Genomic DNA, 72,089 nt, shown 5'->3' with positions numbered 1-72,089 from the left:
ACCTAGATCAGTTGCGGTGCAAGAAAAAGCAGTGTCGAGTCGATTTATAAATACAGTCTGATACCCTTTGTTTGGGCTCTAAACTAAGCCTTGATAAAATTTGTCTGTTTATTTTTTCATGAAGTTATGAAATGACGAACGCGAATTAAAAATATCAACCATAATACAGCTGTTGAATGGAGAAATTTCCTACGAGAAGTGTGTATCGAAAAGCATTAAAAATAAAATCATGTAACTGGAGGCCCCCGTCTGACAGTAGAGATCCAGGAAATCGAATCGTAAAGAGGAAGAACAAGGTCAGCGGAGTCCTTCAGGAGCAATGGGTGTTCGGAGGGTTATGCCTTGAAACGGTGAATGTTTCACCGAATTTTTGCTTATTTATTTGCACAGTTTTGATTTTTTTTTTATGAAAGCAACAATCTAAGAATTTTTTAAATATTTTTTCAAAAATGCTAGTGTAATTTTCTGTCAGAAATACGCATAAAATAAATTGGAGAGACTGTAATGGAGGACAACCAAACGGACCAATTATATATGAACAAAATTAATTTTAAGAACGGAATTCGACATGGATGAAGCCACATATTTTAGGGAACACCAACCTCAAAATAATTACTCTGACGTATACTACATTTCTATCAGCAAATGCTAACCCCATGTTGTTATGCGAACACGTCTCGAGCGATGTGTTATTATAATATTTGTAATGGCTGTATTACCATTAAAATCTCCTATTTGTACAAAAATCATAACTTCAAAAATAAGCATAATTAAAAATAACGAACCACCCAATAAGTAATACAGTCTCTGTATTAATAATGAGTAAGTAAAAATAATGAGCAAGTGGAATGTATTCTGCACGTGGTCTTTGCCCTCAGATAAGAAAAAGTAGCAGACAACAGTAATAACGATTTTAAAAACAAACAATATAATCGATTTTATAGTTATAAAGTATAAAACTTATAACCGCTATTATATTCAAGTTATTATTTGTGGGGATATAATGGAGCGGACGCAAAAATTCTTATTTCAACATCAGTTGTATAAAAAAAAAAATCGTAATTCATCTTTCCTATAAATTAATTTTTTTTTTTTTTGCTTTTAGAGTTTTGACTTATAGATATATAGTTAGGAAATGCAGAATATTTCCCACTGAACTGGATTTTTTTTACGTTAGAAAGTTATTTTAACCTATAAACTCTGAACGTGTTCAATTTTTTCTAAAATACTTCTTATGTAAATGTGTGTTTGTATGTATGTAATATGTATACCTAAAAATTTAATTTAACTTTATTTGATTAACAGAAATAATTTTTGTTCTTTTAAACATTTGGTTTATTACAGTTTTTCTCCGTTCCCTAAGGGAAGTTTGTTGTGAATGTAATTTTTAATTTTAACAGCGTTTAATAATTCTACAAGTGTAATATTTCTAGCATTCGTTTATTATCATTGGTTATACATGTTATTTTTTTTTTATGTTTTATTTTATTTTATTTTTTTAAATTTCTTTTAGTCAGGAACACCCATAAGATTGCTAATTATGATTTTTCCTTCTGATGTTTCTTTTTCTTTTTTATCAAAGTTTTCACATTCTAAGTGCATGAGCTTTCTTTCTTTCTCATCTCCATTTTGTAATAGTATTCCATGTTTTCTTTTCATCCTGAACATCCTTATTCATATCTTCGTATTCGCTCCTATTTTCAACACCTTCAGTTTTAATATTTTATTTTTCCATGTCTACCTTAAATTTTTAAACAACTTTGTTGTCGTTTTTTTAAATATTCCACCACTTCTTTGCTAATCTACTTTTTTTTTCATTCTTTTAATGTAACCACAGATAATATTTTATTACCTTTTCTTCTTAAATGTTGTTAATTTTTTTTTATAGATCTTTATTGCTTCTTATCTTATACTCTCCATTTACTCTAATTGATCCAAGAATCTTCCTCAAAATTTTCCTTTCTTTCTTTGAAATCATTTCCATTACCAACTTAAATATTCAGTATAAATATTCAGGAGCATGTAATGCTTCTGGTTTAACAACAGTTATATAATAAATTACCTTGGCACATTATTATATCTATTTTGTTAAATATGATAAAGTGTTTCTATTTTTCTTCTTTCCTTTAGAATCTATTAGATTTACCTGTTGGTATTAACTATTTTTCAACAGATTTCTCTTCTTATTTTTCCATATTTTGTTTTCATCTTCCTGGTCTTATCTTTTCTATTTTTAATCATAACTTTTGTCTATCAGATGAAATTTTTAATCCGATTATACCAGTTTTTCCCCTGTAGTATTCTATCTATGTTTTTTATTATTTCTTTATATTCTAATAGATTCGCATAATCCAGACAATTGAACATTTAAAAAAAATACATTTAATTTATAGTTTTCTTTGATTCAATTATTTTTATTAAAAATATATGCTATTAAAATCTTTATGTTTCAAAGAGCAGAAAATTTTAAATTTGTATTTTATTAAAGAAAACTTCTAATGTTTAGCTTGGTTTGCCCGTTAACAGTCAGTATTTTAAAGGCTTACGTACTCTCATATGTTTAGCGGTAAATCTAAAATGCTTTGTTGTTATGGAAGTGATGGGGTGGATTTAAGATCGATAATGTCAAATTTGATAGATTCATCTGACTGAAAATGCATTGAACCGACTACATCTACATGTATATAGAGTAGAGTATATTCTTAGGGGCGTTTTTTTTGTCGGGGGGAGGGGTTATATGGGGTGGTTTAAAAACAGCATATAATATAATGTAGTCAGAGAATGATAGTAAGGGTCCGGGGGTAGCAGAAGCGAGTCGAAGCAGCCAAACGTGAAATGGGGGTTGGCCAATGAGGCGAGAACATCGAGTTAGGCTTGGTCTGCCAATTAAAGAGGGGAATATGCGGGGGTGGGTCGGAACGGAGAGAAGGTAAGCTCTTGAAGAACCGCAGTAACGTCCCCGGTATCATCCCTCCAGCGTTATATGTCCTCTTATGACGTCGCTGACGGTATAACAGTATCTAGATACGGTCGTGTAGAACATAACATTACGCTTTCTAACTAACTTTAGTACATTTACTAATGACAGTGTTATTACATGATAGAATGTATTCCATTAACTCATTAAACTTTAACTCTTGCCTTGGAGATATTTTCTGGGTTTTTTTTATGTAACGATGTAGATTATTTAGAATATTACATCAGAATATTAATAAAGTAACGTCGTACAATGTTTCATTAATGAAAAAAAAAATTATATCTAGAAGGAAAAATGTTTTTGCATATTACATAAATCGTTGTAAATTTCTATCTACATTAAAATAATAAAATGCTTTTTTTAAATTACTAATTTATTTTATGGTCTATTATTATTTTTATTATAAATGGGCAATATACAAATTACTCTTCAAAATGAATAATACTGAGAGGAGAATTTTAATAACATAATAGGTAACTTAATATTTAAATCAACTGTCAGTATATATTTTTAAACTTCTACCCAAATACTGTATCTTCAAATTATTTTACCAGAAAATACGCCTTATATATAGAAACTAATAATTCATGTGAATTTTTAATTTTTCAGCTATATCGTAATATTTTACAGTTAATACTGTACAGTAACACAGTCGAGAGTTCTAAGGTCTAAATTCTAGTAAAGACAGTTACTTTTATACCGATTTGAATACCAGATCGTGGATACCGATGTTCTTTGATGATTGGTTTGCAATTAACTGCACACCTCAGGAATAGTTGACCTGAACTGTTCAAAACTACGCTTCATTTACATTCATACATATCATCCACATTCATTCTCTGAAGTAATTCCTTACGATGGTTCCGAAGGCTAAACAGAAAAAGAGAGTAATACAATTATACTGCACAGTTATACGTTAAATCCTGACTGTAAAAAACGAAAGGTGTTTTAATTTGTTATATCTCTTGATGAGATGTACAGTGTGTTGATTTACGGTAAAATCAAACAGCAAAAATAATAGTTTTTGTTGCGCGGTAGATTGATTCCCTTATCTTTCCACTTGACAGCGCCACTAGCATAGATCACGACTCCTGAACCGAAAGCCTTTTCTGTTTTACAATTTGTTAAACGTGATTCTGTGGTTACAGTTTGACGTGCGTTCAGTAGAAAGATTAACTGTGATCCTTCGAGTGACAATAACATTCGTCGATGGCATAATCAGTTTTAAACGACCGCATATCTGTGTAAATGGAAGAGTACGTGACAATCAAGAGTGTCCGCAGAAAATGTTAAACGTGTAAAGGTAGTCTTTCCTCTGTAATCAGGAAGGACTACTACCATTTGTAGTATGAAAGGAATTTGTACATCAATCTCCTTGATAGGACTATATCTTTCAGCAGGTCGTAAAACGTCATTTGCAGAAAACCTGATTTTGTAATTTTTGGCCGAACAATATACTTTCCCCTTATAGATATAGCTAAGAAAGTTTAAATATGTACATAAAACAGGTGCACATTTTGATTGTTAAGCATTAGTAGATACAAAGGTCTAGAAAAGGTGCGTATTTTATGAACATCGTAACAGCCTTTTTGTTAGCAAGCTTAAATAATGATATAATTTATACATTAAATTTCTACAGGAAAAAGCTGTAGTTATTTATTACGTAAGATAAGTATATTTTAAGATAATTACAAAAAAATAAAATATGTTAGGTAATATGGTTAGGTTAGGTAATGGGCCTGATTTCCTTCCTTTCCAACTCCTTCCATGAGGTTCCTTCGTTTCTTTGAAAAATATTAAATTAGATAATATAAAGTCAGATTTTAAAATTAATTTAAAAAAATAATAACACCATTATAAATTTAAATAAAAATAATTAATAAATATTTAGTGAAACGTACACAATAATTATTTTGTGCTGATGTTATACAAAAACGAGCAGGAAACTTGGGAAATCATATTTTTACATTACCCGTTTTATATAGCCTTGTGATGCTATTATAGTTTATTTGTTACTGTTCAAATAACGGATTTTAAATTATCCTCTTCCTATTTATCTTGTGCGTATTTCTGGCAGAATATTCTCTAGCATTTTGGGGGAAAATATTATTAAAATTCTCAGATTGTTACTATAAGTTTTTTTTTTAAATGATTATAACTGTGAAAATGAATGAATGCGCAAAAGAATTTAAAAAAAGAAAAAAGATTTTTTTTAATACTAAAAAACTTCAAATTGAATGATTAAAAACTAACTAGTGAAAGCTTAAACCGAGGTAATAAATAATATTTGAAACAAGAAATACTTGCATATTACAAATATTTATTTCGTAGACCAAAAAGTGACAATATCTTCCAGAATTGCTTGAAATACATTGCGATCATCCGTTTCCAGCTTTTCCTCCAAAAGAATTCGTATAAGTAGCGGTTTACAAATTCTTTTGCTTTGTCTGATTTACAGCGGATTTTATTTTTTGTTGCGCCTATAGTAGATCTGTTTTTTAAGTATATGTCTCCGTATGTAATGGATATCCACATAATCACTGTTCAAATTACTTACAACGTGCTCTACTGTAATCGGCAGTAATATACCTGCAGAAGGATTATCTACTGTGAACATGAAACATTTCAGGGCATAACCCTCCATTACTACTGAGGGAGTAATCTCCTGACGTTGCTCTGCCTCCTTATGAATAGACATTCGTCGATTTTTACTCTCAGACTCGGGCCACCAATTACACCATTTGATTTTAAAAGTTTCTCAGCGCGCCCTTCCATTAGGAAATTTCTTCAATTACAACTGTTTTGTGGTCGATATTAATCGTTTTCACAGTAGGCCTCGGAAATCAATTCATATTTCTATAAATAAATGAATAGTAAAATTTTATCAAGGCTTAGTTTAGAGGCCTGCAAATATGTGTTGGACCGCATTTGTAATCGATTCTTCTCTGCCTTCTCTGTTCCCGCCACCGTCCTGGGTCATTTGAAATAATTAACGCCATGTCGTGTCCCTGATTACACAGTTTATGTTTTGTTAAAATATCAAAACGTTAAAACAAACGAACGCAATTCATTTTATCTCTTGATAAAACAAACAATTCAAACACATTGTAGGAAGATACATAACGATGTCGAATTTTACGTACTACAGCGGTTACAATAATAACAGTACAATAACATTTGGATTGTCATCAAGCAATCCAAATAACAGTAGCCGCATGTAATCAAGCATCTACGAACATGGTTGCTAAAGTCTAAATCGTAATTGCACTAACCTCTTGGCGGGAACCATCTTAAACTTGAAAGACAGAAATGTACATGTACTTGAATTTCGTTAATTTCGTTAATGTCTTTTATTTTGCAACAATAGATGTAATATAAATTGTGGAGTATTGATGTTCGACAAATTAGAGCAGAATGAACGACCTAAATACTTAATAATTGAAGATGTTTGGAAGTTGTTAATAGGTCTCCTGAAAAAGATTATTTTTTATATAACTTATTTAGTTAACGTGTTAACAACATTATTTTTTTTATAGATTTTAGGAATAATTTATCACAGTGAAATTCAATTTTTTTGTTTTTACTGCAAAAAACATTCAAAGTTGATTTGAATAGTTTATTTATTTTGGCTTCTTTTGTTTTATGTTATCGTGATTTGTTATCTTAGTACATGTGTAGTCATTTATTGTTTACTAATCGTTTGGAGAATTGTTTGATTGTGTACTTTAAATCACCATTTTTCAAGTTGCCGATTTTAATGCGCAATAGATTTTTATGAAATTTTTGGGTATGAAATATTAAATAAATATTTTCCCGTTTGTGTTTATAAAATTCAAAAAAATAATCACCATTTTTGACTAAAATATTTTGTAATATATTTTAAATAAAACGATTTTTTTCTATGATATTCCTAATGTGTACGTCGCAATCGGTTCAAATTGAACTGAAAAAAAGCAACTTAAATTAAACTGAAACTAAACTAACCTAAACTGAACAATAAGCAACCCCGTTCTAAATGATATGAGGATGATATGTATAAAATTTCTGATGAGTGGTTAATTGAACCCGAACTATCAACGTACACCGGTATTCAAATTCGTATAAAGTTAAATTATATTTACTAGGATTTGAACCTCAAAACCTTCGATTTCAACCATTTTACTACTAGACCAACCCATTGTACTTAAAATTAAAATAATTAATTTTTTTTTAGAGTTAGAATAGCTATATATACTGAAGGAAGTAAGGTGGTCGTGTGAAAAATGTGGTATCAAGTTTTTTTAAGAAATCTTTACGTTTTAGGGTCCAGTTAGTTCATCTAGATAACATGCGCGTACAAATATGGTACCGCACTATTCTTGTCTTATATCTAAGAACTGACCAAACCGATTTTCTTCAGATTTGGGGTTTAGATATTTCTACTGTTATCAGGCATCGATCGATAATATTATTTTTTTCAAAATTCATTAATAAGTTGGGAGATAATGCGAAAAAACCAATTTCGAATTTCTTCTGAGGCATTTTAGAAAAAAAATTATTAAAACAAATCTGTTACTTACGATGCGTGCATAAATAATCAATAAAAAGAACTCAAAAAATCAATCCCCATCTCTTAAAATAGAATTTTATGCTTTCTGTTATTTTTTTGCTATATCTCTCTTCAGTTTAAATATTTTTACCCACGTCGGATCGGAGACGGTATATGCATTTGGAGTAAAAGGTTGTATGTGTGTGATGTCATTTTCCTCAAAAGCTACTGAACCGATTTCGATGCGGTTTTTTGCATTACATAGGTATCATCATATCGGAGTAGGTTCTTAGATTAGTTTTACGGTTATAGTCCACCAGGGGGCGCTGCAGTAGATGTGTTTCGTTAAAACGGTTGAACCGATTTTGATGCGGTTTTGTGCGTTGCATAGGTATCACCTCATTGCATTACATAGATATCATCTCAGTACAGGTTCTTAGATTAGTTTTACGATTACAAGCTACCAGGTGGTGTTGTATTAAATGAATTTCTCTAAAACGGTTGGGCGATTTTGATGCAGTTATTAGATTAGTGTTACGGTTATAAGCCGCCAGGGGTCGCTGCAGTAGATATGTTTCTTCAAAACGGCTTCGTGGGTTTTTTAAATTTTAAATTTTACCACCTGTTCAAAAATATTTGAAAGTTTATACTTCATATCAAGAAATTTTACATTTTTTAAAAATTATACACCCCGAACATTTGTTTTTTTTAGCCTCTGGAACCACTGTTATGTATTGCTTCAGAGGATGACATGAAATGGCAGTTGTTTTTTGTAGCGTATGAAAATGTCATGCCTGAGCGGGATTTGAACTCGGAACTCCGGATAAAAGGCCGCAAGATTCTGGATGTAAAATGAAGAAACGTTTTTTTGAAAATACTCTTTCTTATTTTAACCTTTATTGAAGAAGGTGTTAAATTTAGAGAAAACTTTATTTACGCTTAACCTCTATATATGATTATTTTTAGAAAAGTTTTTCTTAAAATTTATTCCCACCTATAAAATATATATTTCTGTTTTATTTTCTTAATTCTAACTTTTTAAATTTTGGTTATAAAATCCGAAAAGTCATTATATTTATGTCATAATTGTATAAGTGATATTTTTGTAAAGCCGAAAGGTCATACAATACTTTGCCAGCTTTTAATTGTTAGTATCTACAATTTATTCTACGATAAACATTCACCAGATTTGTACATGGAAATAATGTTAACATTAAAAGGAAACTCTCAGAAGCGCTACTTCAATTTAAACGATGTAATTGGTTGTTTTTACAATTCAATACATTTAAATTTTACAGTGCGGTCACCTTCATCAATAAAATAATTACGCTTTGAAATAAGTCCATTTTTGGTCAAATAAGTCCACCGGATTTTTATGTTCAGTCTTCTTATTGTTTTTCTATTTTCTAATAGATTTATTAACAATTGATTTTCATAGGATTCAATTCTTTACCAAATTATTTTCATGGGATTCAAGTTTTGTTCGTACTTAATTCTGAATTTATTAGAATGTATCGAAGTTTTATTTGTAATGTTGTCCATGGTTTTTAATTAACTGTTGGAAAAAATGTTAACTGAAAATTCTTAATTAATTTTATTTTAGAATTTTACGAAATAACCATAATAGGATGATATATCGGTACACGTATAGTTTTAGAAATTATTTACAAGGACAAGTCAAAAAGTAAAGTGAAATTCAAAAAATCAATATATTTATTTGTTTTTTATGGTCGTATGAGGTCGAGCGTTATCCTGAAGCAAAATCACGCCTTTATAAAGTTTACCACGTCTTTTGGATTCGATTTTTTTCTTCAGTAAAAACAGTAGCTCACAGTAGTTGTCATTGTTTACTGATTGACCTTTAGTTGTCAAGTAGATCAAAAATGAAACTTCTATATCCCAAAATATCATCATCACCTTTCCTTCAGACATCTGAATTTTTAATTTTTTTTACTGTGGGAGGTGAATGATGTTTCTACAATTACTCTCGGGTTCAAAGTGATGGACCCATGTCTCATCAACTGTTATTACTCGCTTAAGAAATGAGTCTCCTTCTTCGTAACGTTCAAAAGCTTCTGGGAAATTTTCAAACGATTCGTTTTGTGGATGCTAGTCAATTGACGTGAACCCAGATTTTTCGAAAGATTAAAGAATCATGGATGATTTAAATATAAGCCATGGCTTATATTCAACTCACTTGCATTGTCATCATCCCAACCCCGTAGGGGAAGACGCTTCCGGACGCTTCCTTGTGTCGCTTCCGGTCGCCACACCACCCTCCCAAGGTTCCTAGCTCTGATGGCCTTTAACGGGAGTCGTCTTCCGCCTTCTAACTTTTTACATCTCATAGTAATAAGCCAGGCCTCGTTGTGACGCCACCAATGTAAATGCCTCGGTAGACATTTACATCGGTGATTTTTAAACTTAGCTATTGCCTTCGCGGAAGCACGAACCTTGCATTGTCATAAACTGTAATTCGTCGAATTCTTTACCGAGAATCATTTGTTTAACCGCTTCAATATCATCGTTAGTCTTTAAAGTAAAAAGCTTACCTTGCTGCTGTTCATCACAGAGAGAAACCCTACCATTTTTAAAGCGATCAATCCATTCATAGATCTTGCTTCCACTCAAATAACTCTCTCCATATTGCTACTGCATTCGACGAATAATCTCTGTTGGTTTCACTCCTTCTGAACTGAGGAAACGTATCACTGCTCGCATTTCTTCCTTAGTGCAATCGTACAAAGGAGCACTGATTTTAAACACAATCGCAAATAGCTAACAACGAAACAATATTTTCAATGAACTGATAGAGATTATGAGTTATAGCAGAACAATCATTGCTGCCGTACATGTGATTGAGAGGGAAATAAAAATTTCCCTTTACTTTCTGACTTATCCTCGTATATTATTAAGATTTTAATTTATATGGGATAATGTTAGATTATCGTCCAAGAAACCAAAGAATTGCTTCATTTATGTTTGTTTCTAAATGGCTTGCACTTTTTTCAGTTTATCGTCGCGCTAATTTTAAACTAAGATATTTAACAACTTCTACAACGATGAAATTATTTTACGATGAAAATATTTTAGGATAGTTATCGTGATGGAGAGTTTATGAAATGTGAAAACAATTTGCTTCGTTGGCTTTTGAAGGCCATTTCTTTTTTGTCGGTTTTGAATAAGATTTTAATAGTTTTAAAAGTATGAAAATGCTACGGTTGGTTTTATCCAAGTACTGAGAAAATTGCAGTATCATCTGCAAAAGTGGCTTTCACAAAAAGCTTTTCATGAGGTATTCGAGATCAAAAAGTAAATAAGGTGTTCAATTTGAGTCCCAATGATCCAAATGAGTTCAACGTTGAGGAACTCATATAGCGTTGACTATAAAATTTACTTTGTGATCTAAAATTTAACAATAAAAGGTAGCTTACAAAAAAATTATTATAAAATTTCAAAGTGTGATGAGGTTACATTTAAAAAATTTTTAAATTATACCGAGATGCCTCACGTTTTCATATGCCTCCGAAATATCTAGAAAGCTGTGAAGCATATCTTACGCTGTTTGACTGCGATATGAATTAGGTTAAAATTGTGTGAATTTGTGCTCGTTCTAAAGTTCTATATAACCCTGTCGAAATTCGAATTAATGAGACAAAATGAGATGAGAACAACTCATTAAAATTATGAACAAGTCTTTTTATTTATTACTATTAATGTTATTCTTTATTTATGCATTATAATTGTGTTTTTAAGTTTCGTTTATATATTTTTAATTAGATTTATTAATTCTTCTTTTATATAGTGATGATTTTTTACAATAAAAATGCGCATTCAGTATTAGATTTTTTTAAATAATTCTTGAATGATTTTTCTTTTTAATTTATTTCATTTCTACCGGTTTACGTAGTTCTGCCGTATTATTAAAAATATTTTTAAAATAAATAAAAAAATATTTACAAAAAAGTAAAATTTCTTTGTTGTTAAATGAATCAAAATAATTTGTGTCCTGTTTGTCTAAGGGATACACAGATTACATTAATAATAATTATGCCTTCGATAATAATTCCGTTTGCTCTCAGCTCTCTCAGTAATTAAAAGTGTGCTGTAAAAATATTCATATATTTATTTGTATTAAACTTAACAGTTTTAAGTACAAATATTTGTTTACCAATTTTTATTGAATCAGAAGGAACACTTCAAGATTAATATAGTGTATACCTTTTAAAGTAGGTTTATATTTTGTTTCATTTTTTTATATTTTCATAATATAGTAATATAATTTGATCGGACCTGTTGATTTTATACTGGTTTTTATTATAATTAAACATTTTTTATAATTGAATGATATGAAAATTAGATGTAGAAATCTAACATGACTATACTTTTATGTTAATCTTTTGATAGGATCTGTATCTATGCAATTTATAATACAGAAGCAAATATCTTGTATTTGATTTTTTATTTAAATACCTTCCGAAAACATAAACGGTGTTTTAATTTTTATACACCAACTAATTTAAACATTTTTGCCATAATTTATATGCGTACTTCATTAAAGTAAAGAAAAATTTTATGTAAATATGCATATATCTGCATACGCTTTCTTTTTTAATTATTTGAATTACAATTTGCAAAGATTTCTGCTCTACAAATCATATAATGTTATACTAGGAAACAAATTAATTAATAAAATTAGTGGTTTTATATGGAGTTTTACGTGAAAAATCGATAACAAGGGTCACAAAAATGTATCTCCAACAGTTTTTTAAAGAAAATTGTTGCAAAGCCTCTAAAATTGGTGGCAAAAAAATGTATTATGTTAATTTCCCAATAGTTAATTAAAACATCAGCATAAAATCTTTAGAGGATTTAATTTTGAAAAATATCTATGTAATTAAAGTGATTAAAAAACGAATAATTTTTTTTTAAGTAGATTTTTATATAAAATTATCTAAATAAGAATATTCATTTTAATGATTATAATTCGTTTCATAACGATGAAGAAGAGAAAAATAGATGGTGTTTAATTTCCTGTACTTTTTTTAATAATATAAATTTTGGATTTTTTACTTTCATCTATGAAATTTATCGTTAAACAAAAAATCAAGGAAAATAAAACTTTTTCTTTAAATATTAAGTTTATTTTTATGTCTATTTAAAAAATTCCCCCGTCCAACACAAAATTACCAAAAAATGTATTACGCTAACAAAAGGCTGTTACCATTACAATAATATATTTTGAATTTAATAATTTCAAATAATTAATTAAGAAATATATTTAACTAGTGAATCTGGCAATGCTTCACGATTGCTAGAATATTTCCCTCATCGATCTCACTACCATATAAATCATTCTTAAAAACTTACAAATAAATAACTTAACTTCTTTTAGTAAATTTACTGTCATTAGATATATCAAGAGATCGTCTGTATCAATCGTCATCATCTATATCGATCGTTGTCTATGTCAATATCGACTTCCCCAGACAGTTATTACACGATTAAATATTATGTTGTTAAATTATTATATTTTTAAATATTATGGAACTAATAACTTGTAACCACTCCCAGGAGAAATAATAACAATAAACTGTGATATTTTCTCCGAAATCGGTTAAGTAGTTTTTGAGTTATAAGGGTATAAACAAAACGAACATTGTATTTTGTTTATTTATATGGATATAGTTTAATCGATCTTACAAAAAACAAAAAAAAAACAATAAATTATTCCATAGAATATGAGCATTAAAAATCAGTTGTGGTCATCACATGACTTGGTTGTACGCCTATTAAATTACATGCACACATTTTTTTTTTTGAATGAGAAGTACATAAATTTTATTTCATTAATAACTTCTGATATCTTTTAATTTTTATTATTTTATTATTATTGAATTTCTATTTATAGTAATTTTTTTTACAATCAGAGGTTAATATATTAATTAATAAATCAATATATTTAAATTAAAAAAAAAGTTAAAAAAAGGAGATTAAGTCTGATTCGAACCACTGTGCCTTCCCCTTCTAAGATCCAAATATTCATTAATTAAAATTTCATTTGGATATAACTCTACAACCAATAAAAATAAGTACCCACTTATGATATATCGTTGAAAAGCTCTCAATGAGGGCTTATTACTGCAGTTAAGAAACAGTCTTTGGACACTTTTGGTTCAGTCTATTGCAATCAAAAAGGGAAATGCATAACTAGTTGTTACAACAATCCTAAATCCAAAATTTCAACATCCTATGGCTAATCGTTTTTGAGTTATGTGAGATATATTCGTACGCACGTAGGTACATACATACATACGTACCTACAGACATCACGCCGAAACTAGTAAAATGGATTCAGGAATGGTCAAAATGGATAATTCTGCTGAAATCTGAAAACCGAAATTTTCCCGATTACGGTAGTTCCTATACTTCGTTCAAGGAAGTAAAAATTATTCTTAAAAAGCTACCTACAATAAATTAATGTGAAATGATAGGATAAAAAGAAAGACGTGTTATTAAAACTAACAATTGTTATTTAAAAGTTTATATTTTAAAACTGTTGAGATAGTTATGGATAATATTTACTGTAATATAATTTTTAATAAGTAAACTGTGCTATTGTAAAATCCGTTTACTTTTATTACATTTATAAAATATATTTATTATTAATAAAATGACCTGGAAATAATAAAATATCGTAAAAAATAAATGTTCGTAAAATAAACGGTCACGTTTTCTATTATTTTTGTATTGTACAGTACCATTGGTGCACTTTTATAACATATAGCGTACAAGAATTTAGAGAGGAATATGTTCTTACACGAAGTAAAGATATTTTGAAAAGGAGTGGATTTTAAGAAATTGTGTACTATTGAATTGCCAACTAAATATTATGTATTATTAAAATAATTTTAACAAATAATATTTATGAACTCAGATATGGCGTAATAAATAAAAACAAATTGAAAAAGTTTATTTTTTTGAAAATATTTAACTAATAAAATACAGTTATTAAGGGATATGTAACTATATCTGAACTATGCTTATATCCAAACATAATTATTTAAAGGTATTTGAAATAATTTAAAAACTTATTCACTGGGATGGGTTTTAACAATCTAACAATAAATAAAGGTAAAATTCTTACATTCTGTTTCTTAAGGTAGAAATAAACTTACTACGTGGATAGAATTAATGTTGATTTCACGTTAATGATATTGATATTATTACTTTTGTCCATAAAAAGAAATTAATATGTAATTTATTAGAAGCGAATTCTCTTCTTTGTAACGATCAAATTGATTTCTTTTGCAACAAACACAAACCGTACTGTTTTGCTTTTAAGTGACATAATAAAACTAGCTAAGCTTGTCACTGCATGTTAATAAATATTTATACATATCATCTAGAGTATATCTTTTGGATTCCCTCAAAATATTCGTAAAAAGGTTTCAAAATAGGAAAATGGATTGTCAGATCATTGTTTGACCTCAAAGTATGAATCCTGCAGAGCAATGTTTGAAGAATTAAAAGTATTACTTATCCTGTTGTTTATACTTATACAGATCCAATTTTGTTAAAAAGAATGGTCATTTATTCTTAAATAAAATTACAATATATACTTCTACCATATCAGATAACAGAATGTTTTCGTGTAAATGAACACAATATATCGGCTTACGAGAAAAATCGTTATTATGAATACATTTTTAATAAATTACTGAAGCATTTGAATAATCTTAGTATCAGTTTGTTTTAAATAAAATTAAAAGAAACAAATTACATTAAGATGAAAGTAAACTCCTCAAATTATTGTTAAGCAGAATGTTGACCATAGTTGACATGGTTTCTCATGTTAGGTTTCAACATCTACTAGAGTATACAATGCATTTTTACGAAACAATATTACTTTAATGAATTTTTTAAATATTAATTAAAACTTTTTTAAAAAGTTGATTTTTTCACAACCTGTACAAAATATAAATAAACTTTATTCGTTCAAATACAAAATTTTTGGTTGTAAATTAATTTTATTGTAAATCTGAACATAAAGTTAAGGTACAGCTTCAGCAAATTATTTAGAATGATAATCTCATTTATCATTTACACTGGTTTATCATGCTCACCTACATTACCGTCTTAAGTATACTAAATTTTTATGATAGAAAAATAGGCTCATTTTTGGCAACCACAAGTAACGAATTACGTAGACCGATATGTAGAAGATTAAACAAAAAAAATTAATCTTAATATTCTGTCAATGAATTCTTAAATAATACTAATTAATTTTACTTTAAATAATGAAATTTCAGGATCCTATGTAACTTATACTTAAATACATGCTCAAATAATTTCCATTAAAACTTTCTGAATTGTGAATTACTTTTTTATATTTATGTAATATTTATCTTAATGTTATTTCATATATATAAATTTAAAATAATCGTTTTAGATCATTTATATTCTTTAATTTTATTATTAATTATTTGTTTTGTGATACTGTTCTGATTAACGTTTTATTATAGTTTCGCTTGATTCATCCAAGTAAATGCTGAGGAAGTAGCTTATTTTTTATCTACGGATTAGCATCTCTCCTCATTCCTGAAATAACTTATATGATGTATTTTTATGTATTGATCAGAATAAAAGATGTATGTATTTAATCAAGATTAAGATGTAAATATATATAACGAGAGTACTAGTCTTTGTAAGGACATAAATCTTTACGTGAGTGACAGTTATCGAGTATTATATATTTAAACGTGATTAATTAAGAGCGATTCAAAGTGAATGAGAAATAATTAATTACGTTTTGTTGACAAACAAGAATTAGTTTTGTTTTTTTTTGTCATTTTACGCACAGTATTGATTTTATCGTCAATATTTAAGAACTTAAAAATCATACCTTGAACCCTCATATAAATGGTAGATGTCTCTTCCAGAAATCTTAGCCCTCAGAGCAAGGATTAGTTCATCTCAGAAAAGATGTCCTATAGTAAACATTTACAGCATTATACACTCCCAAGGAAATTTTTTAATCTTCAACTCAATTCAACCTTTTACTCGTTAATCGTAGGCTTTATGTAACCACATCATACCGGAATATATTTTATGATATTTTTTTAATACTAAATAAATTAATAGTATTCAATCTAATTATTTTAAAATTTATAATTATTTATTTATCTATACAATGTATTTTCCACAAACTACTTTCAAATATATTGACCCTAACTTATTAGTAGTACAAATACTCTTATACCGGGTGTTAACGAAGTATAACAATCTTTAAATAACTTTTCAACTGTTAAACACATGAACTTTATTAAATGATCCTCTCTTTTTCTGTTTAGCCTCTAGAACCACCGTGACGTATTATGTCATAGGATGATATGTATGAATGTAAATTAAGTGTAGGGTTGTACAGTCTCAGGTCGACCATTCCTGACATGTGTGGTTAATTTAAACCCTACTACCAAAGAACACCGGTATCCACGATCTGGTATTCAAATTCGTATAAAAGTAACCGCCTTTACTAGTATGGATATAAACCTTAGTAATCTTGACTTTGAAATTAGCTGATTTGCGATGACAAGTTCACCACTAGACCAACCCGGTTGGTCTATCAAATGATCCTGCATTGTAATATTGATCTACTTTTTGGTAAGATAACACCAAAAACAAAATTAACTTAACGTCAAATCTTTAAAAAAATGTGATTTGAGACACTGATTTTTTTATTTAATGTACTAAAGATATTGTGGTTTGGTAACTATAATAAAAAATTATTAACAGGATTTCAAACGTTGTTGAAATTATGCAATTCTGATAGATTAAAAAGAGCGAATAAAGAAATTTTAATATAGTGGAATATTGTATTAATAGTGAAGGAGGATATTTTGAACAATTATTCTAACAATAAATTTGTAAGTAGGTAATGCATCACAGAAGTCTTGAAAAACTTGTACGTGGGAATACAGTAATGGGATTTTGTAGCGCATGAAAGATTCCACGCCTCACTGGGATGAAAAGTTGGTACGTTACCACTCCACTAAGGAGATCGGTAGATCTTTATTAATCGTGTTTCTAGATATTTACCAATATTTAAATTATTCTTTTTCGGTTTAAAAATGTAATATATAATTTTTTTGCCATATCTCGTTCTGTTTTGTTTTTAATACAAGTCAAATTTGTTTAACCCTTCTTCATGATCAGCTAATATTAATTACTTAGATTTTCAAATAATAAAATTCACTTTAAATTTTGTTGCAAGAGTTTTTTTTTTTGTTAACTGGCAATTTAATAAAATTGATTTATATCAAAGCTAAAAAAAAAAAAATTTGTTTTATGAGACCGATTTTTTTATGTTTTACATAAAATAATAATTTAAAGTTTACAAGATTAAATAATTGTGATACCTGTTTTATTCAATTTTATTAAGTTCAAAAACCATATGAAATCATCAAATTTACTCTTAATTTGAGCTACAAGTATTTCAGTATAGCTTCATTTTATTCTTGAAACAGACATTAAAACGATAGATTTATTAAACTATAATTTATTCAAAACGAAGGGTTTTAGGATCCATAATTATACACAAATGTTTTTCTTTATTTTTCACTTGTAAAGTTTGAGGCACTCTATATTCAGGTTACATGACCGAGGAGGTAAATTAATTGGTCCGATTCGTCCAATCCAGTCGTTGATAAATCTTATATTCAAAGAATTCCTATCTTCTTAACAAAAATAAGAAGAGGTATCTCAAATTGAAAAACCATTTCTTGTTTCTTTAGAAACGGTACGTTTTGTAAAATAGTTAGAAACTGTTCTACAGGAAATTTAAGTACGTTTTTATATGAATTCATTTTCTACTGTATAAATTACATTTGTGGAACGTGTCAAGAATTTTTTTAGTTTCTTCCTGAGACAACTGTGTGTACCGCCCCTCAAACACACACAAGATGATTTACCTCAATAATTCGTACATGGAAACCACTTATAAGCTAACATATGGGGAGGACGCAAGTCAAAAGTACGAGTATCATATCTGTACAGAATTTTAGTGGCAAAGAATATTGATTTACATATAATTAATTATTCATACAGTCTGTTGTAAATCATTTATAATGTAATTTCTTGATGATGAACATATCTTTTATGATTAGATTATTTATTTATGTTAAAATAAATTTACTGTTTATAAAGTTGACAGTTTGTGAAAAATTGTGGATTTATTTAAAAAGGAATATTATTTTAATTGTATATACTTAAGTTAAAAGTTTGACGGTAAAAAGTGTCTATGCAATTTTCATAAATGTATCTTTCAATTCTTATTAACATTTTTTTAACCAAACATGTAACTAATTTGTATTAAAATGTTAAACAGCGTTAAAATTTATTAAAATATTATTTAATTATTTAAAATAAAATGAATAATTATAATAACAATACTAATAAGCAGAATAGGAAAGAAATATCTTTACCGCTAACAAGGATTGTGTTATTTAGAGGAAAAATTAAAATGAGCAACTCTCTAAGGGGAAGTGCAATCTTGAAGGAAACACAAAGATTTCTTACATTTTAATTAAAACTTTACTCATAACTGGTATAATACTAGTTTGTTTGTCTTTCAAACGAAAATACAAAAAAAAATTCTTATACTGTCAGGATGAAGTTTTGAAATATTGACGAGAAGGAAATAAACAAAAGTAGTATAGAAAGAAAAGAAGTTTCAAGGATATTTTTTTTTATGTTGGCGTTTATATATTATCGGTATGAGACCAATTTGTACTGTATAGTAGACGCAGCTACTTAAAAGAAATATACATCTTTTATAAGTAGTTTTTTCTTCAAATAAATTTGTTTCTTCTACAAAATTATTGATGTTAGAAAATATTTGATCGTAATTTCAATTTATTTTTGATAAAATGTAGACAAACAAAAACAGCAATTGTGATTTTTTGATTTTTTTTTTTAACTAAGTACCTAAACGTTGAATTTAAACTGTAAACACAAGAAGTTGCAATGTAAACTACAATTTTTCTTCATAATACATTATTAAAATTAAATATTATTTGGAAAATTTAAGATTACAAATTTATTCGGAAATTAATGACAAGATATTATTTTTTTTATATTTACATTGTTAGCGGATTTTTTTGGTCTATCCCTGATAACGTTTATGAACTGATAACATCTATCCCTGATAACGTTTATTTTTACTTATATGTATAAGATTCTTTTCTCCGCGTTACTGGACGCAAATCTTAACCGATTTTGACGAAACATTGAGTTAGAACCAAAAACCGGTTTTTAGGGTATACTTTCAACTTTTTTTTTGTTCTGCTAGGGGCAGTATTTTTTACATCTCCTTTTATTTTCTTAAGAATAAATTATTTTAAGATATAAATGATTTTAAGAGATTTTGGTTCGATGTTATCAACTGTTCTATACAAAGCCTATGTAGCACTGGAGAAGTATAAAAAATAATTCTATTTATATTGCCATAGATAATATTTAAATGAATCATAATTTATACTAAATTAAATGTTTAATTATATTCCAATAAATATATTTTTTTTAGCAGATTTCCAAAGAATTTGTAGAAATCGCTTCTGCGCCCGATCAGATTTTATAAGATGTATCAGGGGAGAGCGTATCAACTTTTCTTTACGTTTTGGAAACTCCTGAACACGAGTTTGCAATGTTTATATACATACGTACAATTATACGTTCGTATAAACGAACGTATATACGTATAGCTGACGAAAAGCTCTTACTATCTTTTCGTCCGCTCTACCGAACGCAAAACTTTACCGATTTTGACGGAACGTAGTGGAGTCTTGTAAACTAAACCTATTGGGAATAGAGTCTTATTGATTTTCAACTGATCAGATCCCAGGAACCGGAGTTAGAGCCAAAAACGGTATTCTTTCGTTCCATTGGACGAAAGTTTTAACAGATGTTGATGAAACTTGTAGAAATACGAATTAAATTTTATAAAAATAACTTGTACTTTTTGGTGTAATATTTTAGTAGAAATAGAACCCCATGAATTTTCAAGTCAATTTGTTCACAGAACCGGAGTTAAGACGTAAAAAACTGAGTTTTAGGGTATATTTTCAAGGTTAAATAAAACCGTAAATACGCTCTTCTGACTGCGACAGAAGTTTTCTCATTATTACTTATATAAAAGAGATAAAAACTTCTTTTAAATTTAAAGATAGGAGATGGATATAAAAAAAATTATTCCCTCCGTAAATAATTTTATGCACTGTACTAGCCGCCTGGGAGTGAAACGGTTATATTCTTATTGATAAAGCCGACTGGGCCGGCTTCGCTGTCCCGGCAATTGTCATGTCGTGGAGTAAATGATTTACATATTGAAGGAAAAGTTTAAACCATAATTTCTATAAGATTTTTTTATTGATATTTTATCCATTAGCCGTGAATGTAATAAAATTAAAACTTAATTGTTATCTGTTATATACATGTTACCAGTGACAACCCGTCGATCTTGGATAATGTCCCGAACAACAATAATAAAGTAAAATGCAATAAAAAAATTCAATACAGTAAAATCAAATAAAATGTATTACAATACATTAAAGTAGAACAAACATAAAAAGATTATTATACTACGCAGTTAATTAGGTAGTTTGTAAACTATGTTGTTTGTCTGGCGATTCTCAGCTTGAATGAATAAATTTCTAGGTAAACCATCTTTTAAGCACGTCAAATATAATTGACCGTGACCAAAACAACTATTTTTCAACAGTAATTTAGCAATGTTCAAGGTTTTCCCTTGTGATTTGTTGTGGTCGTTACGTATGATATTCTTAAAGGGAATTGCAAACGTTTAAACTGAAATGGAAGATTGGTTGATATTATTGGAATTCTTTGTATGAAAACATCTCTTATATTTTTTCCAGTAAGAAATGTTTCTTTTACGATATTTCTTGTTAAAGTTTTGACATATAGTCGAGTGGCATTGCAAAGTTTCGGTGGTTTCAGATTCCAATAGACCAATGGTGTTTCGCCGGGCGACTGCACACGGCTCCAGCTAGAAGCAGTCCGTTTTTAATTAATTTACAGATTATTTTATTTAATTTCTAATCGTAGATTATTTTAATTAATTTTTTTAGCGGTGAATATAATCAAATTAATTAAAACTTATTTCGACTTATATGCATCACGTAGCTCTGAATATTAACCCTTTGAAATTTGGTTTTTAAATGTTAAGTAATGCGACAAACGTATAGGAGACAAACATACACGACAAACATTGTCGGCCTCCAGGGCGCGAGTGGTAGTGTCTCGGCCTTTTATCCGGAGGTCCCGGGTTCGAATCCTGGTCAGGCATGGCATTTTTACACGCTAAAAAAATTGTCATCATCTCATCCTCTGAAGTAGTACTTAACGGTGGTCAAGGATGTCAGAAATAAAAACATATAGGAAATAAATATATATCGATGTTGCCAAACTGTGAAAAGGGCATTTTTTGGCCTGTTTTTTAGTTGTAACTTTTGAATTTTTGGTTTAAAACGATTCTGAAGATGTGGATATGAGCCCTGTAAAATTTGGATAATGTATGTTTAGTATTGTGGCCGCAAGACGGTTACAGACAGAATTGGTATAATTTTTTTATATAGATTAATATACTGGTAAGAAAATTACATCCAATTAGCAATGCATAATATAATTATTTATAAAAATAAATTATCATATACTTCTGCTTATTATTGTTATTTATTACTCTTTTTTCTTGTGTTGTACGCTTTTGCAGAAATCTCTACATCTTCACATTGCGTGAATATATATATAAATTTTGAATTTAAATTATTGTTACAACTGTTACGTTTTTTTTTTTTTGTTTATTATTGTTACTATTTTTTGTTACAGGTAAGAATTTTTGGTTACAGTTCTGTTCTTTATCACGTACCGTAAGTAAATCTTTTGTATATATTGTACATTATTTCGGTAAACTATAACATTGCTGTTTAAAAATAATAATATTAACAGTGTGTCTACCCTATAACATGCATCTCAGAAAATATGATAACTACTGAACTGTTTACTTTTTATTAACATTATAAAAAAATCATTATTCTTAAATTTTATTTTTAGAATAATTATTTGACGATAGATCTTTCCCTAAGATTCTGTAGCCAGTTTCTGTTAAGTAGAAATTTTTTTAAAACCAAAATTTTCATTCTTATCATTTTGAGATTTTAAGAATATTTAAAAAAAAACATATCGATATTAATATTCTTTAACATAAAATTATTTTGCAGAAGAAATTAATTTTTCATAATTTGATGATCTGTAACTTTTCCGATGATTATACTACGTAGATACAAACTATTTTATAAAGTTATGCTAATTGAGTCAAATTTTGAATTATATGTTTTTGGTTTTTGCAAATCTTGACGTTTCGTGACCGCTTGTAAAAATAAAAATTGGAATCTAAGCATTCAAATATTCCGGAAGGATGTACGTATTTATGTTTGTATGTCTGAGTATGTATGTTGGCTTGTTTTTTGCGTCATGTTTAAATTTAATGGACCGATTCCAATGAAATTTGCCATGATAATTTCTGTTTATAAGTCAATGATGTCAATTAATATTTGTCTCTGTCGATCAAGAGGGCAAGGAAATGCGAACATTCTGAGTATAATATGTCAAAATTTTACCCAAAGGTTAAGTAAATTTATGTTAATAATTTAATGTCCCGTAGGTAGCTAAGGTACTCTTTAATATTTTGCTTGTTCAAACCTCTTAAATTGAGTGGGAATTTCCAAAATTCCGTTTTATATTTTTTGTAGTTTCTGGATTCAAAGTCACATTCTTGTTTCTAATTTCATGATTCTATTACATTGGTATGTCCCTTTTTCCTATGTATCAGGACATACCATTTATGGATCATCGAATAGTCACGGGACTCTTCGTCTCAAATCTCAAATTTTTAGCGTAGATTTTTAATAGTAGAGTAATTTTTTTAACATAATTCTCTACGTTCAAAATTTGCTTATTATATTTCAATTTTTTTTTTTTGACTGGTGTCATGAAGGTGTTTATTGCAATCCTTGTAACCCCCATAACCCTTTAAAAAAAATGGAGAATGGTGTAAAAATAGGTAATATGACATACGTACAGTATACAGTATTACAAAAAATGAAATTTTTACTTATTATTCTATTAAAAGAAAAAAAAAATAGGGAAAGTAGACAAATCTAGCTACTAAGGTATTCGCCCTGACAGACTACTGCTTAAATTAAATTGAATATAGTATTTAAGTTTTTCAAGTAAGATACAAGACCCATGCTCTGACGTTACCTTTCTACCCTCTTGGTCGACTATAGCAAACATTAAACGCCATCGTTAATGATTCATATTCAGAAGTCATCAATCAAAATTCCATGAAAATAGGTTTATCCAGTCTGCAAATATCAAAGAAAACGATAACTGACAAATAAAAGCGAAAAAAATACGCTTATTACCTTCGAACGTGAATTAAATTGTCCGATTAAATAACCAAAATGGCATACCGAATTAATGAAATCATCTAATTAGTATAAAATCTGTACATCTCTAAAATTTGAGTCCAGAAACAAAAAAGAAAAAGAAAATGGTTTTTGTTCCACCTTTTTAGAGGGAGATTGAAGATACAAACATTATCAGAAAGTATCTTAAGGGCATTAGAATATGACTAAGGAGTTTTGTATCTCCGTTCCTTGTAGACTAATTGTGACACCATAAATAAGTAGCAAATATGTTATAAATTTCTTATTGATTCATGTAAGTATAGGTTCTGTTTATTTTTACTTTGAAGTCATTATGAATTGTCTCTAGATGCGATATGGTATCATCTAATACAAAAATGAGCCCGATTGAAGTAACACAATGGTACAAAATTCATCGTGCCAAATTTGAAACAAATCGATGTACCTAGTCAGGAGATATCAAACAAACCAACATACGAGGTGTGATAAAAAAATACGGTGAATAATTGTTTATTAAAAAAAGTAATAAGGTTACATAGAATTCGATTTAATCTCCTTCAAAGTACTGTCCTTGGCTAGCAATGCACTTATCCCAACGTTGACTCCATGACTGGAGGCATTTCTGGAAGGCGTCTTTCGGAAGGGCTTTCAGCTGCTCGGTCGTGGTCCTCTCAATGTCAGCAATGGTGTCAAAACGTTTTCCTTTCAGCACAGTTTTAATTTTTGGGAAGAGCCAAAAGTCGCATGGTGCTAAATCCGGTGAATATGGCGGATGTGGACAGACAGGAACACTTTTTTCGGCCAAAAACTCGTGAATGAGAAGCGAGGTGTGACACGGCGCGTTGTCGTGGTGAGAAAGAAAGCCATTGGTCCATTTTTCTGGTCGCTTTCTCACTCGTCTCATTTGCAATTCATTAGTTAAAATGCTTTGAACGGATCCGTACGAGATGTTAAGGTCTTCCGATAGCTCTCGAATAGTCATTCGCCTGTTTGAACGAACCATTGTTTCCATTTTTTGCACATTTTCAACTGTTTTTGAGGTTACTGGACGTCCCGCACGCTGCTCGTTTTCAACAGACTAATTTCCGTTTTTAAATCGGTCATACCACTTGTACACAGTCTTCAAAGTTACCACATTATCGCCGTACACCGATTCTAACATTTCGTGAGCTATTTTGACACTCTTTTGCAACTTAAAACAAAACTTAATGTTAATGCGTTGTTCAAAATCCATGTTGCGCGACAGACACGATAAACACAACCTCACTCTAGGGGCTCTGGCAGCTGACTGGCAAGCTCGAACGTGTTACAACTTGTCCCTGGCTGTCTCAATTGATCACGCTATTGGACAAATTACAGCATATGAATGTAGCGTCGGCAGTTGCCGCTATAAAAATTCATTCATCGTATTTGTTTATCACACCTCGTATATATAAACATTTTTCCGGAATTTCTCGATGCTATTTATTTTTTATTTTTTTGAACAGGGGGGATGAAAAGTCAAGATTTAAAAAATGTTGGCATTAAAAATTTGAACCGATTTCTACACTTTCATTAATATACTATAATCGATAGTCTTATAGTATAACTGTATAACCGGAAAATTAAAAATCTATCAGAATAATATCAAAGTTATAAACGAAATTAGAAACTAAAATTTTATGGAGAAAATGAAAAATAGATGATGGTTTTGTCATTTATTCATTTTTTTCTTAATTTATTTGATTCTTACGTCACTGAACTTATTGAAATACATAAGGATCCATCGTATGGAGATATACTGCTTCATTTTTTATACATTGTTGTATTTTTCTCTTTCTTTTTATAATCTATTTCTAAATAATATACAAGCAAATTTATATAATCTTTTATTCTTATTCTTTCATGTAAGCCTATGTTTATTTTCGTCTACTTTGAGGTCATTCAAAACATCGCTAGATACTATTTGGTACCGCCTAATGCAAAATTGATCCCGATTGAAGTAACACAGAGTCAGTCGTTTAGTTCTGTTAAAATCAGCCAACTGTAAACTAGTGTGAGAGCCGGTGAATATCTACAGAGCGGTCGACCAGGCGGTACCAGAAGGGTCGGTCGGTCGGATACATGATGAAGGGACGGTCGGAGGATGAGACTTAATTAATGTTGCCTGGGGTGTATTTCAGTACACCCTCAGTAGATTGGACACGGTGCCTGGACTTGTGTCGCATGAAGCCGATAGTAGTCATAAGGGCCGGGTTGGTGGTATACGGTGGTTAGCGTCGGTCGGGTATTTGCAAATATAATAACTGTCCAGATTGACTCGGCTTGATGTTACTAACCGCTATAGTATACACTATAATATGGCCTAGCTACTATCACCATCACCAACGCTGTGACCTCCTATGTTATAACCCTACAACGCCCCTCCCGACAGCTATGATCCCTGCATCCCTCAGATCACCTCATAAACCCACCGAATCATCTCTGAAGCAACCCTCTCGTTTTACGTCACAGTCTCTGACTCGTAACTTCTATCAACTAATTCAAATTGGTGATTATGAATGACGAGTATTACACCTGCTTAATATAAAAAGAATACAAAACCAAACACAACGGTCTAGTTTCTTATAAATTAAAAAAATATTTAACTAAAATATTTTTACCGCATTATTTCATGGAAGTCATGAATAAAGTAAACACCAAATTAATTATCAAATTAAAAAAAAAAATTCTGTACTTCATTAAACAAATATAAGAAAATTTTTAAATGATTTTATTTTTTTAATAGTGAGGAGTTATAGATTTTATGAAAATTGTAACTTTCTCTGTATCATATATTAAGGAGGAGTAAATATTTATAAATCCGCAATAATTTGATGTAAAAAGATATATATGTTATGTTTTACTGTGTTGGACGAGTGATTTTATCGGAAGTTAACCTAGCTTCCTTATAGAAATTGGTCTGCAGTAAAGATAAAGTCTATAGTCACATGAATAATCCACTACTACTATTCAACCGGGCGCACTATTACTAAATCGTCACTCACGCGTAATTTATTATTTGTCACAATCTAATTAGCCGATCAATTTGAACTTCTGTTTTCTGCTTTTACTGTGGTAGGGATTTTAATGAATGAATGGCATTATTACGTCGTGCAATTACGATTAATTTACAGAATGTCTCGCAAAGAAACGGAAAGAATGTCACTACATACTCTACAGCTGAAAACAAAGAAAATCGTTCAAACAAAGGATGGGTTTGAAAACTCTTCGTTTTTGAGTTATAGCTTACAAAAAATGTCCCCTTGATTTCTTCTTCAAGTTTAAAATGAAATTTTCGGAATTTAAATTAAGGAGTAAATCTCATAAATTTTTATATTTTTTACAAGAAAAATTTAATAAATTAGATCCCACCACTGTACTTAGAGTAATTTTTGAGCAACCTTTTGTAAATCATAATTATTTAGGTTTAATGTACAATATCTGTGTTAAATTGTGAGTAAACAAATAAAGTTTAGGAAAACCATTTTTAGAGACTTAATGTCAACTGAACGTGAAGAAGATTTAATAAATTTGACTTTTATTAGAAACAAAGCAGATTGAAGCATTACAGGAAAATACTGTACTTATAATTTTAAACCGAAAAAAATTATTTCATTATTGGAAAATATTTAGAAATAAAACCAATTAATAAAAATGAATATGAATAAATAAAAACGTATTACATACTTACCCTAGTACAATAATTTTCAGAATCACCTCCTTCACTCTTTACTGAATATTCTGTTTATGTTGTTATATTTAAGTTTATGTGACATTTTTTTCTTGTAGAACATCTCCGTCCGTACATTCTTGGTAGAATTTTATATCTTTCAAATTTTTTTTATACAATAACGAATTTTTAGGATTCGTTATTAAATATGCAATATTTTATGAATAGGCTTGAAAAATTATTAAAATATTTAAAATGTTTAATTTTATTTACAACATATTAAACAATTTACAATTGGAGTATATATTATAAAATAATATTTATATAATTTATATTAAATTATTTACAATTAATATATTTTTTTATAAATTAAAAAAACCATTAGTCCATCCTTTTTTTTCTTTTTTTTTTAAATAAATTGAATTCAAAATTATACTTGAAAGTTGGTTGTTTTACGTTATGAGTTTTGATAGTTTTAAACGGGAATAACTCAAGCTTGGGCTTACTTTGCGGTATGGTGGCTGCACTGACAGTTTATTGTAAAGTATCACCATCTGGTATTTTCACACGTTGACCACCGACCCGTGAGAAAATATTCCCTAACCTCGTCCTTCTTCCTAAATATCCCTTTTCTATATCAACCAATCTAAAACCAACGAGCAAATGGTTTCTCTTTAACTGTCTAACCGATATTCACCTATAAAAAGAAATACTTTTTTTTAAATGTGGAAATGATTATTCAATAAGCTTTTTTTTTAGTAAATAATATAAAATTATATTTTCCAAAACTAATATAAAAAAGAATTAGATTAAATTCTTTAAAAAAATGTTTGTTTAATGAATATTCGGTGTTGTGGATCAAACCTTGGCCGTGAAAGTATATTTGTATTCTCGCTAGTAGCAAAACCACTTAGAACTTTAGGTGAAGGGAGGTGAAATAGATTTAGAAAGAACAAAATAAAGAGTTAGTAGTGTTTGGTTTGTCGTACACCCAACATATATTTAATACAACTTATTTCAGTAATATTCCGGTTAATAATTACAAGTATACTAAAAGTTTATGTAGTCAATTATATATACAAAATCTAAAAACAAAGTTGTAATCCTATTCTAGTATTAATTGTTATTTGTTCTTAACATAGTTCACAAATAACGATACGTACAAAAAATTTAAAAGATCCAAAAAACTTATAATTTTTATAGGTAATATTATATATAGGAGTAGTAAATTGTATTTATAAGAAATTCTTACGTTTGATAGTCTCTCAATATTCTTGAGAGATGACATGTTCTACAAGAACATGTGATTCACGCGCCACATACCTGAGGCTTTGTTATTTTTTTAGATACTTTGAATGCGGACTTACATTGTATCAGTTCTTCAGTAAAATAAGTTCCAAACTTTTAACACGGCACTTAGTTTGTTTTTGTTTTATTTCATATTTCTCTTCTTTGTTTACATTCTAACTGGTAGTTAATATTTAAACATTTTTAATTACAATTTTTATTACATTTATTCACCTTCACGTCAATTCCTCTCCGGCTTAGGTCATAGACCTGTTCCGCCCTCCAGCTTTCTTCGGACGTCCTCTTGATCTTCTTCCAGCTGGTGCGTAGTTTAAGGCTTGTTTCGCTATTCTATCGATCTGTATTCTTAATAAATGTTTTGCCATTTGTCAATCTAAGCAAGCATTTTGTCTTGGATAAAAATTAGATGTAAATTTTTTCGAACATCTTCTATTCTAATTATACCCAGACGGGACACACCCTTGACAATCCGCATAAAAGAAATGTTGGCAGTCTGTCTAGAGCTCAGATTATATAAAAAGGATTAGATTAAATTCTTTTAAAAAATGTTTGTTTAATGAATATTCCGTGTTGTGGATCAAACCTTGGCCGTGAAAGTATATTTGTATTCTCGCTAGTAGCAAAACCACTTAGAACTTTAGGTGAAGGGAAGTGAAATAGATTTAGAAAGAACAAATAGGTTTTAGTGCCCAAGTTTCACCACAGTATAAAAGCACCGGGATCGCCTTTGCCATATACAATTTTAACTGGCTGTCAATTCAAGCCTTATTCTATTTTTTTTTTTTTTTTTTCACCTCATTCGCCTGCCTCAAATGAGGCGAGGTAACAGGGCCCGGCTATGCCATTCCCAACCCTCGCCACAGTAACCGGGACTGGTTACTGTGGCGCTTTTTACTGTGTGCTTTTTGCTTGCTTCAAGCCACCAGGGAGGGAAACCAAGTCCGGCTATGCCCCTTCCCAGATTCCCTCTAGTATCTGGGTCTCGTTCTTACTATTCCTTTTTTATACTTGCTGTTCCCTGCTCCAGTCACGAAACTCTATTTCTTTCCTATGAAGAATTTTCGTGGTCAAACCGTCTATAGCATTACATTCTACTACCCGTTGTATCATACATCGGGTACAGTACATACAGTACAGTACATAAATACATACAGTATGTACAGTTGGGTTCCTCTCGCTTCCCAAATTGGTGTAACTATTCACCAAATTCTCCATGACCGGAGAGAAGTTGTGCAACAAAATAACTCACATCACCATGATCCCTCCCCGGCCACAGCTCTAATCGCAGTATCATTCTTCTCATTCTTCGTGTCCATGTTCCAGTGTGTAACTCATCGCAAGCCCCCGGCCACTCTTGCCATAGGCAGATTTTAGCGTTCTCTGTTACCATACACTCGTATATTCTTTTCCTGTGTTGGGCTATAAGATGAATGGGAGGCATTCCTGCCAACACACTCGCCCCTGCTGCTGACACTGTTCTATACGCTGTCGTTATCTTTAATGTGGCTCTCCATTGCAGTGAGGTCAATCGCTTCACATTCCTTTTCTTGTCTAATGGATCGGTATAGCATATAAAATTGTTGCCATCAGAAGCTTACACTTTGCAACCCCTCGGTCCCCATTTGGATCCCATAAGGTGCCCCAGTGAATTAATCGCTCGTTCCGTCTTCACCGAGATTTCAACCAAATGTTTGTCGATCTGACTGAGGAGTCCATACACCCAGATATTTTATACTGGGCATCATTCCAAAACGTACTCCATCAACGTTTATACCTATTAGGCGAATTTTTCTGCGGCCTACCATCGCAACAAGTTGTATCGTCTGAGGAGCCAGTTTTAATCTCCTTATTCTAAGCCAGGAGCTTATCCGTCTAACCACTGTATTTGCATCAGACTCAACCTTTTATTCTGAATGATCTGACACCAATACTGCCAGATCATCCCCATATGTAATTAGGGACTCCTATCCTCAGCATACCATCAAATGCGATATTCCAGAGCAGGGGACTCAAGACTGATCCTTTTAGCACTCCCTACTGCATCTGGAACCGGACTTCTCCATCTATTATCTTTGTTAACAGTTCTCGGTCATGTATAAAACTATATTGTGGCCACCAAATAAGAACTTTCATTCCTTTTTAGCTCCTCTATTGCAACCGCTCTTGGAATGCTATTAAAAATGTTGCGTATGTCTAGCAGTAAGGGAATCTTTCTACTCCTCCGGGTGCCTGCCCTACACCTTTTTTTTCTTTTTTTTTTTTCGCCGACCAGATATCCATTTAAGTATACGCAGTCGGGGAGAGTGGTCCATATACTCAGAGGAGGCGTCCCCCACCCACTGGCAGCACGTCCGGAACGGCAGGTTTGTCCCCCCGGTCTCGGATCTTTTATTTTCCATTTGCCATGCCTATAATCCCCCACCTCATGACCAAGGTTCAGCAACGCCGTCCCTCAGCCCCTCGGCAGGGAACCGGGTCTCTGTCTTTATCTTTTGCCATGCCTCAAACCGGCGGCATCGACCCCACTAAGCACCAAGGCACCCGCAGGGCCGACACCGCCGGCCGGGACTCGGTCTTAACTTTACCCCACAATTCCCCAGGAGTTCCATCCCTTCTCAGGAACCCGCACACCTCAGCATTCGGGCCCGCCACGGAGGGACTGTCCTCCCTTCCCTACTTTAACTAGGACCCCCGTTTTCTGTCTTCGTCTTCTTTAATACGGAGAATTTCCCCCGCGAACTTCTTGAACCAGCCCCAATTTTCCTGACTATACACCATCCAATTAATTAAATTGTCAGGGGTCAGTCTATTAATTAAAATTTCCCTTCTATTATCAGTCCATCTGGGACATGCGAAGATGGTGGGTTCTACATTGTCGATCTCCTGACAATAAACGCATAGTAGGGTGGCCCTCTTCCCAATTCTGAATAAATATTGACCAAAACAACCATGGCCTGTCAATAGTTGCGTGCTGTAGAAGTTCACGTCACCCAGTCTCTTACCAACCCATGTATTTATGTTGGGGATTAGCCTTCTCGTCCAATCCCCAACTCTTGAGTGCGCCCACGCACTCTGCCACTCTTGCTGTCCACCCAATTCTTCACTTTACATAAGGTGAATTGACTTATGTGACTTAAGTTACTTCCTTAATACTCCAATTCCATCAAGATTCTTTCCACAATGAGTCTTTCATATAGTTTGGCTACTGAAGGTAACAGATTTATTAGCCTGTCGGTAGAAGCTTGGCTGATCATAATAGGCTTAAGTATCAAAATGTGTCTTCCCTGTTTCCATGTTACAGGGAAGCTCCCTTTCTTCAGCGCTTTATTAATGCGAGTAACAGCCTATTGAAGCTCCTCCATAGTGAATCAACTTCCCTCATTGCATACGATGATCATGTGTTCCACTTCTTCTGTCAGGAAAAGACTGTGGATGGCTCGTAGCGTCTGTACTCTGGTTAATAGCGGAAGAGGCGCACGAAATCGTATAATCAAGATGCTATACGCTCTCCCCAAGGATCATCATTTAGTTCTAGTTCAATTTCCTCCATGTCTCCCGTTTCGCATTCTTACTGGTAGCACATAATATCTTTCTAGCCGTTTTATATTCCGCTCCCGCTCCTTCGACTTCGTCTGGGCGTCTCTTTCTTGCACGTTGAAGTTTGCGTCGTGCTGCAAGCGCTGCTATACGCAGGTCACCAGTGCGCTTGTATCACCAGTGTACTTTACGTCTCGTTTGATTGGACTATTGCCGCAAGATATCATTTTCTTCTTTCAAAGTTTGAAGAAAATCCTCCGGATCCCAATTTTGTCTGCTCTCTATCCTGTCTATTACCGCCCCAGAGAAGACTGAAATCTGAGCAATCTTGGACTTCCAATTTTGTTCTGCAGTCCTATGTACCAGATTTCCGAGTTTTAAATTAAACTGGATGCACGGTGATCACTAGTAAACTCCTCGTCCATAACTCTTCAATAATAACACGTGATAGCAACCTTTCAGGAATCGCAATTATGTCAATCGTTGATCCCGCACCTCTACCCAAAAACATTCTGACATCTTGAGTATTCAACGTTACCCAGTGCTCCGAGCAACGTCACCAGCATGTTATCCCTACGGGTTGATCTCGTTCCACCTAACTTGCTATACTCAGCGTTAAAGTCACCCGTCAGGACGACCGCACATCTTGACACACGCATAACTTCCTCGAGGTCAGCCAAAAATTCATCGAAACCGACATCTTCGCAATTGGGTGATATATAAGCACTGATGCGTATACATGGTCAAGGTAACGGTCATAGTAAAGTCAAGTCAATGAAACCCTTTCCTGTCCTTTTCACCAGTATTGCATAGCGGCCGGAAACTCCCCGTATAGTTGCTTCTCCATTCACATCCGTGTTCCACTCACTGGTGAGACTAGTTCTGTTGTTGGGTTCAGAAATAAGGACAATGTCAGCACCGTCCTTTAACCGCCGATGCCCACACCAACTCGTAGGCGGCAACCGTCTATTCGCGTTAAACTGAAGACATGTCATGTTCGATGTTTGACATTCCCGCCTCCGTTCTGGTGCCCTCTCACGCCACTCTAGGGAGGTTCTACTCATTCACCAATCTTGTGGCCTGCTCCCACAGAAATTAAAGCAGAGATCGGCACTGTTCGGTCCTGTGCAATTTGCGGACGCATGCTCAAACCCCAACATCTATAGCACTTCATGTCATCCATTCGGGGTTCTATCCTGCAATATCATCCCAGAATTATCAGGTCCTTGTCTGCCAGTTTCTTGGCCTCTCGGGCCAAGATAGATAGTTAACAACCTAGGTATCTAAAAGAGCTGACTTGTTCAAAAACATCATCTTCTAACAAAAGTTTTGTTCTAACATTAAAATAGAGGCCTTCGTAAAACCCATCTCGTTCGATGTCTTAATAGACAGTTTGCAATTAAAATTGTTAACTATTTTGCTGAATTTAAATATACTAAACCGCAAATTATTTTTATTCTTACTTAAAATAATCAAATCCTCAGCAAACACTTAATACATTAATGTAAATATTCTGAAGCAGAATGACCAGAGACACTATGTGAGGCAATGTCGTGGTATTACGTTTATTATTTTATAAAAGTATACATATATATCTGTATAATTTTATTTATGGATGCGCGATTAAAAAATCTCTTACGGACTTTATAAACTTTATAAATACCACGGTGTTAATGGAAAGTAAGAAGTAAAGATTTAGGAACTGTAATTTTGGTACGATAGGTTACCAAAAATAGCTGGAGTTAAATAAAAAAATCTTATGAAAATGCAGATAAAAATGTTGTTGTAGGAAAGTTCAAAAGGGTTATGCGGCAGTATTCAAAAAGAATTAAGAAGATAGAATAAACAATGTACAAAATGGGTTTTCGCATTGATATTGCAACAAAAAAAAATAAAAGGTTTCACTAAATTTAATAAATCGTCAAAAATCTGTTCATTTTCAAATTGTTTTTTTAATATTTTTAGAATTATCACCTTGTAATTATTTTAGTAGGTAGATATGCGTATAACTTTCTCATTTATTTCATCATATCTTTTGATTTACATGGTTCTTTATGTTTAACATCTGACTGTAGAAATGCTATTTATTTTTACTGCTTAATAAACTCATGACGTCATAAAATTTTGTCTTTTACTACTCAAGCGAATCTACTGCACGAAGTTAAGAACAGAGCTAATAAAAAAACTGCGTCTTAAAGAGTTAGTATTTTGTACTGGACGGAATTCTTAACGTGCATACTTGAACGTGTAAAATGTGATTATGTTTTGTTCATTAATGAATGCGCAAGTATTTCCCGTTCCAAGTGTGTGTTTAGTATATCTACTTTAAACTAAGTTTATGGATCATGAACCTTGTATTTCAAATCCGCGAGTAAGTACGAAGCATTCCAAAATAGCGTTCCAATCATCTGTATTGGTTGCCATTTCCTGTAATACAGAATAAATATACTATTTTTTTTATTTATTTTTTATTAAAGATCAATAGTACCTTTAATAGTAAGTAAGTACCTTTCATTTGTTGATCAGTAAAAAATTTGTGTTAAACAAAGTGGTAATTTAGTTCAAATATTGTGTTTTTAATGTTACACTTATAAAACAATATAAGTAGAAATATTTTGTTGCGACGATTTGTTTTTACTGGACTTGAAAGTTACTCTCGAGTGTGCTTTCCGATTATTATTCATGTTAACGGTTGAAGTTTAGTAATTATATTCATAAATATTTTAAATAATTAATTATAATAACAAGTGAAATCTGTATTTTAATATATAAATTAATATTTTATTCTGATAAATGCATAATATTTTACGTTAAGTAGATCAAATGAGAATTTCATAATCTATACTTAGACCTAAACACCTGTTTATAAATTTTAATTGCAGTATGAAAACGTTTATTATCTATCGATATTCCGGAAGTAAATCTGAACAAAAACGAAATTTAATACACCACTCGTAAAAATTTAACTTAATTATAATTTATTTTAAAAAAGAAATGAAGATATCTGTAAAATATAAAACCTGATTTTACTAATTGAAATTGATTTAAAGGGGGATATCGTATAATGTACTGTTTTATAACATCAAGGTATAGATTAATTTTTCAGTCTTTCATTTGGTTCTGGTGCATGTCAAACATCAGAGATTCAAAACGCTCCAGTCTAGAGAAATAGTTTCTATTTAGTTAGCCCATGTGATGTGAATAGAGAGACAGTATCATTAGTACGGACGAATTCATCTACACTTTAGTGGGTACTGAATACTAACGTGTAACATTATATTAAGCAAAAAGGTGGCTGGAAAACACTTCTCTCCTCATTTTTCTTATTTATTTATTTATATTAGGAATGGGTAGATTTATTATTCCACCGATAATAAAACAAGTTACTACTTGTTTTTTAAGGATGATAAAGCATGATAAAACATTGATCAGAGCAGCGTCATAAACTAAAAATTAATTATAAAGCAAAGAAGCCAAAAATAAAACTAATTAATTATAAATAAAAAGATATCCTTGTTTTTTGGGGCTTAAAATCTTTATTTATTAGAGTTAATTATTTACTTTAATTTGGTTCTGATTTATTTAACAAGTTGAAAAAAATTATATTTACTAAAAAAAAAAAAAATTATGAGTACCGTGATACTATTTTGTCCGATTTGATCTTGGATCGAAAAATCGAAAATCATATTGACGCTGGACGATTAAATAAAATAATTAATTTTATCAATTTTTAATTATCGTAATGACATTTGTGGTCACCATTTTCGTTTAAACAGTCAGAATTTAATTTTTTGATATAGTTTTTCTTGTTTCGCAAAGATCTTTAAAATAAGCTATCACATGTCAATATTTTTTTGTTTAGCCTCCAGAACCACTGTAAGGTATTACTTCAGAGGCTGAATGGGAATGATATATATGAATATAAATGAGGTGTAGTCTTGTATAGTCTCAGGTTCACCATTCCTGAGATGTATGGTTAATTGAAACCCTACCACCAAAGAACACCAGTATCTACGATCTAATATTCAAATCCGTATAAAGGTATAAACTGCCTTTATTAGGATTTGAACCTTAGAACTCTTGATTTCAAGATCAGGTTTACTCGATGACAAGCTTAATCACAAGACCAACCCAGTGGGCTAACGTGCTATGTTAACATACATGTTAATGGTTGTCACATGTCCGTATTATCCATTTAAAGTTTTTTTATTGCTCCTGTCCACCACCTCCTTGAAGACCGAATATTCTAAATTGGGGCTTACTGGGTCAGCCTCGGAAAAGATTTCCAAAGAAAGAATCGGGATACATCAAATAAAAAAAAATTTTAACGATAACAAACAACCGTAGTTCTAACTATCTGAAACAAACACATTGTTAGCCGTCATTTTGGAGTGAACGATCAATTTTAACTGAATCATTTTCTCATTTCATCGAGCTTTTTAAAATGAAATATCAAATGACCATTGGTCCCACTTGAAACTTTTGAGTTTTTCCTCGTCACCGCCTCCATTAACCAAAAAGATTGAAATATATGTACATCACTGAAGTAACCCGTCAGTACAAGGAAGAATGCCGCAAACCGAATTCAGTTATCTTAATTATAAAAAAAAAAGAGGTTAATGAGGGTGTAAGTTTCCTTTATATATATATATATATATATATATATATATATCGGGTGGCTGAAAAGGAACTTAGAGCCAAATATTTATACAAAATTTTGACTTTTTGATCAACAGGAGTAGGTACTCTGCTGCAGCGGAGTACCTACTCTAGTTAAAGTCCTATTAATAATTTTAAATATTACATGAGACAATGATAATAATTAAAAGAGTAAAGGTGAACCGAGATGCCGATAAATAGATTTTCTTTTGTCTTTTAAATTACTGTTATTTAAAATTCGTGCAAAAAGTAATATTGTTTCTGAAAAAGAAAATCTTTCAAATGTTTTAGTAATTTATTAAAAATGGGAATAAAAACATTGTAAGGCCGTAGTAAAAATGGAATCACATTATTTTAGTCCTCTAATTCAAAAAGACGTGGAATATTATAACAAAACCAGTTCAAACATGTTATTAAACGAAAACCAATCATGTATTATTAAGTATGAAGAAAAAGAATACTAGGTGGATACTAAAACACTATTTGGAATAATAAAATTCTGTTTGCTAAATCTCACGCCTCCAACCAATTTTGATAAAACTCTCAAAATAACATGCTTAAACATTTTGAAAATATATTCTGAAAGTCCCAAAAAAGTAGTGAAATTTAAAGGTAGAGCACTACTTCAACCCATCAAAATCTCTGGGCCACAAAACTGGTGGTATTTCCAAATTAAAAAGATTAATTAACCAGTTGATTCAGTATCTTTTGTAAAATATATTTAAATAAATTATTTACCTTATTAAGTACAACGTAACTACGATGAGAAGTATTTTTATACTGAGAGATAGCCACAGTTTCTTTATCTTTTCATGTTGATATCTTTTCAAAATATTTTTCTTATGGGCATCTAAAAGTTGCCTACTCAAGATAATAAGCATGTTGACTGTTTTTCTTTGTACTTCAGGTAGAAAGATGACCGATGGAATTTGTAAAATAAGAGGCGCTTTAAAAAAAAAAAAAACATCTTTTAACAGCGAATAGTAACATGAGTAAATTAGTTGGCCGAATGGAGTTTTTATACTATTTACATATATATTCGTGCGCGTACATGTGAAATAAGAGAAATAATATTTGCTTACTTATTCTTCTCGGTGTTATAGCCCGGGGTGACTTGTTCTCCTCAACAATTAGCCTCCAACTCACTCTATTATTCGCCTTCTCCTCCCATCCTCAAATCCATCAAAAAATCATCCTTCCATCCCAATCTCCGTCTACCCCTTTTTTTACAATATAAGATCCGTTCCATTTCAAACACTTTATTCGCTATCTCTTTTGTTTGTTCTGATTTTATCATCGTCTATACGTTGCTTTATCCGCAATTACATCGTTCGGTTTTTGTTTATACCGTTTCCCAACAAACAGTCTGTTTGGATGTAAAAAGTTCGTTGTTTTCGATGTTGAGCTGTCAAGACTACGATGTTGAGCTCGTCTACGAAGTAGAGGAGCAGGGACTCTTCTGTCAATATTACCATATTAACATATATGATAACATTGCCATCTCTCAATGTTTTGTTTTGGGTTTGAGACACCCTTATCTTTACCAGTAGAGATTTGCTGGTTATGTATTTCTTGGTACTTATTTGTTGTACCTATCCTTCATTAAGCTCCATTTAAGACAAAATAACCACCTTTTTTACCCTATTTCACAGATCTATTCATTTTTAGTTGCTAATTCTTCAGAAGTTTCAGTTGTAAAGAATTCATCAGGTTGTTCGGGAAAGCAATTTATCCGGGACGGTCTTATCAGAGACCTGTTTACTCTCTTACAAATAATTACTTAAGTAAATTTACAAATTCAAATGTGTTATGCATGTGAGACAGAGAGAAAGAGAGAGATGATAGAAATTTATATAAGCTTTACTTGACTTTCTGACTTAGAAAGCATATTAAAATTTATGATCGACTATTCCACGTGAGGTTATTATGACAGCCATCAAACTTCAACCCAGTTTAAAAGAAAATTCACATAAATATTTGTGTAATGTGTGGGGAACAACTCAGAGGAGCAGCTAGTATTATATAATAGCTAAAAAATATTTCTTTTCATTATATGAAACTATTTTATGGTTATTCTATACCAGTTAAACATCAAGTGTAGAAAGTTTACGATTATATACTTTTACAGTACTCTACATATTTTTATTTGATCATTTATATTTTATCTATTTTATTATCTTTCTAATAAAATAAAATAAAAAAATTAACAATTGGTAATTGTTGTTTTAATTATTTGCTTAGCAACGTAGCTGCATAAGTTAGCTGCATAACAACAAAAATCAAAATTTTCAGTTTGAAAAGTACTTCGGTAGAGATGGATGGTTTTTAAATTGTTTTTCATATTAAATTTTTTGTGAAAAAAAAAGTATACAATAGTTCATTACAAATTATTTGTAAAACAATGTTTACTTACTAATCGTTCTAAATTATCTGTAGGAGTTATTAACTCATTATTTAGGAGTTACATTAACTCATTATTTGAAATTTTCTGTGTTTGTGCAAATTATTTTCATTAATTCAGAATGGATGCGATGTCAAAGAAGGAAAAGTTGGCCAGAGGGTCAGCCGTTATTAAAGTAATGAGAGTGAATCCTCGACCTGGAAGATTTTTAAAATCGTTTGTCGATCCTCGTAAAATACCAAAAGCACAACCAAAAGCGAATGCACCGAAAGGAATGGCTGCTGAAATGCCTCATCTTGATGTTAAAAATGCATTATTTGAAGTAACACCGATCAGTGCAAAAATTCCAATAGAATCACCTGCAATGAGGGATTGTGAGCATGATCCGTGCGATTTTTCGGAAGAACCTTATAATCCAAAAAAAGGTATTCCAGACGGTGATCCTTTGCTCCACTACTTTGGATATATGGAATGGTTGTCTCAGTTAACTCCTATAGTGGACAGTAATATAGCTGAACATTTTAATATAATGCTTGGATTATTAATATCTATGGCTCGAGATCCAGAAAATCAAAATTTTCCGGATATAGAAGCATATCCGTGTGTTCAATTTTTAAAGACTATTAAAACTCCTGACGGTAAGATTCCGTATAATACAGCCTCTTTTGTATTTTATCTCGAATATGTTTGTCAAAAAATGCTTGAAGAAGGGTAATGAAGGACATAAAATTCATTCTGAACACAAAAAAAAGGAAAAAAAATTGTTTCGTCTTGTTTTGTTTATGTGATGTCGATTTGGAAAAAAATCTAAATTATGTAAATTGTGACAGTGTATCTTGAGTTAATTTTTTTTAATAATTTTTTGACCCTACAGAGAAAAAAAATTGTTTTGTTTATTACTGTTATTGTGAACTATTGTGATTTGGTATGTAATAAATTTTATTTGTATTTTTTTTAATTTTCTTCTTTTTATTTTTCTAATAATTAATATTAAATCTTAGTATATAACGTTATTTTGTCTAAAATAATATATTAGATAATTTTACCTACTAAGTTGAATAATTCTTAATAAAATAATTGGAGATCATAACGCAAAAATCTGCATATCGATTCCTTTTTTCTCCATATTTTTTTCGTTTTTTTGGAATGTCTTCATCCAAAAGAACTTTTGCATTTTAAATTATTTCTCTTATTCATTCTATCCACACTATCTCTTTTATTTTTAGGTTTTGAAGTTCTTTCATGTGGTTTACGTATTCCTTTTTGGGGTTTTTCCAAAATTGTTCAAAATTGTTTATTGTCTTTTTGAAATCTTCCGGATCATATATCCCAGAAATTTTAATCTTTTTTTTTTCTAATTGCCATTTCCAAATCTTTTTGGGATTTATAAATTTGTTTATTTCATATTATTTTTCTTATGTTTTTTCTGGGATGCTAGATTCTCCTCAGAAAATCCTTCCAATTTTAAACATATTTTATAGTCGTCAGATTTGGTGTTTCAGTTCCCTATAAGATTATTGGTCTGACTATTGTATTGTGTAATTCCCTAATTTTGCATTTATAGAATAATTATTTTTACTATAAAATATTATTAGGTAATAAATTTAATTTTTCTAATTTGGATCTGTGAATTCTCTTAAATCTTATGAATTGTTTTTCTTATGGTTCTGACTGTTTCTCCTCAATATTTAAATTGGGACATTTACTTCTCCAAACTGGGTCTCTATTCATTTTTTTGGGATAAACTTTTAGGATCTTGATTTCTGTTTTTGAAAATGAAATTATCAAGCCGGTTGATTTGTTTTTCAGTTCTGATTTAATTATTTTTCCTGTAGGTTTTTATTTTGTTTAAAACTATGTTGAATAGGATTAGAGAAAATACATTGGAATGGTTTGCTGATTTCTTCCCCAACCGAATTTTAACTTAAAAATTGTCTGGCAGCGTTAAGTTGATTAAAGTTGGTGTTTTCTGGTAACTTGAAACACTTTGCCAAATTTGGGCATTTTAAGATCCATAGTTGTTTCAATGTTTTCCTCTACTTTCCTATTAACTTATTTTTTTATCAGGAATGGTTGTTTTTACAAATTAAAAAACTAGTATATTAATTTTAAAAAATTGTATAAAAATACGGTGAAAGGTTGCTAAACGTGGCCGGCTTTGTCCGTGATAGATTTCTATTTCAAATACAGCATTGAATATTTAAATATTATGACTTCATTGTTATCTAAAAGCTTTTAAATCAACTATAAAATACTAAATGAAAAACGATTTTGGAAACTGATTTTAAATTAAAAATTCAGTAAAATATTTTAAGAAAACGACTTTAGAAGTCTATTTCTACATGGTATTTTTTATTTTTTTTTTAACTGAATTTTTACGGGCATCGACTGCTAAGGTCATTAGCCCTCGTCACATTGTTTAAAAGAAATTATCTCCATCAGGATCGTCATATGTAAGGGTGTAAAGGGCCCTTACATTTTATTTAAAAACACAAACTTCACAATAAACATTAAAACATAAAAGACAAGGACAATCACAAAAACTTACGGGGTGTAAAGGGCCCCAATATTAAAATTTGAGATAGGTTCTCAAAAGACCATGAAATTAAAATTAAAATTAAACTTATCAATACCATATCTTTCTTTCTTTCTTCTACGAAGTCTCATTTATAGTTTGTTTAAGCACCCTCGGGGCGACCAGAACCGCCGTTGAGCAGTATATCAGTCGTGCCAGGGTGCCGTGTCAGTTGAATCCTTCTTTTTTTTTTTACATTTTTTTTTTACATCCTTTTTTTTTTACAAAAATCTTCTTTTTTTTTTCTTTTTTTTTTTTACATGGTATTTCTAAATTTTCTAGACATACTTTACTAGATCACATTATTTATCTCGTGTAAACACTTCCAAGGAAACATTTAAATTAAATTTTATAATTTAATGTACTATCTCTTTAACGATAATAGAAAAGAACAAAATAAAATTGAAATCGGATACCGTCTTTACACGCTTGTCTTCAGGAGCCTAAATTGAATAAAGTTGTAATGCCAAAAAATATTTTGACCTGATTTGGTTGCTTAATGTTTGATTAGAAATACTAGAGCTGATTAGAAATACTAAGCAAAATCAAAATAACAGATATTTTGGGTACAGCCGTTATTCTGTTTTAGGATTGCGGCCAAAATTTAACTAAGATAGGAGTTATGTAGTCGATTTTTTACAATTATCATGATTTTTTAGTAATACGGTATGGTATTAGTAAATGTATAAAAAAACGTTAAAATAATTAAGGTGATTATTTTCTCACCCCTGATGGCCCTTAGACCCCGCTGTGTTCATTAAACTTATCCTTGTGAGAATAAAAATAAAATATAAAACTTGTTCGATTTATAAAAATATCAATGTATTTTGAATATCTTCAGAGTAACAGTTTGGTCAGTACAGGACCCGAAACTGAATGATGTAAGAATGTTGGTTTCAAAACAATTGGCCTCCATCTCAAAAATATTAGTTATAACTAGTTACCTGTACTTCGTACGGGTAAAAATGTGTTTTACCCGGTTCTTAACGTTACCCGACAAATACGAGGTGACCGTACTTCGTTTCTCTTTTTTTTTTAAATTTTGTAATAACTTCTATTTTATGTTTTTTAATCAAGTAGCCGGAGGCAAGTGCAGCCAGTCACATCGCACATAAAATAACAGTGCCTGTATTGGTTGAGCCGCCGGACTGTGCACTGTTGCATCCCTTAAAAATCGAAATTCAAAAGATACCGAAAATTATTTTTAGATATGTATCCCCAATCTAGTAAGTACCTCGTTTAGTGTGGTCGGAAATAGTGAAAATTTACAATCGTTTTTCAAATTTTCTTTACCTTTCTTCACCCCTTTCAAAGGTCGAATTTGAAAAATCTAAAAATTACGTTTTATGTATTTACATAAAGATATTTACACATAAAAAAACTCAAACTGACTTTTTTTGTTAAATTCCTGTAATAAACATTAAAAATTTAATAACTGTAGTAATCATTATTTTTTGAGATTCCGAGTTTAAAAGGTTAAAAAATAAAATGGATTTTGTTTCTTTTTAAACCCGGCTATTTTTTTTTTTTTAATTTCTCTGTAACAGCTGAAGATATCAGTCTCAAAAAAATAGCCGGGTTTAAAAAAAAACAAAATCCATTTTATTTTTTAACCTTTTAAACTCGGAATCTCAAAAAATAATGATTACTACAGTTATTAAATTTTTAATGTTTATTACAGCAATTTAACAAAAAAAGTCATATAGATTTAAGATTTAATACATTTTAATTTTTAAATATCTTAATTTATTTCAGTTATAATAAAATAATTCTTCGTGCTAAGGATTAGGAAAATTTATTTCTGTTAATAATTTCAGACACTTTTAGAAGCACATATATATTTATATATATATACAGTATATTTATACTGTATAAAATTACAAATAATATTAATAGAATTTTAACGTTAAACAATTAATTTTAAACGGCTATGTTATGAAAATATTTTTAAATTCATTTTAAAAGAATAGATAAATAGAATGGCTTAAACTAAAAGTGTTAATTACGGTTATTAAAAAACGTCTATTACAGATGATGGGGGTAGATATAAATATGTCTCTATAGTATTATAGTTTTTAATATTAAATTTGTCTTTTAAAAGCCGATTACATTTAATATAATAATAAAGTATTTTTATTTTTAAATGACGTAGAAAAAGTTTGAAGCTTTTAAGAGTGATTATTGTACATTCTGTGCAAAAATAAACTAATGTAAAAAGTAAAATAATTTTTTACTGATATATAAATATAAATTACAAAAGGAAGTAAAAATAGATTTTTTAAAGATTAGAACATTGAAAAATTATTTATTGTTAACAGATTACCAGTTCTATAAGTAATAAATTAGATAAGCAATTTTAAAAATCATTATCTACGAATTTATCACCATTATTGGAATTTAATAATAACGTTAAAAATGTTTATCGATTTAAAATAACTAATAAATACAGTGTTTGGATTACTGTATTTAGATAAAATTTAGCTAGTATTTTCTTTTTTTTACGTAATTGTATATATATATATATATATATATATATATATATATATATATAAAAGGAAGAATTCAGTCTGCAAAAAGGTAGTCTTCATTAAGAGCATTTTAGTCTGGATTAATGTAAGCTTTAAGACTGAGAACGTTTGATAGTAATAACTAATCTGCGTATTAGTTATAAAAATTTAGTATTTGAGATGGAATACGCCTATAGGTTGGGAAAGTTAGTTTGATTTAACAGTGAACAAACTAACAATTTTATCTTTGTTAACTAACATCTACATATTTTTATTCTGAAAAATACAAACAAACTAAATAAGTAAAATTTAATTATACTAGATTTTTTAAACACAGTTAAATAATAATATTTATCATTATTATTTTTTTTCTTTTTTACCCCCTCACCACAGAGCCGGACCCGCACTTAAGCATTAAAAACGCCTGGGCAGTAATTCTAGGCCCGGCTATGCAAATCGGTACTCGATCTTTATATTTTCCATGCCTCAAAAAAGGAGACCACAAACGGGGGCCCCCTCACTGGGACTCCGGCCACGCCTTAATTGGGGACCCCCGAAGGGATTCCCTACCAGGTCTATGCTCTTACCTTTCCCCCCAGCGGCTTCGGAAGGAATCCCTGCCCGATCATCGAGAGAGACGCTAGACTATCACACCCATCCGGGACAGGGCTGTCCCTCCAGATCCAACTACAGCCAGCCGTAGCAGCAGTCAAATTTCACTCCGCACAGCTCAAATACATTCCGCAGGTAAACAACCACCATGGTTTTGACGAGGTCCTGAAGCCACAATCCCCGAGCGAATCTCCACGCTTTGCAAAAGGGACACATAGCCTCTTTCTTGCAATCACTACGCTGGTGGCCAGCTTCCCACATTTAAAGCATTGTTCTCTCCTATCCGGCCTGCTGCGGTACCCCGCACGGTGCCTTACTTTCCAGCATAGAAAACAGCGTTCTTCTTGTGACCGCGGCGTCACTCGGCAGGCCACCCACCCAATAGAATGTGACCTTCCGTCAACAACGCACCCGCCAAGATGGGTGGCACAAAGACCGTCACCACCTGCGTGGTCCCACGCCGGTGGAATGGAGAACACGCCAATGGTTACCGGCTCTCCAGCAAACCGGCGCAGATCACGGACTAGTTCCTTCTCGGTCGTGAGGACGTCAATGTTATTAACCAGTTTGAACACGCCGGGCGCCCTCCCCCTTCTCCATTATTGCTTGTTGAAGCTTGGCTGCAGTGTCCCCTACTTCACGTACCCTGATTAGAAGGTCCTCCTTCTCATCAAGTTTCATCTCCTTGCTGGCGAAGAGGAAACCTCCTTTCCCCGGCGACACACTCTGCTTGACCGTCCGGAGGAGATTTTCATAAGTCTATGCCTCCACTCGTATCATAACCGTGGCCGTGGGCGGCCCCGCTGGCCTGCTTGTCAAAGATTTGACCTTGCAGGTCAAAGATCCAGACTTAAGGAGTCCCCTTAGAATACTTACATTTGCCATCAACGTTGACGACTTGAAAACGTCCTTCGGCCATCCCTGAAGGACGAGCTGCGTCAATACATCGGCACCCACGCTGTTTTCAAGCGCTCGTCGGAGATCAAAACTTCCAGGCAACCTACGTATCCCTGAGCCGAAGCCACCGTACGTCGTCTGAGTAGACGGCGGATATCAAAAGTCCTTGGTTACCGTAGTTAATACAAAAATAAACACTTAATTATCACAAAAACACGCAAAACTAACAGAAAAACGGAAATGAACGTCTAACACAACGAAATAATAAAGTAGTTCAAACCATGAAATAATAAAACTCGATAGTCCAAGTAACCAAGATAGCTACCCGGCCAGGCTACTACAGAAATTAACTCTAAATTTGATAAAATAAAAACAACTACAAAAACGAAACGAACAAATGAAACAACTACGAAACGAAACAACAAGACGTATAAGGAAAAACGTGAAAAATCCACAATAACAGCAGCTAAGCGCGGAGCGCAACGAGACCACCCGCACACCTCTAGACTTACATAATTATTATTTACAAATAGATATAACAACGCGAATTTAGATGTACATATAACAAAATCTTTTATCATCTTTTTCTTTAACGTGTATCTTCTTTAAAACAATATCCTACTTATAAAAAAAAACCCGTTAAATGCTTATATAGGATAGATCTGTGGTATCATCTTGTAAATTTTTTAAAATGCTCCGAGCACCCTAAAAAGGCATCTCTTTGTTGGGATTCTCGGGTTTTTCCATCTAAAAATACTGGATGTACAACAGAAAAATTAAATGCATGGTAAAATAAAATATACGTCCAGTAATTATAATTTACACGCTGTATCTAATTTAGTGACACTACAAAACCATTTACGTAGTTTCTTTATAATTTATTCAGTTGTACATATTAAAATCAAATACAGACTTAAACTTAAAGTGCTCTGTTCGAAATAGTTATGTTTGTGATGATGTAATAAAGAAGTTGGAGAATTATTTTACTTTCAGGTTGTACAATATTCTTTCTTCAGATTAAAGTTATTTCACTAGAAAAAGAAATCATTTGAAATTCTTTAATGTTCTGTTAGTAAAATCTACTACCGAGAGGTACATTTTACTAAAAAAATCTGAATTTTCACTTTAATTTAGAGCCTTTTTGGCTTTGGATGGGTAACCCTATTTTCCTTTTCTCTTAATGTGACTGATTTGATTTCTGATGGTTCACAGTAATTGTAAATCTTAACAATTGTTTTCAATCCTACAATATATTTACATTTATTTTTTTACGATGGTGGGCAGTCACAAGTATGTTTAATTCGCTGCGATTTGTCCCGTGTTAACAGAAAAATCAAACGTCTACAATAATTCAGTAGAATTTATAATAATAAATTGTTAATGATAATAATAATATAGCTTTATTTTTAATATTTAATTTTAAAATAAATTATTTACGAAAATAATTACAATATGTTAGCAGACATATTAGAGCTTAATTTAAAAATCGGCTTCCGAAACGTACGAAATATTGAAAGAAACATTCAGTGAAGACCGTGTGTCACGTGCAACGAGTTTACGTTGGTATACCGTATTTTTAGCGAGACGAATATGCGTTGTACGTGAAAGACATGGCGATAGCCATGTCTTGTTAACCGAGCAAGTCGTTATGCTCGATTAACGACGTTATGCTGAACACAGCGAGCATTATCACTCGAGATGATCGTCGTATTGGTGGATCTTTTTTTTGTAGCTTATTTCCCTACCCCCTGGGCTGGAGTCACCGTGAAGCATAGCACGCTCACGGAATTGTCCACTTTAACGGATCGTATTAGTCGATCTTAGTTGAGGGAACTGCTGTGCATCTCAAAAAAGTAGTGCAAATATTATTTTAAAATCCTAAAAATATACAGTATTTGGGGATATAATGAATTTACATTCATTTTCGGTATCGTAGTACGAGTAATTGTTTAAAAGATATTATGAATATACTAAAAAAAAAATTGTTATTATTATTGAAACTATTCGCAATACTATTTTGTAACAGTTTTATAACACTCAAAAACGGCGAGTCAGTGTGTCGAACCTCACTGTCGGACCGTGTGAGTGTTCCTTGATGCCGTTGCTTTGTTCAACCGGTTTATTTAAGGAAAGACCCCTACCTCGCTTCTGTGGGAAGCTACCCGAAAGTTATGGCTGGCCATCAGCCAATTAAAGCTCCAAGCGATTTAATATTGGTGGACAGGTACCTGCTGGCATTCAGCGACCTAGGCGTGGCAACGAAATGCTGTCTTGACGACATAAATTTAATTTATTGAATAAATTAAATTTATTTAGTACTTGACGGGTGCGCCTACCCATTTTAGAATTTATGACAAGTGAACAGTGGAACACGAAGCAAGTGGTATGTAGCACCATGCTTAGTTCGCTCACGCAATTAGGTTAGCCCTGGAAGCTATTTAGGTCACTGGTCGCTAAACTGATTTGAGGCTCAGTAGCCGTTTGTGGCATAGACATTCGGTCTTATGCTTTAGGGCGACCGAATAGGGTGGTGGCGGGAGAAATGCTATGCAAATCAATGACTTCATCACCTTTCCTGCTGATGGAACGGTTTTTGCCTTCTTTAGAGGAACTTCTCCGAATACAACCATTATTTTGACTGTTCCTCGGTTTCAATTCGATGGTGATGAATGTTTAATAAACTGTTATAAAATTCCTCTCCGTTTCGTTAATACAGCCACAAATTATGTTTATAAGTGTTTACTAATTAACGCATTTCATCGATTGCGAATAAAAATGGCACCTATCCAGTTATCGTAAGTATAAATGTTCTTAAAAGATATACTGTACTTGTTTGTTTCAATTTTCTATACTCCACTATTTTATGGGTTTTTCAAAATTGTTTGTACTTTTGATTTCAAAAGGCAGTCTGGAAAATCAGCGTCGTTTATTCTCACATGATCATTCTTAATTTAACCAAATGGTTGGTAAACTGTTCTAATCAGCGGAGCTGGTTTACCGTAAAAAATTCCGGCTCAGATTTTGTATTTTATGTGCGGTATTGCTTTTCAAAAACCAATGTTTGATCATCACATGAAATTTCTTTTTATCTACTTCTCACAACACTTGATCGACTTTCAACAACAGGTATTACGAATGAATCAGAATTGGTGTATTCCCCTAGCGGAGATTCAGGATACTAAAAATTATCTCAACACTATGCTATGATCGCCATCTTTTAATTTTTAACAAACTTATCAAAGATCTACAGAATTTATAAATATATATATATATATATATATATATATATATATATATATATATATATATATATATATGTAATAAAAAGGCATATTTTACTTAAAATATTACCTTTATTAATTTCTTGGGTTTAACCAATCAACTATACAAACTTATAAATTAAATACTCATTCATACACACATCATTCAAAATTCTCTTATGTACTCTAGAGAGAGTATGTAAGAGTGTTAATTTATAAGTTTGCATAGTTGATTGGTTAACACAAGAAATTAATAAAGGTAATATTTTTAAGTAAAATATGTCTTGTTATATTTAATTCTATCAAGTCAAGAGGAAAACAAACCTCTTGAATAAAATAATATAAACAATATTATTTACTTTAATATTAACAATATTTCTATATATAGAAAAAATTGATAATTATTTGTTTTAATTTTTAAAGGGAAGAATTGAGTACGGTTCCCTGAATACCATATTTTTTTTAATGTCATCATATATATATTTAATTTTGAATAAATATTGTATGAAATTTATTTTTAATTTGAGAAAATTTTGAATAAAAAGGTGGAAGCGCAAAATTATAAATTGTTTATAACAAATTTAGTTTACAAGTACGGATGAAGAAATTTGCCAACATTCCTGTAACTGTATATAATTCTATCTTGCATTTTTGAATAAAATTTTTAGGTGTGTATATGTTTATATGTGTATACCAGATGCGCTTTATAGTTCTTTCAACATGTCAACATCCTTCTTTAAACGTTACTACAGCGTGGGGTGTTGTGCTGAAATACTGTAACAAACCGTTACTTGTTACATTTTAGCTTCCATTCCTGCTTCTACTTTTTCTTATAAGAAATATCATTCTATTTTCACCTTCTATCTCTTTTTTTATTTTTTTCTTTACTCATTCCTTGTTTCTGTAAAAAAAAAAAATTCTTTACTTTTCGCGTGCTTGTAACTTTTCCTCTTTCTGTTGAGTGACATGATAATTGGATTCAAAGGAAACTTGTTACCTACCATTCCTTTGCTTCCTTTTGTTTGCTTTTACTTAAGTAAAAATATTTTCAAGAATTTCATCTTTTAATATTACTTTTGAGTGGATATATATTATTTTTTTGTTCGTTAAACTATAATTAATTAGTAAGTTACATTAATATAAGATAAAATTGTAATAATTTTTTACGTTAGGTAAAGTTGAATTTTTTAAAATCGGTTCCTTTATATTAATTTAATTTATTATAATATATACTATTCAAATATACACACACACTCTCTCCCTCTCTCTCTCTCTCTCTCTCTCTCTCTCTCTCTTTCTCTCTCTCCATCACTGCGCGCTTGCGTGTGTTTCATTAATAACTTAATTATTGGGGTACAACATAGATTAGAATTAAATTTTTGAAAATCAATGATATGAGGTTGACGTCCTTATTTAAGTAAAGATTTAGTTATGAGTCTTTATTAATTAATTATATTGAACATTCTATAGAGTAATAATTGACCAACTAAATCATTAAAAGTTTCGTTTCCTACTTGACGACCTTGTTAATTCCTTTATTTATCCTTTCCATGATATCTTAATTAAAATTCAACTAATTTAATTTGGATTTCTCATAAAAATAAAATATACTCGTATACATAATTTGAATTAAAAAAAAATTGAAAAAAGAAATTATTGGCAAATTGATTCTTAATTATCCTTAATAAACTGTCATTTAAAAAAATGAGTAAAACATGAAATTTCTACTGATTTTTTTTTTTTACGTAAGGTGATCAAAAAAAAATTATCAAACTTTTAGGATATTGTTTATTATGAAAATAAAGAAAATCATAAAAACATAGATTCAGATACGCTTCGTTAGCGAGTGTTGGCTAGCGAAAACTTTTGTCCAGATTTCGGCACCTTTGGTAAAATTGAACCAAACTGGGACCTATTTTTTAAAATATTTTAGATCAGATTTCACATAAAACCACTAAATGTGTCCTAAGTAATCGAAACTTACCGATCATTTATTTGAAAAATCTATAAAAAACAGATAAATAATTTCAACATTTATCTTCTATAAATAAATATAAAATAAATTATATAATAAATACAAATAAATTACATTATATAATACAGAATAAATTATTATATTCTGCTGCTGCTAGGATGTATTTTGCTAGACTATTTATTGAAAATGGTGTAAACTACGTTGAAGTACAAGTTGTTACAAATAATAAAAATCAAAAGCGATATTTAAATGCATCACCACTTTCAAATTTTTATTATTGTGGTGTAAACAAATTTTTAAAATATGGAAAATCAACTATAAAGAAAACGATTTTCTATCAAAACAATTTTCTTCATCACAAATGGAAAATATACACACAGTTTTCATACAGTATGGGAATCCTTAAACAACTTTTTAACAGCTAAACATAAAAAAGTTAAATTTTGTAAATGGTCCTGTTGCAAAACTAGTTGAATTGTGACTAAGTTTTTTGTGACAGTTTTTTTGGGACAAAAGATTTTGATTACATTACTTTCGGGTAGGACAACCCTAACCAAAATGTCGTTATTTTAATATTTTTTACAGCTTGTTTTGAAAATAAACAGTACTTCTTAAATATCTGCTAAATAGCGATAAACTAAAAACAAGAAATATGAAGTTTGGGAAATGCTCCAACTTAAAAACGATCTATTTTTTCGATATCAGAACTCTACTTGGAACACTGAATACTTTTGGCCACTTTTGGAACTATCTATTAAAAGAATATTAAATGACCGGATATTTTAGTTTAGGACTGTCGTAACCTGCCAAATTTTATTTTAAAATTTCAGTTTTTTCATGTAAAGTGATTTTTCGTAACCCTCCTCCTTTTTCTATTTAAATTTTGATTTGCCCACCTGAAGAGGCACCACAGGGGCTGGAAATGAGACGGTTTTATACCAAAAGATAGATCGTTTCAAGTTATGATCATTTGTTAAATTTAATTTCTCTTTGCTTAACGATTGAAAAGTTATCTGATGATTCCCTTGCTTTCTTAATATATACACAGTTAAATGTTATTTTTTACACACAATTGTTGTTACATAGAGTTTTTAACAAACAGCGAAGGTTGCTATCCAAGTAGTTGGAATATATTCCAGAAATAAACGATTATTTGTATTTCTATTTTGTATCGATTACGATTATTTCTATTTTGTATCACACATGTCATTTTGCTTATTTCTAGAAGCCTAATAATATTTGGAATATTCCGAATAATTATAAATATTTCTCCGGTATGCATAATAAAATAAATTATAAGAAATCTATAAAAATAATTGCATCAAATGCGTTTACTTTTTCAGTTTGGCTCTATTACTGCTGCAGTACCATAGCTATAAAAAGAAAGTATAATAGTGATCGGCCAAAATTTAAGGGTTTATGCAAACATCGACATTTCAAAACCCCATTAATAAAATTACGAAAAAAAAACCGTATAGAAATTTCCGTGAGATGTATGTACGTTCGTCACGTATTGGGATATATTTGATTAATAAAATGGATTCCGGATAATCAGACCACTTCGGTAACGGCACCATACTGACCTTTTAAACGGCTGGCCCTATTAAGAGATATTAACAAAAAATTAGGAGATACACAAATTCACAGTACATTCTAATTATTAAACACTATTTAACGTCATACTATTCAGAATTTTATTTCTAATACTGAACAATATTATTAAATTACAAAATTATTAAATTTTTTTTGTAGTCTTACAACATTAATAAAGCATCTAGCAGTAAACTCGTCGTCGTAAATTAGCTGATTTTGAAGTTGAGGTTCTAGGTAAAAATCCAAATAAAAGTAGTTAGTTACTAGGCTACCGGTGTTCTTTGGTGGATGGGTTTCAATTAACCGCATTCTCAGGAGTAGTCGACCTGAGTTTGTTCAAGACTATAAATTTACCGGTACAGTTACATTACACTGATAAGTCGCTAATGACTTTAATTGTTGATGCGACTATAAATAAAAGTATAAAAAAACCATTAATAAAAAGAAAGTTTGATAAACAAATTACAAGTTAAAATAATGAGTGCATTTTATGGTTAGTAAAATACAAAAATATATATTTTAATGTCTTACTTTGTTAAACTTCTTGAAAAAATTCTTCTACTTTGCTTCTACTTCCCTTTCGTTATCTAGCGTTCTAAAAATTTGGCACAGACTCACAGTTCTGTTGGAGGGGCTTCTTTCACTACCTTCTTGCATAAAATACTACAGAATTCTGTCGTGAATTCGGTGAAGATACACGTTTACATCTTGTGAAGATACACGTTTGACTTCGGGATCGTCTTTGTCATTGTATACTTCGTCCAATTCCTGAGTAATCTTTTTGATTATTTCCTCATCATTACCACACAACTTAAAAAAATTACGACCAGACTAATGCGTAAACTTTTTTCTCTTAGTGGTAATAGAGAAGATACTTCTTTCCGTTTAGCATTTAAATAACGGTTAAAAGATTTGTATCATTAATAAAATTGTGTTATTTTATGAGTAAAATTAAAAAAAACATGCTAGTAGTAGATCTTAAAAGCTGCATTTTTCACCGCCGTAATTTTATACGAATTATATCAATATGTTTGTTTTACAAAACTAAACCAATTAAAAGGCTTCCTCAAATAATTGTTGATGCTATTGAACGGAGTTTACTGTATATCCAAATTTTATGTTTTTTGAACATTTTATTTTCGATTGATTATCCGATTTTTATGAAACTTTGTACCACTACTTCTGAATACGGATGATTGATATTATTTGGTTACATTCCAAGAGGAAGAGAGGTACGGTCACCATGAGTCTTATATCTAAAAGTTTTACTCAAAGTTTACAGTAATTTTTTTTTTTACAGAATTTAATATCTAAGGAGGCTTGTACACTTTTTGTTCGCTTTGTATCCTAAATTAAAAGGGTGAACCGGGATGGCCTGAGACCATCTCATAGGTTCACTCGTAGGTTTTTATTACTATTTATTTTATTATTTATTTTTTAAATATGTGTGAAAATTAAAAAGAACAAAAATTTGCCGCCTTCTTTTATCCTGTTATTAGAAAAATAATTAGGCAAATATTTTATTTTATATTTAAGTGTTTTGTTTTTTATTACGAAAGAGCGGGTATCAAAAGTTATGGTAATTAATCCGATTGAATTTGGTAGCATATGAAAAGATGCCGCGCCTGACCGGAATTTAACTCCGGGACCTCTGTACGAAATCCCGAGACGATACCAACTCAGTCACGGCAGTCGACTATTTTATATTAATCAATATAAAAATTTTAATTTACTTTTATTTGTACTTTCAGCCGTTTTTTAAATTTTTATGTGATTCTTGTTTAAATTTTAGTTTGAGGAATGTATTAAATTGAGAAATTGGGATGAAATAACTCTTATTAAGCATTCAATTTATTATGAATAAAATTTTAATTAGTAATTTTATTTTATTACTAACTGTAACACAGTACAATATTAACACTTTCTTCCTTAATTTGAAATTTTTTATATCTTTTAAAACAAGGCATTAAGAAAATAATTTGATAAAAGTTTATTATTTTAAATAAGAAAATTTATATCTTCGATCTAAGTCGTTTGACTGTATATATACTTTTTTTCTAAAAAAATTGGCTATTTTAAAATTACGAAATACTATCTGAAGTAACTACTCAAGCTCAACTCATTTAAACCTTAATATTCTCTCATAAGGAAAGGATATTACATTCAGATACACAGTTAGTTTTCCTTTTTAAGAATGTTAGTTCGTTCGTGTATTCAGTATTTGTAGAATTTATTTAAGGTACGCTACTACTACTGGCTGTTACATTCTACTTACTTCGCTGTTAGTCTCATGGGAGAATAAACCGCTCGCTTTCCAACACCTCTCAAAACTGCTAAAAAAAAGAAAGAAAGAAAGAAAACTGCATACAGTTTACTTAAACACTACTCGCAAAATAAAGAAGACACACACACACATATATATATATATATATATCCAGATGCAGATTTTTTGCGAAGTAATTTTTTAAAATTTTAATTTAATAATTTTTTCAAATAACAAAAATTTAAATTATAACATAAAATGTTACGATTTTGAACACATATATGTCAAACTGTTAATTTTAATAAAAATTTATCGGTAGGATTACTAAGCTGGGAGGAAATAATAAAATAATTAATTAATTGAACATGGCTAAAACTTAAAATTAGTCCTTTAAAATTCGAGTAAAACATAATATAGCAAATAAAATTAAAATACATAATTAAAAAGAAAATTTAACAGAAATAGAAGACTGTGAAGAACAGGAACAGATTGGTATTAGAAGTGGAAGCTCTTGCTGTGACAGTATATTTTTACCATAAACGTATAATAAAACATCTGATGTAGACACCACATGACTTCCTTGCACGCTTATTAAATTATACATACATATTTTTTTTAAATGAAAAGTACATAAAATTTTATTTCATTAATAACTTCTGATATTTTTTCTTTTTTTTTATTGTTATTGAGTCATAATTTATTGTATTTTTTTTTACAATCGGAGGTTAATAAAATTTAATAATAAGAGATGAAGTCGGATTCGAACCGATGTGCCTTCCGCCTTCTAATATCAAAATATTTCATTAATTAAAATTTCATTTGGCTATAACTGTAGAACCAATGAAAATAAACTACCATTTATGATATATTGTTGAAAAGATCTTATGACGGCTTATTACTGCAGTTCAGAAAAAGTCCAAACTCTAAATTCTTTTGATTTTGGGCTTTTTTGGGCAGTTTTAATCCAGTTGATTGCAATCAAAAGAGGAGATGCACAACGAGATAATACGACAGTTCTAAATCCAAAATTTCAACATCCTACGGCGATCGTTTTTTGAGTTACGCGAGATATATACATACGTATGTACAGACGTCACGCCGAAACTAGTCAAAATGGATTCAGGGATGGTCAAAGTAGATATTTCCGTTGAAATCTGAAAAAAGAAATTTTTCGCAAACACAATACTTCCTTTACTTTGTAAAAGGAAGTAAAAACAGATCAGCAATAAATCTGGAGACATGTATATTGTTATGAATGTTACCAATACCTATTTGTAAAGTAAGGGAAACAATACAACATTCAAATATAAATCAAACATAAATAAAAACTTTTATGATAATTCTGTGTCAATAGGCAAGATTGAAAATAGATTATCAGCACCATTTAATGTGACTAAAGACCTTAGATAAAGTTGTTTCATATTCCCATTTAAAATAAATATTAAACTAACACTCACGAAATGCAAAGAAAAATGCTTGGTGGATGGGAATAAAAGAAAACCTTTTACAGTTTACAATTCACATTTAATCAAGCAGTTCTAGCTGGAGATAAATATCTTCATTATACTCGTATGACTTTAAAGAAATGCTTCAGAATAAGGTCTTACAATGAACATTCAAAAAACGAAGTATTTGGGCGCGGTATCTGAAATCCAAAATTTACAGTTACGTAATTTATACAGAATAGAAGAAGCCTGTAAAGATTGTTTAGGAATAATATTCCAAAACTTGGCGATAGATGAAAAGGTGATCACAATAAGAGTAATATAGACAAAATGAGCGATAGGAATTTGTAGAGTAAACGTATAACTAGATAGCAGAAATACATTTATAATATAATAATCAAAAGTAGCTTATATGTGAATCAGAGTCCTAATGATTTTTTATGATTATTTTATTGTTTTGGTTCTTTTAATTTAACAAATTAATTTGCTAAATTTAAACAAAAATAAAAAGGACCAAAAAATAAAGTAAAATAAAATAATTAATCATTAAAATAGGCGCTAGTAGTATAGTTTAGACGCTAATAATCGCTAGTCACTTTAGACGATAATCGCTAATAGTGGTACATATGTTGACCAAAATAAATAAAGTAACATCATTTAGTCCCTCTGGGACCACCCATAGGTATTGCTTCAGAGGATGAGATGAGTGATTTGTAGCGCGTGTAAAAATGCCATGCCAGACCGGGATTCGAACCCTGGCCCTCCGGATGAAAAGCCGAGACGCTATCATTGGCGCCACGAAAGCTGGCAAATAACATAATACATACAAAGTAATGTAACGGAATCAAATAATTAATACAAGAATGTGACTTAACTCCAGAAAAATAGAAAACAGTATATTTTCCCTATTCCTTTATTGAGGTTTTGATTAAGATTAAATAACATCAGTAAGTATTTTATCTACCGGAGGAATATTAAATTATGTGAAAAAATATATCTATCGTTCGAATAAAATTGTGAGATAAGGGTTGAAGAGGATCATATCTTTTAGTTTCCTTGACCGATTTAAAAAAAAAATTAAATGGCATTAATTGCCAGTATATAAAAATTATTATACCAATTTTTATCCAAATCAGTCCATCCACCCTGTTTGGTGATTCAAGTCAACATACACTTTAATTTTTTTTTTTTTTTTTAAAGTGGTCATGATACGAAAAAATGTACAAAAATTCTGACAAGCAAAATTTTATCCAACTGGGATATTTTATCGTGTGTAATACATTGTGTAACTACTCGTACATAGCGAAGAAATTAAATGCACTTATTTCTTATTTTATTTTTTTATATTAATTAATCGATTATATATTTCTTGTTTATTTTAAATATTTCTAAAATTTATATAAGATTTTTAGTAGTTTATTTATTTAAATAACCCTATTTTAGAGAATACACGTAAATTAAATTAAATTTAAAACATTGTATTATTACAAGTTAGTGTATAATAATTTTCTCTTATTAGTTCACCGTAAATATGCGGATACGTTTTTTCAAGATGAAATAAGCTTAACAGCATAACTCTATACTTGTTACTTACCCGGTGGACCTATAGAATAACATTTTCTATAAACATGGTGGTCATTATATAAGCGTATATTTGTATATATAGGTAGAAATAAACGTATAAGTTTGAGGAAGTAATGTAGGAAAAGGTTGGAAAAGGGGAGGGTGGAGTTATTGTGGATATTCTTGTCCGGTGATGAAGTGTATAGCCTGTGGTTGGAATCTGTGGTGTGCTGGCCTGGGCTCTCTGCTTACTACCACTATTATAAGTAGAAAGTGGAGTGGACGATGTTTGTTAACCCTGCAGGGCTCTCGGATAGTTAATACAAATAATAATTGATAAACTTCCTGTTCTCATGATCGATACCGCTCAGGAAGTTCCTCTGGTAATATAATTTTATTATTATTATTATTATTATTATTATTAATAATAGGTAAAATATTATCATCCTTTCTGAGGTAATTTCATTGATGCTTAAATAGAAAACTGGACTATCTGATTAAAAACATTACCCATGAAATATCTTATTTACAGTTGATATATTCCATATCAACGTATTACACCAACACTAAAACAAATTGATTTATAGATAGGGTTTCAACTTAGAAGAAAACCGACTTTTCGTTATTTTATTTTGTATATTTTTTTTTTGCAAGAAATATACAAAATATAAATTAAATGAGAAAACTAAAAGTGGTATATATATTTTTACTTTTCCGTCTAACGCAACAGTGAGCTATAGGTAAGGGAAAGTATTGTAATCGGTCCAATTTTGGCATATGCAGTTTTCACCGGATCTTGACGTTTTGTCACCTAAAGAACACGAAAACTGGATGGAAATTTTCCGGATGTTCGTAGTATGTGTGTGCGTGCGCGCGCGCGCGCGCGCGCGCGCGTGTGTGTGTGTGTGTGTGTGTGTGTGTGTGTGTGTGTGTGTTTGGTGTCTCTCATTTTATATATCCAAAACTACTGGATCGATTTTGACCAAACTTGGTCAGATTACATCTGTACATTGGGGATTGATGCCATTAAATTATCAACTTATAAGGCGAACGGGTGAGGCTGTAGAACAAGGTCACCCTCAGTATCTCGAGATTTCGCCTAATTAAGGTCTTGTTTTTCTTAAGCATATTTTCTAACAATTAAAAGATAATAATATTTGAAAAAAATTTTTCAAAATTGCACCATCATCCCAAAAATTAATCTAAATTACTTGCTAAGTGGGTATACTGCGTTAACAGTACCCCTTGTCATCCCAAGGAGCGCAAGGAGTAATACCCTCAAATTGAGGTTATGTTGTCTGTTATCGTATACTGAGCGTAATTGAAGAACAACTCAACAAATTTTCGTCAAATTTTTACATGCACAACTTCCCAAACATAAATTTATAGCATACATAAATTTCATGAAATTTATGTATCTAGTAGTTTTGGAAATTTTCAAGCCACAAAATTTTACACGTGAACGATATTTTCGTAACCCTCATCCTCAGAACTGATTATAAAGTTTATTTTCACCTCCCAATGCCACCATGCGATCGAAAAAGTACCTCAAATTTGAGGTATTTGCTGTCTGTTGTTGACTTTAAATTGAGCGTAACTCAGGAACGACTCGACCAATTTTCAAAAAATTTTAATTACCTGAATTTTCTGCATCTCCGTTGAACATGTACATAATCATTTGCTCTAACATCTAATATGTGTTTTGATTAGCACTGTTGAATTTTTATTTATTTATTATATTTAATATTTTTATATTATTTTATTATCTTAACATTATTTCATGTGTTAATTTTTTAAAACAACCATTATGAATTTTAATTACATATTTTTTAATTTTATGATGATCAGTTGTACATTTTCTAATGATATTCTGATTATGGTTTTACAAAAATTTCCTTTTATTTATCCAGGAAAATATTAGATAGTTCCTTTTGTTAGGATCTCATTAAATTTCTCATCAATTTGATTGCGTGAACTTAAAAGTTTTTCGTTTAGAGAAACTAAGTTTTCAGAATAATATTAATAAAAAATAAAATTAATAGTAAAAAAAGAGGAGACAGACAGACTATTTCTTTTGCTTTTCAACCTCATCCTGGACAAAACATCAGAGTATAGAACGAAAAAAGAATAAGAATAGAGCCAAAAATAGCGAATCCCGACTCAGCTGTCTGGCCTTTGCGGATGATCTAGCTTTGTTAGCAGAAACGGAGGAAGAAATGGATCTATAAATTTATTCTTTTATTTGGGTAGCAAGAATTACGGTCTGGCTTAATATTACCGAAAGTGCAGAAATTAGAGCAAAATGTTTTGCCAGCTGACATTCACTAACAGAACGTTTCCAAACCTATGATTATATGAACTTTCTTCTTTATGTTTACCAGTAGTACACATTCTGAAAATTTGTTACATTCTTATTGGATCACTTTGTGTATTAATGCATTTTATTACTCCTTTTTAATTAAGGTTTACAGTATCCCTTGATACATCCAAGTAAGTACTGGGGCAGTTCCTTTTTTTTTTTTGTTCGAGGATTATTATGTCTACTCGTTTCTGATATTATCTATATAATGTATATTATTATGTACCAATCATAATAAAGGGTTTATTTCTTATTACTAAGTTTAACTGTTTTAGTTTAGAGTGTTAACTGTTTTAGTTTAATCTTCTAAATTAGTAGAAGAATTATTCTAAATTAATGCAGGATTACAGGAGATTTATTTTTTATAAAGCTTGTTTATTTACTGTGTTTGCTGCTGATGATAAGAAAACTTTCTTCACGTCTAGTGACAAAGTAAACGATTCAATAACTCGGCAATCACTCAGTATTTTTGTCACTCTACTTCGTATTTCTTTCGAATTCTCAAGGGTGTGTAGGGTGCGTAATGCATTTGTGTGTGTGCCTGCGTGTTTTAAGATAGATCGTTTAGTAAGTCGGTTTGTTATTTTTCGAGGCAGTCGAGCTGCTTGAACGTTTAAAAGGAATGACAATAGAAGGAAGTAGGAAATAGATGAGGTAGAAAGTATTTAATCTAGAAGAAGTCTGCAAAGTGAGAGACAATAAGGCGTGACGAGGACAAAAGAAGTGTGAAGAAATGAGACTCGAGTAGGAGATAGAAGTGATGGTAAGAGTCGAGGAATTTTGGTTATCGCTAAGGAATTCCGGTTGTGTTTCGGTACCGAGGGGTCAGTTCTTGAATTCCAGAAATCTCACAACAAAAATACCGCCGCCCACATCGTCAACGCGTCATTCAGTTTATATAGGAAGAAGGAGCGGTGCTTACTTCGTCCTTCCGATTCGCATCCCTTGAACATGTGCCTCGGTGATCTCAGAAAACTGTCTACTAAATGAATTATTGCCTTTTGAAACGCCTTCTGAATCGACAAATATTTTATATAATCGTTAAATATCTTCTTAAGGGAATTCAACAATCTTTAATATATAATATTTACTGTAACAGTTCTCATTGCTTCTATTCTTTATTTCTTTTAAATTATATATATATATATATATATATATATATATATATATATATATATAATTCTATTTCTTATTCTAAAAAAAGTTATATTTCGAATACAAAAATTTGTAGTGTAAAAATAATTAAATACATAATTTTTAAATTATTGCTATTCTATAATTTTAGAATTTTGACTTCCGTTGAATATGAAGCAAAATTCAAAATAGTTACCGACAACTGATAAATTTAAAAATGATAAAATTAATAAAAGAACTGATAAATTATCATTCAATTTTTTCACATTTAATTTAATTTTGTGAAATAGATTTTATTTTTTTGAAAGTTTTATTTTCATTTAAAATAAGGGTAGATTCCCTCCGATAAAAATAAAAACGGTACCGTATTTGAAAAAAAAATCATTAAAAGGAATGTAAAGATCTGTTTTTCTATACAAGAGTTATTATTATTTTTTTTTTTTTAAGGAATTACATAAAAAGATTAGTCAGGAAGCATGTGAGATGCCGAATGTAAAAACAAATACTGTTCTTTTATTTCCACTTCTTGTTTGTTTTTTTTTACACTTAGAATATGTAATTGAAATTACCATACAAAAATATAATATCAAATAACTAGGACCTACAAAAAAAAAACTATTATTAAATCATCTTTCTTATGAGTTTTCATTAAAAGAAATCTTTCACTTAATCTTATCTTAATGTGTGAGATAGGTATTTTATTTTGACCGGGTTATTTCAAATAAATCATGTCAAGAATGATTATATATGCTGTTCTATGGATGAAAAAGGATATGCTCTTGAATTCTCCTGGATGGTTCAAGAAAAACCATGATAAAATCTTGTTTAGAGCAGTACCATAAAGTACAAAATTAATTATAAAACTTCAAATGTATAGATTTAATTAAATTCCATTTTAATTACTTATAAACACATGAAAAAGTGATGTTAGAATAAATTCATGAAAATAATTATCATAAAAATTAACTAAAAATAAATCGCAATAAAATTTTAGTGTTCAAAAAATTATTTGAACACAGAAATATTTATGTATACACGTGCAAAAAATCAACGATCTGGTTCGTATAAATCGCCGAATTGACTGTCAAAGAACTTGCAGAAAGGGTTAACATCTCGATCAAATCATACCATTAAATTTTGACTGAAAAATTGAACATGCATCGAGTTACAGCAAAATTTGTTCCTCGTTTGATGACCGAACAGCAGAAAAAACATAGATTGGAAAATTGCCGCCAACTCCTTGAACAAGCCGATGACGATGAAACATTCATGCACATGATTGTAACGTGAGACGAAGGTTGGGTTTACGACATCGAAACAAAAGTTCAATCATCAAAAAATCACACATTACAAAAATGTGCTACTAACATATAAACATTTTGTGCTCAAATAATAATAACACAAAAACTAAACGAGATATCATCATTCCAAGAATATATTTATGGAGAAGGGTTTGCGGAACATAACGCTGCCAACCACACGTTACTAAGTATCTCCGTTAGCAAGTAATGAAAAACGTTCGGTTATTTTTTGAACAGACTCGTATACATTCGCTTATAACTCACAAATAAAGTGAGATAGTCAAGTAAAACAAACATAGGATAAATTATATTTTATTTAGTACTTTACCTTGCATTTGTTTTCCCGCGTAATCACCATTTAGATCATTTACAAATACATATTTCTCCCAACGGTGAACCCGCTTTATAATTCCTTAAATGAAGAATGTTGGCTGTTTTTTATTGATCCACAATCTTACCACGTATTTCAGCTCGTCATCCGTGGTAAAATATTCTCAACATCCCTCTTTAATTATAAATAGAAATAAAGATTGAAGGGCGCCAAATCTAATTAGTATGGAGGGTGAAGAATAGGTCCAAATCTCAACTTCCTTAAGAGCCTTGGCGGGTGCACATTTATGTGCGACTCGTATGTGACCGAGCATTATCCTATTGCACAATTATCGGTTCCATGTATTTTCGTATACGACACACACGACTCATAAAGTGTTTTAAAGTCCCTATGATTCACAAGATTTTACAGTTGACCTGGATTTCTGGTAGTCGGTTCCGTATACATGTATGGGATCCCAAAATACCGTCAACAAAATATTTTTGGAAAGGCTTGTGTTTTGAATTTTTTGATTATCTGTCTTTTTTTTTTTTAGGGGGGGTTGTAAAGATGTATCTGAGTTTCATCTACCATCACCATATTGAAAAGGAAATCGTCTCCTCCGTCACCACAACTTTCTTTTCGGTTTTTTTTTTTCTTTACCGTGAGTTTGCGTGGTACTCACCTGAACAGATTTTACGGTAGCCTAGTCGTACAAAAATATGTACTACTCGTTCTTTTGATATGCCTATCTGGGAGGCGTTATTGTATGAATCGTCGGTAATTTTGAATCGATTTTTCTACATCTTTTTGGTTCTTCTCACGATTGAAGAAACCACTTGTTTACTGCGAGGTTTATACTTAATAATATGCGCTTTTCCAGTTTTGATGCACGAAGTTTTATCGTCCACCTACTCATAGTACTTCGATCAGTAGTTTCACCGCCTAAATGGCTTTTACATGAAGATGAATGTCAATAGCCTTCACTTTTCCGTTGTTAAAAATTCAATCACCGCTGTTTTAGACTATTGATTTAACAGGCTAACATAAAATGGCGACTGACAGAAAATGAGAGGGCGTGGGTCAGAGAAAATTTGGAATGTTATTATTAGGGAACAAGATAGCAGCACCTATCGCTTTTGCGACATTTTGTTCTCACGTTTTGTTTCAGTAAGCATTAGATTTCAGTCGCTTCGTATTTTTACCAAAATTCCCAAGTTCTATTAATATCTGAATAATCAAACTGTAATGAACCGGATGGTAATTTAATGTTAGAAATAATTAGTAAATTTTCAAAACGACATATGTGTACGTGTACATGTATTATCGTATTTGTATATTAAAAACAGGTTTTGTTGAATTAATGCAAAATTAATTGGTTTCTGCTATGAATATATTATTAACTGTTTAATACAAACAAATAATTACAGTAATTTAAATGTTATTAAAAGAAAAGTAGGCCTATTACAGAATAATTATCTCCCTCGTAAACAAATTACATTGCCTTGTGAATTCATCCAAACTGTTTTAAACTTTATTAGTAATATAGTAATAATATCCTGCAGGAAAATCAATATTTGAGATGGAGTTTAAATGCCTCATATTGTATCTCGTATTTAAAACGTAGTCTAATGCGTATGACGGTTATGTATTTTTATGCGTAAGAAGTTTTTATGTTTAAAATTTTCGTAATATATGATTAACAAGACTCTTTTAATGAATATTTTTATCGATAATAATACTTACATTTTTTTAAATAAATTTCGCGTTTGTTTTACAGATGTTTAACAGATTGACGGTAATATACCACTGTAGCAATCAAATATATATACGCGCGCATGTGTGTCGAGAAGAGTTGACCAAATCTTTTTGATAGATTAAGGATATTAAAATAAATAAAAAATCTGGCAACGTATTTTATGACTTAAATACCTTCTTCATTGCAAAATCTCAGTTATACGTAATATTACAATTAAAACATTAGGGGTATAACATTTTTTTGCAATAATTTCATCTTTTAAAACAATAAATAAGGTACTAAAACGATTAGAGAACTTCTCTGGTGACCAGTTTTTTAATGTTTTTAATAACACATTGTAATGTTAAATATCAAATTACAAATTATTAATACAAAATAAAAAATTATAAATAGAAAAGTTCAAAAAATCTTTTGTTTTTATAATAAAACTTAGGAGTTATAGCCAAAAACCAGATATATATTTTGTATTTTCTTAAAAAATTTGCTTAAATAAAGTTTTCTCTAAATATAACACTCCTTTAATAAAAATTAAAATTCGAAAAAAGAAATATTCAAAATTTTTTAGTTCCGGGATGTATAATTTTTTTTAAAAATAGTAGCTATTTCTTAATAGCTCTATATAAGAAGTAAAAATCCTCAAAAAAATATTTAAATCGATAGGAGATAGAGGAAAAGAACAAAAAAATGTATATTTAATTTTAAGAGGGAGCTTGAATTTTTTTTTAAATTTTTTACTTCCATGTACGAAGTAAGGAAGTATTGTGATCGCAAATATTTCCGTTTTAGATTTCAAAGAAAATATCCATTTTCACCATCCCTAAATCTATTTTGAATAGTTTTTTTTTTTTGCGTGACGTCCGAACGTATGTATGTACCTATCTCCCATAACTCAAAAACGTTTAGCCGAAGGATGTTGAAATTTTGGATTTAGGACTGTTGTAATATCTGGTTGTGCACCTCTCCTTTTGGTTGCAATCGACTGAACCAAAAGTGTCCAAAAAAGTACAAAATCCAAAAAACAATTATATTTTGGACTTTTTCTTAACTGCAGTAATAAACACTCATTGAGAGCTTATCAACGATATATAAGTGGTACTTATTTTCATTGGTTCCAGAGTTATAGCCAAATAAATTTTTAATTAATGAAATATTTGGGTCTTACAAGGGAAGGCACATCGGTTCGAATCCGACTTCATCTCCTTTTTTTAACGTTTTTTTTAAATTTAAATATATTGATTTATTAAAATTATTAACTCGTGACTGTTAAAAGTTGTTACAATAAATAATTATTCAATAATAACAATAAAAAATAATATGAAAAAAATCAGTAGTTATTAGTGAAATAGAATTTTTTTAAAATGGTGTATGTAATTTAACAGGCAGTATTACATATGTGTGTATGTAATAGATTTGGTGGTACATCTGATTATTCAATATTAATTGAAAATTATAATTTAGAATCGTATCATTCTTGGATTTTCTAGTTTAATTTCTGTTTAATTTTATTTAATTATTCTAGATTTTCTTTTAATTTTTTTATTAAAATTAACTTTAGAGTGACTGAAAAATAAACCCTCCAAGAACAACATATCCACTGAGTCGTACACGCCCGATCTTTAATAAATTGCAAAAAAATTCTTATCTTTTAGTTCACTACTCCTCTGATATTGTCGGGCAATATTCTCCCTAAGTCGGAGTTTATCATCATTTCATTTATTTGTTTTTTGTTGTCAATCATTTAATCGCTCTTTGGTTTGATATAATTCTTCTGATCTTAATTTGTGTACACGTTCTCTAATTTTCTAATTTTCTCTCTATTTATATTCATCATCTTCTCAATCTTTTTATTCTTCCCTTGGTCTTAACAATTCCTTCCTCTTCATATTCATCTTCTTGTTTTTTTTTTTTTTGACATATATTTCTTCATGTTATTTTTCTTTTTCCTGTATGATTATTTCTTTTCATTTTTGATTATTCACCAAATAATCCAATATTAAAAAATTGAATGATTTACACCGTAATATAAAAATATTTGACACAAATTGAAGAAAATTAGTTTGGTAAATCCTGAGATATAAAACCAAAATCAGTGCGAATCTCATTCATACACATATATCCAGATATATGTGAAGATTGTCTAGATGAAGCAGTTTGACCCTAAAAAGAAAGATTTTGAAAAAACCCGATACCCTATTTTTTTATATGATCATCATACCTTTAACGTTCGTCTGTATTCGCCGGAAAATTAAAATTCATGAAGTCCCCTAGCTGGTTTCATTTTCCACACTGTCTGCTATTTTGAATTTTTTCAATAAAAATTTATATTTTAAGGACAAATTAATATATATTAACGAAATTTTATTTATTGTATCAAACATTTTCTATAAACTAAATAACCTTGAATATTTTACTTTTGAAAATTCAAAAACAGCGGCCATTTAAATTACTTAATCATTAGCAGCTCCGTAAATATCAAATTTATCGACTTTTTTAATGGTAAAATATTAAGGATTTTATTGTGAACAAAATAACACCTCATTTATTCAAATCGGTCGATAAACTACTGAAATTTGGGTTAAATTATTAAAGGGGATTATAAAAATTATTTAATTTGAAAATGTGCCTATTCTATTTCGTTCTTAATTACAGTTGAAATTGTTTTTTTAAGATTAAATTAGTGAAGGTTATGAATACATGGATAAAATCGTTACGTTATGCTTCTGTAGTAAACTCACATATACTGATTGCGTGGATATAATTCTTATTAATGATAAATATGGTATTTCTGTTGCCCATAAAGTTAAATTTCTGGGTGTTTTTAATAGATTGTAAATTCTCTTAAAATATCAAATTGATTTTGATTTAGAACATTAATGAAACCGTATTGTTTTTTTATTAAAATTCATTAATAGAACACTGCATTTTTCAGGATTATTATATATTTATTATTATCCTAATGTAAATTCCATTCTAAAAAATAATATTATTTTTTGAGACTCCTTCAAAAAGTAAGAATGGGGTTTTTAGGTAGAAAAATTGGCTGTCGGATTGGCGTTCGTAAATATGAGTCATGTAGACCGATATTTAGAAAATCAAAAATGTTAACTTATCTTAGTGATTGTATTTATAAATGTGCAATCTTTCCTAAAAAGAATAGTCACTTACTTTTAAAAAAATTACAATATCCACCGCTATCTAACTAGACAACGAACTGTTTTTTTGTACAATTTAACATAACACTTCGGTTTATCAGAGAGTACTTTCTCGTAAACTCATTTACTTACTTTACTGTACTTTCTCGTTTCTCGTTTTACGGTTGTGTTGCAACTTTTAACAGAATCATTACTTTTAGAATCAGAAACTTTTACGGAATCATTTTAAAAAAATCTTCCACCAATTTATAAATGTACATAAACATAGCTCAAATAATTTTCATTAAAAGCGATTTCAGAACTGTGTATTATTTTGTAACTATTTTTTATATCGTTATCTTCATGTATTGATCTCAATATGGTTTCATATATTTGTTTATATTTTAAATAAATGTACTTAAATCATATATATTCTTTATCCGATAATTTATGTTTCATTTTTAATATTTACAATTTATCACATCATTACGTGTTCTAAATTATGTTTTTATTATGTCCCGATCAGATAAAATATTTATTTTACTTTATTAACATAAGAACATGTCACGATCTATAAATTCCTGAAGGAATTCAGGTTTCCGAATGTTATATTATCTATGATGTCATAAATGTTGATTTATAGGGGCTACAGCTCAGCTTCGATAAAACTGCTTAAGACATCTTGTAAGTATAAAAAATCGATTATCGAGAATTCAGTTTAAACAAGACATGTATGAGTTGGGTTTGATCGTTCCATTTCGTTCAAAAATGTAAAATAGTATGTACGTAGAATATACGGTTCTTCCCTTTAACGTGACGATTGCCGTTATATTGAAATTAGTTGTACGCATCATAGCTTGTTAATATCTACTCTCTACGCTGTAAAACCTACAAGTTTTTATAATCCAAAATAAAACTCCAGAACAAATGTATTTATTTATTTCAAACCACAGACTTATTCCCTGCTTCAGTCACTTTGCGATAGAGAAATTTTGTAACGTGAGAAAAAGCTATGCCTGACCGGAATCACCGCATGAATTATTTATAAATCGTGTTTACGTAATTGATATTCAGTTAATGTGTTAATGATGTTTTATTTAATTTATTTAATGAAACATTTTAATTTATTTAAAATTGAATAAAATGTAGTAATAAATTATTTAAATAAAATGGATTTAGTTGAATATTTTATTAAAATTATACTATATCAATAAAAATAAAGTCAGCAAAACGTTTCGTAAATTTTCTGACTTTTCCCTTGACAAATTTTTATTTCAAATACGGTATAAATTTGTTTTTTGCAATTTTTGATGTAACAATTGCGTTAAAAATCAGTCGAATTAACACTTAGAAAAACAATAAAATTATTTTAATAAAATAAAGTAAGTGTAAAAACAAGTTTTTTTTATCAATTACTGTTCTTTACTCTTATTAAACTTATCCATAAAAAAAATAAAATGAAAAGAATTTAAATTGAAGTTTCTATTTAATAATATTAAATATGCTCTCTTTAACGTAAATACGATCAATAAAACTTATATAGTATTTCTTTTAAATAGCTTTACTTTTTGAAGAGAATTTCATGACGTATTTTATTTCATTTCAAAAATCATAAGGTAAGAAACCTTTAAATTTAAACGATCACACAATAAAGTGACAAAAGATCATATAAGATATAAATAACATCATATAACTTAATATCATACATCATATAAAGATCACATAATATTACCGATCTCTGAAGCATAATGGTAGCGTCTCTACCTTTCATCTGGAAGTTCCGGGTTCGAATCCCGGTCAGGCATAGCATTTTTCATTCGCTACAATATTTTCATTTCTTATTTCCATGTACAAGCTTTAATCTTATATGTGAATTAATCATAAAATAAAATATATAAATATATAAAATGTTTTGGTGGGAAAAACAAGTAAAGGACTGCAAAACTTTATCCTTGACAGAATCGTATTTCAGATACGGCATATTGAAATAAAAATTATCATTGAAACATGAAAATATTTGCGAAAATGCCGATAATAAAATTTTGGCTCATCACTATACTAAAAAAAGCTAAAATAAACATGCAGGATTCTGCATTTTTACTCTACGTCTTTCCCTAGTTGGAATTTTTACTCAGCCGGATTTGTATGGGCGTTGTCAAGTACTACGCCGTTTAGTGGTATGTTTTCATAGATTTATTCGTAACCCATCTTAGGAAGTTTTGTTGATTGATTTTTTCATAGTAATCATGTGTTTTTTTTAAACTAACGATTAGTGTTAGTACGGCGTTTGGAACAACCTCCTCCTCATGAATTATTATGTCTCCTTCATCTTTGGAAATTGACGGCTGCAATTGAGGATTCTCTAATTGACTCCATCAAAGTAATGAGAACTCCCTCATTGCTTTTGTCCTCCCAACATTTTTCATTTGAATGTGAAGTTAAAATTTAGTTTTTGTACATATAAGTTATAGAAACTTTCTTCTCGAAATTTTTTGTGGATTTCAAGTGAAAAGTTTTTTTTATTGTTTGTTGTATTCAGCCACTTAAATCCTGAATTGTAAAATTTAGCCTTTAAACCTGTTTATCTCCCTCCCCTTTCCAGCCTAGATCATGTTTAAGTCTATTTCGTAACTTAAAATGTCAGTATTATTTTCTCAATCAAGTAAAAATTAAATACAATTCTCTAACAGCTTATGAATAAAAATAGTCGAACGCTTTTACGAGTTTTTCTTTTTCTTCAACTTTTATCTGGGGAATTGTTAGTTAACATTTAAAATTAAATTTAAGTTTAAGAAGATGTAATACAAAAAACGCTACTGAACAAATGAACCTAAAAAACAAACCAAATAAAATGGAATTACCAAATCAGTCGAAAATAAATATTTAAAATAAAAAATCGATATCGTATGACACGAAATTTAGGCACTACAACATTAAAATAAAACTAGAATGATTCTATTTCGACAAAAATAATGACGCTAAAAAATAAATAAAATTGAAAAAAATAAAAATTGAATAAAAATTAAAAATATTAGGTCAGATGCGCAAAGATAACATAAATATATTAAGATCAAATATTTGAAAAAATTATAGACTCGTTATGAAATATAATATTGTGTTTCTTTAAACATGTAAAAAGAATGACTGAAAAACAGTCAGATCTAGGAAATACTTATCTATTTTCTAATAAGAGCAAACCTAATTGGTTTATAGAAATGGAAAAGAAATTAAGACATAAAGAAACAGGAAATGTGTAAAAGAGAAATGTTTAGGAACACAATATAAAATTTACAAAGTTTTCAGGAAAACCTAGCAGCAAAGTGAGAAAAGCTTGGAACAGAAGAACCAAAACCAACACAAAGTGAAAGAATGGAAAAATATTAGCAAAACATCAAAGCCAAAAATAAAATGTAAAGTAAAGTTGTTTAAAAGTGGTTCATTGAAGAACAGAATTGAAATAAAATACCTTAACATTTAATTTAATCCTCTTTAAAATTCCTTTACAAGCGACTGGCATTCCTTATTTATGTTCGAATGATAGTAGAATTTTCTCTGGTGGTTTTTTTATGAAATAATATTATCCCACAAAGTAACTGGTAGCAAAAAAAGAGTACATGATCGTATTGTAACTGAATTCGAAGTACAATGATTCAATTCGTTGTAATATAAAAGCTTAAAAATAATGAAGGTTTGAATTTTACTGCTATTTGTTCGTAAATTTCACTTATAACTTTTTTTAGCAGAAAGAAAACAGTGAACCGTATAACTCATAATTACTGCACAATTTTGTACTCATTTACAA

The 72,089-nt window shown here is 30.3% G+C and overlaps 1 protein-coding gene across 1 annotated transcript; it reads left to right on the top strand.

Moving 5' to 3' along the window:
* The first annotated feature begins 39,724 nt into the window (after nucleotides 1-39,724).
* LOC142320272 (uncharacterized) lies at nucleotides 39,725-40,318 on the top strand. Its single transcript, XM_075357971.1, has one exon. The coding sequence runs from the start codon at nucleotides 39,725-39,727 to the stop codon at nucleotides 40,316-40,318; it is 594 nt and encodes a 197-aa protein (XP_075214086.1).
* Nucleotides 40,319-72,089: the final 31,771 nt, after the last annotated feature.

Source organism: Lycorma delicatula, chromosome 2 (genome assembly GCF_047948215.1).
Source record: "Lycorma delicatula isolate Av1 chromosome 2, ASM4794821v1, whole genome shotgun sequence".
NCBI lineage: Eukaryota > Metazoa > Arthropoda > Insecta > Hemiptera > Fulgoridae > Lycorma > Lycorma delicatula.
This window is presented reverse-complemented; position numbering and strand designations above follow the sequence as displayed.

Excerpts from the sequence above, each read along its gene's own strand:
- LOC142320272 (XM_075357971.1), top strand. The coding sequence starts at position 39,725 with ATGGATGCGATGTCAAAGAAGGAAAAGTTGGCCAGAGGGTCAGCCGTT.